Here is a 70,180-nt window from a genome sequence, read left to right as displayed (position 1 = left end):
TTATATTATATAGTATGAGTTATATTATATAGTATGAGTTATATTATATAGTATGAGTTATATTATATAGTTATTATATAGTATGTTATATTATATAGTATGAGTTATATTAGTAGTTATTATATATTAGTAGTTATTATATAGTATGAGTTATATTATATAGTATGAGTTATATTATATAGTATGAGTTATATTAGTAGTTATTATATAGTATGAGTTATATTATATAGTATGAGTTATATTATATAGTATGAGTTATATTAGTAGTTATTATATAGTATGAGTTATATTAGTAGTTATTATATAGTATGAGTTATATTATATAGTATGAGTTATATTAGTAGTATATTATATAGTATGAGTTATATTAGTAGTTATTATATAGTATGAGTTATATTATATAGTTTGAGTTATATTATATAGTATGAGTTATATTATATAGTATGAGTTATATTATATAGTATGAGTTATATTATATAGTATGAGTTATATTAGTAGTTATTATATAGTATGAGTTATATTATATAGTATGAGTTATATTAGTAGTTATTATATAGTATGAGTTATATTAGTAGTTATTATATAGTATGAGTTATATTATATAGTATGAGTTATATTATATAGTATGAGTTATATTATATAGTATGAGTTATATTATATAGTATGAGTTACAGTATGAGTTATATTAGTAGTTATTATATAGTATGAGTTATATTATATAGTATGAGTTATATTAGTAGTTATTATATAGTATGAGTTATATTATATAGTATGAGTTATATTAGTAGTTATTATATAGTATGAGTTATATTATATAGTATGAGTTATATTATATAGTATGAGTTATATTATATAGTATGAGTTATATTATATAGTATGAGTTATATTATATAGTATGAGTTATATTAGTAGTTATTATATAGTATGAGTTATATTATATAGTATGAGTTATATTAGTAGTTATTATATAGTATGAGTTATATTATATAGTATGAGTTATATTATATAGTATGAGTTATATTATATAGTATGAGTTATATTATATAGTATGAGTTATATTATATAGTATGAGTTATATTATATAGTATGAGTTATATTATATTGTATGAGTTATATTATATAGTATGAGTTATATTATATAGTATGAGTTATATTATATAGTATGAGTTATATTATATAGTATGAGTTATATTATATAGTATGAGTTATATTATATAGTATGAGTTATATTAGTAGTTATAATAGTAGATATTATATAGTATGAGTTATATTATATAGTATGAGTTATATTAGTAGTTATTATATAGTATGAGTTATATTAGTAGTTATTATATAGTATGATTTATATTATATAGTATGAGTTATATTATATTGTATGAGTTATATAGTATGAGTTATATTATATAGTATGAGTTATATTATATAGTATGAGTTATATTATATTGTATGAGTTATATTATATTGTATGAGTTATATTATATAGTATGAGTTATATTATATAGTATGAGTTATATTATATAGTATGAGTTATATTATATAGTATGAGTTATATTATATAGTATGAGTTATATTATATAGTATGAGTTATAGTATGAGTTATTATTAGTAGAGTTATATTATATAGTATGAGTTATAGTATGATTAGTATTAGAGTTATATTAGTAGTTATTATATAGTATTAGTTATATTATATAGTATGAGTTATATTATATAGTAGTTATTATATAGTATGAGTTATTATAGTAGTTATTATATAGTATGAGTTATATTATATAGTATGAGTTATATTAGTAGTTATTATATAGTATGAGTTATATTAGTATTATTATATATAGTATGAGTTATATTAGTTTGAGTTATATTATATAGTATGAGTTATATTATATAGTATGTTATTATATAGTATGAGTTATAATTTATATAGTATGAGTTATATTATATAGTATGAGTTATATTAGTAGTTATTATATAGTATGAGTTATATTATATAGTATGAGTTATATTATATATTATATAGTATGAGTTATATTAGTAGTTGAGTTATATAGTATGAGTTATATATATAGTATGAGTTATATATTTATAGTATGAGTTATATTATATAGTATGAGTTATATTATATTATGAGTTATATTATATAGTATGAGTTATATTATATAGTATGAGTTATATTATATAGTATGAGTTATATTATAGTTAGTATGAGTTATAGTTATATTGTATGAGTTATATTATATAGTATGAGTTATATTATATAGTATGAGTTATATTATATAGTATGAGTTATATTATATAGTATGAGTTATATTATATTATATGAGTTATATTATATAGTATGAGTTATATTATATAGTGTATGAGTTATATTAGTAGTTATTATATAGTATGAGTTATTATATTAGTAGTTATTATATAGTATGAGTTATATTATATAGTATGAGTTATATTATATTGTATGAGTTATATTATATATATGATTTATATTAGTAGTTATATTATAGTATGAGTTATATTATATAGTATGAGTTATATTATATAATATGAGTTATATTATATAGTATGAGTTATATTATATAGTATGAGTTATATTATATAGTATGAGTTATATTATATTGTATGAGTTATATTATATAGTATGAGTTATATTATATAGTATGAGTTATATTATATAGTATGAGTTATATTATATAGTATAAGTTATTATATAGTATGAGTTATATTATATAGTATGAGTTATATATTAGTATGTTATATTATATAGTATGAGTTATATTATATAGTATGAGTTATATTATGTAGTTATTATATAGTATGAGTTATTTATAGTATGAGTTATATAGATAGTATGAGTTATATTAGTGATAGTATTATTATAGTATGAGTTATATTAGTGATATATTATATAGTATGAGTTATATTAGTAGTTATTATATAGTATTAGTTAGTTATTATATAGTATGAGTTATATTATATAGTATGAGTTATATTAGTAGTTATTATATAGTATGAGTTATATTATATAGTATGAGTTATATTATATTATTATATAGTATGAGTTATATTAGTATGTTATTATATAGTATGAGTTATATTATATAGTATGAGTTATATTATATAGTATGAGTTATATTATATAGTATGAGTTATATTATATAGTATGAGTTATATTATATAGTATGAGTTATATTAGTAGTTATTATATAGTATGAGTTATATTATATAGTATGAGTTATATTATATAGTATGATTATATAGTATGAGTTATATTATATAGTATGAGTTATATTATAGTATGAGTTATATTATATAGTATGAGTTATATTAGTAGTTATTATATAGTATGAGTTATATGATATAGTATGAGTTATATTAGTAGTTATTATATAGTATGAGTTATATTATATAGTATGAGTTATATTATATAGTATGAGTTATATTATATTGTAGTTATATTATATAGTATGAGTTATATTATATAGTATGAGTTATATTATATAGTATGTTATATTATATAGTATGAGTTATATTATATAGTATGAGTTATATTATATAGTATGAGTTATATTATATAGTATGAGTTATATTATATAGTAGTTATATTATATAGTATGAGTTATAGTATAGTATGAGTTATAGTATGAGTTATATTAGTAGTTATTATATAGTATGAGTTATATTATATAGTATGAGTTATATTAGTAGTTATTATATAGTATTAGTTATATTATATAGTATGAGTTATATTATATAGTTTGAGTTATATTATATAGTATGAGTTATTATATAGTATGAGTTATATTATAGTTATTATATATTATGAGTTATGACTTATAGTATATAGTATTAGTTATATTAGTGAGTTATTATATAGTATATTAGTGATATATTATATAGTATGAGTTATATTAGTAGTTATTATATAGTATGAGTTATATTATATAGTATGAGTTATATTATAGTATGAGTTATATTAGTAGTTATTATATAGTATGAGTTATATTATATAGTATGAGTTATATTATATATTATTATAGTATGAGTTATATTAGTAGTTATTATATAATATGAGTTATATTATATAGTATGAGAGTTATATTATATTATTATATAGTATAGTTATATAGTAGTTATATTATAGTATGAGTTATATTATATAGTATGAGTTATATTATATAGTATGAGTTATATTATATAGTATGAGTTATATTATATTGTATGTTATATTATATTGTATGAGTTATATTATATAGTATGTTATATTATATAGTATGAGTTATAGTATATAGTATGAGTTATAGTATATAGTATGAGTTATAGTATATAGTATGATTTATATTAGTAGTTATTATATAGTATGAGTTATATTATATAGTATGAGTTATATTAGTAGTTATTATATAGTATTAGTTATATTATATAGTATGAGTTATATTATATAGTATGAGTTATATTATATAGTATGAGTTATTATATAGTATGAGTTATATTAGTAGTTATTATATAGTATGAGTTATATTATATAGTATATAGTATGAGTTATATTATATATATATTATATAGTAGTTAGTTATAGTATGATATATTATATAGTATGAGTTATATTAGTAGTTATTATATAGTATTAGTTATATTATATAGTATGAGTTATATTATATAGTGAGTTATATATGGTAGTATTATATAGTATGAGTTATATTATAGTATAGTTATATTATATATTATATAGTATGAGTTATATTATATAGTATGAGTATTATTATATAGTATGAGTTATATTATATAGTATGAGTTATATTATATATTATATTGTATGAGTTATATTAGTAGTTATTATATAGTATGAGTTATATTATATAGTATGAGTTATATTACATTTACATTTAAGTCATTTGGTATATTATAGTTATTATATAGTATTAGTTATATTATATAGTATGAGTTATATTATATAGTATTAGTTATTATATAGTATTATTATTTATATAGTATGAGTTATATTAGTAGTTATTATATAGTATGAGTTATATTACTATAGTATATAGTATTAGTTATATTAGTGATATATTATATAGTATATTAGAGTTATATTAGTAGCTATATTATATAGTATGAGTTATATTAGTATATTATATAGTATTAGTTATATTATATATATGATTACTATATTATATAGTATGAGTTATATTATATTGTATGAGTTATATTATATAGTATGAGTTATATTATATAGTATGAGTTATATTATATAGTATGAGTTATATTATATAGTATGAGTTATATTATATAGTATGAGTTATATATATAGTATGAGTTATATATATAGTTATATTAGTAGTTATTATATAGTATGAGTTATATTATATAGTATGAGTTATATTAGTAGTTATTATATAGTATTAGTTATATTATATAGTATGAGTTATATTATATAGTATGAGTTATATTATATAGTATGAGTTATTATATAGTATGAGTTATATTAGTAGTTATTATATAGTATGAGTTATATTATATTATATAGTATTAGTTATATTAGTAGTATATTATATAGTATGAGTTATATTAGTATATATTATATAGTATGAGTTATATTAGTAGTTATTATATAGTATTAGTTATATTATATAGTATGAGTTATATTATATAGTATGAGTTATATTAGTAGTTATTATATAGTATGAGTTATATTATATAGTATGAGTTATATTATATATTATATAGTATGAGTTATATTAGTAGTTATTATATAGTATGAGTTATATTATATAGTATGAGTTATATTATATAGTATGAGTTATATTATATTGTATGAGTTATATTATATAGTATGAGTTATATTATATAGTATGAGTTATATTATATAGTATGAGTTATATTATATAGTATGAGTTATATTATATTGTATGTTATATTATATAGTATGAGTTATATTATATAGTATGAGTTATATTATATTGTATGAGTTATATTATATAGTATGAGTTATATTATATAGTATGAGTTATATTATATAGTATGAGTTATATTATATAGTATGAGTTATATTATATTGTATGAGTTATATTATATAGTATGAGTTATATTATATAGTATGAGTTATATTATATAGTATGAGTTATATTATATAGTATGAGTTATATTATATAGTATGAGTTATATTAGTAGTTATTATATAGTATGAGTTATATGATATAGTATGAGTTATATTAGTAGTTATTATATAGTATGAGTTATATTATATAGTATGAGTTATATTATATAGTATGAGTTATATTATATTGTATGAGTTATATTATATAGTATGAGTTATATTATATAGTATGAGTTATATTATATAGTATGAGTTATATTATATAGTATGAGTTATATTATATTGTATGAGTTATATTATATAGTATGAGTTATATTATATAGTATGAGTTATATTATATAGTATGAGTTATATTATATAGTATGAGTTATATTATATAGTTATAGTATGTTATATTAGTAGTTATTATATAGTATGAGTTATATTATATAGTATGAGTTATATTAGTAGTTATTATATAGTATTAGTTATATTATATAGTATGAGTTATATTATATAGTATGAGTTATATTATATAGTATGAGTTATTATATAGTATGAGTTATATTAGTAGTTATTATATAGTATGAGTTATGTTACTGTAGTATATAGTATTAGTTATATTAGTGATATATTATATAGTATGAGTTATATTAGTGATATATTATATAGTATGAGTTATATTAGTAGTTATTATATAGTATGAGTTATATTATATAGTATGAGTTATATTATATAGTATGAGTTATATTAGTAGTTATTATATAGTATGAGTTATATTATATAGTATGAGTTATATTATATATTATATAGTATGAGTTATATTATATTATTATATAGTATGAGTTATATTATATAGTATGAGTTATATTATATAGTATGAGTTATATTATATTGTATGAGTTATATTATATAGTATGAGTTATATTATATAGTATGAGTTATATTATATAGTATGAGTTATATTATATAGTATGAGTTATATTATATTGTATGAGTTATATTATATAGTATGAGTTATATTATATAGTATGAGTTATATTATATAGTATGAGTTATATTATATAGTATGAGTTATATTATATAGTATGAGTTATAGTATATAGTATGAGTTATAGTATGAGTTATATTAGTAGTTATTATATAGTATGAGTTATATTATATAGTATGAGTTATATTAGTAGTTATTATATAGTATTAGTTATATTATATAGTATGAGTTATATTATATAGTATGAGTTATATTATATAGTATGAGTTATTATATAGTATGAGTTATATTAGTAGTTATTATATAGTATGAGTTATATTATATAGTATATAGTATTAGTTATATTAGTATTATGTCATAATTCAGTATGAGTTATATTATATAGTATGAATGTAAATGTATATTATATAGTATGAGTTATATTATATAGTATGAGTTATATTAGTAGTTATTATATAGTATTAGTTATATTATATAGTATGAGTTATATTATATAGTATGAGTTATATTAGTAGTTATTATATAGTATGAGTTATATTATATAGTATGAGTTATATTATATAGTATGAGTTATATTATAGTTATTATATAGTATGAGTTATATTATATAGTATGAGTTATATTATATATTATATAGTATGAGTTATATTAGTAGTTATTATATAGTATGAGTTATATTATATAGTATGAGTTATATTACATTTATTTAAGTATTTGAGTATATTAGTAGTTATTATATAGTATTAGTTATATTATATAGTATGAGTTATATTATATAGTATTAGTTATTATATAGTATGAGTTATATTATATAGTATGAGTTATATTATAGTTATTATATAGTATGAGTTATATTACTAGATAGTATATAGTATTAGTTATATTAGTGATATATTATATAGTATGAGTTATATTAGTGCTATATTATATAGTATGAGTTATATTAGTGCTATATTATATAGTATGAGTTATATTAGTACTATATTATTACTATATTATATAGTATGAGTTATATTAGTACTATATTATTACTATATTATATAGTATGAGTTATATTGCTACTATATTATTACTATATTATATAGTATGAGTTATATTAGTGCTATATTATATAGTATGAGTTATATATATATAGTATGAGTTATATTAGTGCTATATTATATAGTATGAGTTATATTAGTATATTATTACTATATTATATAGTATGAGTTATATTGCTATATATTATTACTATATTATATAGTATGAGTTATATTAGTACTATATTATATAGTATGAGTTATATTGTATACTTATATTATTACTATATTATATAGTATGAGTTATATTAGTATTATATAGTATGAGTTATATTGCTACTATATTATATAGTATGAGTTATATTAGTACTATATTATTACTATATTATATAGTATGAGTTATATTAGTGCTATATTATATAGTTTGAGTTATATTAGTGCTATATTATATAGTATGAGTTATATTAGTACTATATTATATAGTATGAGTTATATTAGTACTATATTATTACTATATTATATAGTATGAGTTATATTGCTACTATATTATTACTATATTATATAGTATGAGTTATATTAGTACTATATTATATAGTATGAGTTATATTAGTGCTATATTATATAGTATGAGTTATATTATTACTATATTATATAGTATGAGTTATATTATTACTATATTATATAGTATGAGTTATATTATTACTATATTATATAGTATGAGTTATATTATTACTATATTATATAGTATGAGTTATATTAGTACTATATTATATAGTATGAGTTATATTGCTACTATATTATTACTATATTATATAGTATGAGTTATATTAGTGCTATATTATATAGTATGAGTTATATTATTACTATATTATATAGTATGAGTTATATTAGTACTATATTATTACTATATTATATAGTATGAGTTATATTAGTACTATATTATATAGTATGAGTTATATAAGTACTATATTATTACTATATTATATGAGTTATATTGCTACTATATTATATAGTATGAGTTATATTAGTACTATATTATTACTATATTATATAGTATGAGTTATATTAGTGCTATATTATATAGTATGAGTGCTATATTATATAGTATGAGTTATATTAACTATATATATATATAGTTATATTAGTACTATATTATATAGTATAGTTATATTAACTATATTATTACTATATTATATAGTATGAGTTATATTAGTGCTATATTATATAGTATGAGTTATATTAGTGCTATATTATATAGTATGAGTTATATTATTACTATATATATAGTATGAGTTATATTAACTATATTAGTACTATATTATATAGTATGAGCTATATTAGTACTATATTATTATTATATAGTAGTTATATAAGTGCTATATTATTACTATATTGTTACTATATAAATTAGTTATATTATTATATGTTATATTAGCACTATATTATTACTATTTTATATAGTATGAGTTATATTAGTAGTATAGTATGAGTTATATTAGTACTATATTAGTACTATATTATATAGTAGGAGTTATATTAGTACTATTTTATATAGTATAGTTATATTAGTAATATTATATAGTATGAGTTATATTAGTACTATATTATTACTATATTATATATATAATATTAGTACTATATTATATAGTATGAGTTATATTATTACTATATTATATAGTATGAGTTATATTAGTACTATATTATTACTATATATGTAGTATGATTTATATTAGTACTATATTATATAGTATGAGTTATATAAGTACTATATTATTACTATATTATATAGTATGAGTTATATTGCTACTATATTATATAGTATGAGTTATATTAGTACTATATTATTACTATATTATATAGTATGAGTTATATTAGTGCTATATTATATAGTATGAGTGCTATATTATATAGTATGAGTTATATTAGTACTATATTATATAGTATGAGTTATATTAGTACTATATTATATAGTATGAGTTATATTAGTACTATATTATTACTATATTATATAGTATGAGTTATATTAGTGCTAGTATATATATGAGTTATATTAGTGCTATATTATATAGTATGAGTTATATTAGTGCTATATTATATAGTATGAGTTATATTAGTACTATATTAGTACTATATTATATAGTATGAGCTATATTAGTACTATATTATTATTATATAGTTTGAGTTATATAAGTGCTATATTGTTACTATATAAATTAGTTATATTATTACTATGTTATATTAGTTATATTATTACTATTTTATATAGTATGAGTTATATTAGTAGTTATTAGTATATTATATAGTAGGAGTTATATTAGTACTATATTATATAGTAGGAGTTATATTAGTACTATATTATATAGTAGGAGTTATATTAGTACTATTTTATATAGTATGAGTTATATTAGTACTATATTAGTACTATATTATATAGTAGGAGTTATATTAGTACTATTTTATATAGTAGGAGTTATATTAGTACTATATTATATAGTAGGAGTTATATTAGTACTATATTAGTACTATATTATATAGTAGGAGTTATATTAGTACTATATTAGTACTATATTATATAGTAGGAGTTATATTAGTACTATTTTATATAGTATGAGTTATATTAGTACTATATTATATAGTAGGAGTTAGAATGGGAGAAACTTCCCAAATACAGGTGTGCCAAGCTTGTAGAGTCATACTGTTACAGGAATTAAATTCCTACATGTTTTAATACCCAATTAAAATGAAACACTCTTGTCAATTCCTAAGAATTTCTATCATGTAATTTCCTGTCCTATTGGCTTAATACGGTGTCCTGTCCAAACCTCCAAGGACCATCTTCCCCCATGTATTATCGATGATCCATATGATTTCTGTTCCTGTTGCAGTACTATATACTCCATTATAATACATTTACTTTAAAAACCCAGTATCTCCCATGACCACAAATTCATTATTCAAATGACTCCGCCCTGTGGCTGATCAGACCAACTGGGAGAGCCATGAAAGCAGGTCAAAGGTCACACCACCCCTTTACATTCGTGTTCCATACTAGACATATTAAAGAACCCTTTATCTTTAATCATTTTGATTCACTTGTCTCACTCTTCTCTCTCTGCACTGTCTTCTTCCCTGCTATAGTACTGGAAATCTCTCCAAGGCCGTGGTCTATTTTTCTCTCCTGTATCGGAGGTTATTCTGAGTAGTCCTGAGTGGTTCTGATTCGGTGACGGTGTCTGATATTTTTCCCTCCCCGACCCATCTTCCTCCTTCACTGTCTGAGTCTCTACCAATGTCCTTTCCATCTGCACCTTCCTCAATACTGCCCGAATCAGTTCCTGCTCTCTCTCCGTGCCTCTCTGTTCCTCCTGACTCACACCATCCAGTCCCGGATCATAAACTGGGGGAGGCTCAGCACGGAGCGGCAATTGCACTCTCCTCTGAGCCATCACCACCTCATCGTCGGGATTATCTCTGTAAGCCTGGTCCACTAGAGAAGGATATAGGTTTTGATCCCCACCCAATTGGCCACTTTTTCCCGCTGTGGGAGGAGGGCAGAGAGGCTCTTCACGTCTTTCTTTCTTCTATCCCCTTCCACTCTTTTCCTGGCTTCCGAAATTCAGACCCTGGCTGTGTACAACCCTTGTTTATTCTGCTTCTGCACATCCTTGCCACATTCCTTATGCATCTGTTTTATAAGAAATTCTAACTTTTCAACATCTAGATGTCCATCAAAACCATACCTTTTTTTCTGTCTATCTGCTCCATATAACGGTAATCTCCCGTCCATTCCTGGACCTCGTTGGAGGATTTACTACCCATGTTTACTAAATCCTTGCCGCTCCTAGTTGCTGTGGTATTCATCACTATCTATGTGTATGTATTTCTATGTTCTATGTATGTATGTGTTTACCATTACCTAGTTCTCTCCTTTGTTTTCTCCTTTGTGGAAACGTTGTCTATAGCGTTGATCAGATACCATGTCTCACCCTTGCAGCTATAAGCTATTACCCAGAGGGTCGCAAATCCCTAGTTCACCTCCTATTTCATGTTGCCTCATAGGACTTTTAAAGGACACCAATATCTTGTCTCACTTCGCTATATTAGGCTTCCCTCTCTCCTGGAACCTCTTGTCTATAGATTTGGCTTTTATCCCATTCCTCTAGATTTTGTCTTCCCTCTCTCCTCATTTGGACTGCCTGTCCCGTCTTAATAACCCCTCTGGCCTCCAAGGCACCCGGAACTATTAAGCTGGTTTATTTATGGTGTGCACCTGCCAGGGTTATAAATAACCCAGTGTATATCGGTCATACACAACCCATTGGATCTGTTTGGAATAGCAAAGCTCCTATTCTTGATCAATTCTGAACATTTTAGAACATTAAATCAAAGATAACTTAAATCATTCCCCCCAGAATCGAGAATAAAGGCCACTGACCTTGTCGCCGACTGGGAAAAGCTGTTCGTTGGATCTAGTCCCCATCCCTGTCGGTCTGGGGTGTACACCGGCCTGTTCTTTAACCTCAATTCAGAGGCCAGGTCTTACATAAAGGGACCAGACCCGTTCGTGATTTTCGGCGTACGACCTTCAGATGACAGAGATGGGTATTTTAGATCCCGGTTCGAAGGACCAATTGTTACAGGAATTAAATTCCTACATGTTTTAATTCCCAATTAAAATGAAACACTCTGTCAATTCCTAAGAATTTGTAAGACTCTTATTTGCATAAAATGGACAGAGACCAGTCTCAAAATCAATCGGCAGCGTTTATTCTCGAGAGAAACTGAACATGATACAGTTTACCACATAAACTGAAGATGACGTCATTAGTTTTAGTACTACCCCGTCTCATCTCTGCTGTATAGTTTTCAAGCTTTCCCACATCGTCTCCCCCTATTAAGATAATATATGAACAGAGCCAAGGTCTGCCTGTGTAGATAAGCATTCTAGCCAGTCTGACGATAAGTTCATTAATTTCTACCAAGGAACAGTCAGTCATTGTTCTAATTCTTGATTATAATTGCACACATTATATTCAGTACTAGGATTAAAAGAAAATTCATACATATACAGTAACATAATAGTATTCTCATTAGTCAGTCCTGATTGAAATGTAGACACAATTAGTCATTATTGATAAGAAATCCCTTCACACATACCCAATAAGACTTGAGGCTATAATTGCTGCCAAAGGTGCTTCAACAAAGAGTAAAGAGTAGAGGGCCTGAATACTTATGTAAATGTCATTCTTCAGTTTTTTTTTATTTGTAATAAATTAGCTAAAATGTCTTAACCTGTTTGCTTTGTCATTATGGGGTATTGTGTGTAGATTGAGGCAGTATTTATATTTTTTAATCCATTTTAGAATAAGGTTGTAAAGTAGCAAACTGTGGAAAAAGTCAAGTGATTGGAATTCTTTCCTAATGGTCAGTATTTGTGTTATTTATTTGATCCAATCTCATCTTTATCAAGGGTGCCAAACATTCTGTATGTGTGATGTCTCTGTGTAGTAATGTCTCTGGCTGACATGGTCTCTCTGCTGTGACAGGACATTCATATTGAGGCCCTGCTGATCCGGGCCTGTCAGCCTGTCATCCAGTCTCACTGCCATGTAAGTTCCAACAAACAGCTTCAGAACTCAGCTCTCTCACTCTGCCTGACCTCAGAACAGCTTCAGGACTCAGCTCTCTCACTCTGCCTGACCTCAGAACAGCTTCAGGACTCAGCTCTCTCACTCTGCCTGACCTCAGAACAGCTTCAGGACTCAGCTCTCTCACTCTGCCTGACCTCAAAACAGCTTCAGGACTCAGCTCTCTCTCACTCTGCCTGACCTCAGAACAGCTTCAGGACTCAGCTCTCTCACTCTGCCTGACCTCAAAACAGCTTCAGGACTCAGCTCTCTCACTCTGCCAGACCTCAGAACAGCTTCAGAACTCAGCTCTCTCACTCTGCCTGACCTCACTCTCTCACTCTGCCAGACCTCAGAACAGCTTCAGGACTCAGCTCTCTCACTCTGCCTGACCTCAGAACAGCTTCAGGACTCAGCTCTCTCACTCTGCCAGACCTCAGACCTGCCTGACCTCAGAACAGCTTCAGGACTCAGCTCTCTCACTCTGCCTGACAGCTTCAGAACAGCTTCAGGACTCAGCTCTCTCACTCTGCCTGACCTCAGAACAGCTTCAGGACTCAGCTCTCTCACTCTGCCTGACCTCAGAACAGCTTCAGGACTCAGCTCTCTCACTCTGCCTGACCTCAGAACAGCTTCAGGACTCAGCTCTCTCACTCTGCCTGACCTCAGAACAGCTTCAGAACTCAGCTCTCTCACTCTGCCTGACCTCAGAACAGCTTCAGGACTCAGCTCTCTCACTCTGCCAGACCTCAAAACAGCTTCAGGACTCAGCTCTCTCACTCTGCCAGACCTCAGAACAGCTTCAGGACTCAGCTCTCTCACTCTGCCTGACCTCAGAACAGCTTCAGGACTCAGCTCTGCCAGACCTCAGAACAGCTTCAGGACTCAGCTCTCTCACTCTGCCTGACCTCAAAACAGCTTCAGGACTCAGCTCTCTCACTCTGCCTGATCTCAAAACAGCTTCAGGACTCAGGGATGTGATCTGCCTGACCTCAGAACAGCTTCAGGACTCAGCTCTCTCACTCTGCCTGACCTCAGAACAGCTTCAGGACTCAGCTCTTTTGGATCTGACTAAACAGCAGCTCTCTCACTCTGCCAGACCTCAAAACAGCTTCAGGACTCAGCTCTCTCACTGAACAGCTGGACTCAGCTCTTCACTCTGCCTGACCTCAAAACATCTTCAGGACTCAGCTCTCTCACTCTGCCAGACCTCAGAACAGCTTCAGAACTCAGCTCTCTCATCTGCCTGACCTCAGCTCTCTCACTCTGCCAGACCTCAGAACAGCTTCAGGACTCAGCTGTCTCACTCTGCCTGACCCCAGAACATCTTCAGGACTCAGCTCTCTCCTCCCTCCAGACCTATCAGAACAGCTTCAGGACTGGATACAGGGAACAGCTTCAGGATGCTCTCTCACTCTGCCAGACCTCAGAACAGGAGAACTCAGCTCTCTCACTCTGCCTGACCTCAGCTCTCACTCTGCCAGACCTCAGAACAGCTTCAGGACTCAGCACTCTGCCTGACCCCAGAACAGCTCTCTCTCCTCTCTCTCTCTCCTCAGAACAGCTTCAGGACTCAGCTCTCTCACTCTGCCTGACCTCAAAACAGCTTCAGAACTCAGCTCTCTCACTCTGCCTGACCTCAGAACAGCTTCAGGACTCAGTCTCCTCTTTACCTCAAAACAGCTTCAGGACTCAGCCTCTCATCTGATGCCAGACCTCAGGATGTGATGGAGCTTCAGGACTCAGTCTGGACTCAGTCTCTCACTCTGCCAGACCTCAAACAGCATTCTCTCCTCTCTCTCCTCCCTCCAGGATGTATCTGATAACCAGGTGGATCAGGGGATGTGATGGAGTGTCTGCCTGACCTCAGAACAAACACTCTCTCTCAGCTCTCTCACTCTGCCAGACCTCAGAACAGCTTCAGAACTCAGCTCTCTCCTGCCTGACCTCAGGATGTATCTGAGAACAGCTTCAGGACTCAGCTCAGGACCCCAGAACAGCTTCAGGACTCAGGGATCTCACTCTGCCAGACCTCAGAACAGCTTCAGGACTCAGCTCTCTCACTCTGCCTGACCTCAGAACAGCTTCAGGACTCAGGTCTCCACTCCTCAGAACAGCTTCAGAACTCAGCTCTCTCACTCTGCCTCCAGCTTCAGGACTCAGCTCCAGGACTCAGATGCCTGATCTGAGAACAGGTGGATACAGGGGATGTGATGGACTCTGCCTGACCAAAACAGCTTCAGAACTCAGCTCTCTCACTCTGCCTGACCTCAGAACAGCTTCAGGACTCAGCTCTCTCACTCTCCTGACCTCAGGATGTATCTGAAACCAGGTCTCTCATCTGGGGAACAGTGGACTCAGCTGGACTCTGCCTGACCTGGCTTCAGAACTCAGCTCTCAAAACAGCTTCAGGACTCAGCTCTCTCACTCTGCCTGACCTCAGAACAGCTTCAGAACTCAGCTGTCTCACTCTGCCTGACCTCAAAACAGCTTCAGGACTCAGCTCTCTCACTCTGCCTGACCTCAGAACAGCTTCAGGACTCAGTCTCACTCTGCCTGACCTCAGAACAGCTTCCAGGACTCAGCTGTCTCACTCTGCCAGACCTCAGAACAGCTTCAGGACTCAGCCAAGTCACTCTGCCTGACCTCAGAACAGCTTCAGGACTCAGCTGTCCACTCTGCCTGACCTCAGAACAGCTTCAGGACTCAGCTCTCTCACTCTGCCAGACCTCAGAACAGCTTCAGGACTCATCTCTCTGCCTGACCTCAAACAGCTTCAGAACTCAGCTCTCTCACTCTGCCTGACCTCAGAACAGCTTCAGGACTCAGCTCTCTCCCATCTGCCTGACCTCATTTCAGGACTCAGCTCTCTCACTCTGCCTGACCTCAAAACAGCTTCAGGACTCAGCTCTCTCACTCTGCCTGACTCAGCTCTCTCACTCTGCCTGACCTCAGAACAGCTTCAGGACTCAGCTCTCTCACTCTGCCAGACCTCAGAACAGGATGTGAGACCTAAACAGCTGGTCCTCTTTTGGCAAGTCTAAAAAAATAAAAAAGTTATCCCAACAGGGGATGTGATGGAGTGTCTGGTTCAGAACAAACACATCTCTCTCCTCTCCTCTCAGGATGTATCTGATAACCAGGTGGATACAGGGGATGTGATGGAGTGTCTGGTTCAGATCAAACACATCTCTCTCTCTCTCCCTCCCTCCAGGATGTATCTGATAACCAGGTGGATACAGGGGATGTGATGGAGTGTCTGGTTCAGATCAAACACATCTCTCTCCTCTCTCTCCTCCAGGATGTATCTGATAACCAGGTGGATACAGGGGATGTGATGGAGTGTCTGGTTCAGATCAAACACATCTCTCTCCTCTCTCTCCCTCCCTCCAGGATGTATCTGATAACCAGGTGGATACAGGGGATGTGATGGAGTGTCTGGTTCAGATCAAACACATCTCTCTCCTCTCTCTCCTCCCTCCAGGATGTATCTGATAACCAGGTGGATACAGGGGATGTGATGGAGTGTCTGGTTCAGATCAAACACATCTCTCTCTCTCTCTCTCCTCCCTCCAGGATGTATCTGATAACCAGGTGGATACAGGGGATGTGATGGAGTGTCTGGTTCAGATCAAACACATCTCTCTCCTCTCTCCTCCCTCCAGGATGTATCTGATAACCAGGTGGATACAGGGGATGTGATGGAGTGTCTGGTTCAGATCAAACACATCTCTCTCCCTCTCTCTCTCCCTCCAGGATGTATCTGATAACCAGGTGGATACAGGGGATGTGATGGAGTGTCTGGTTCAGATCAAACACATCTCTCTCTCTCTCCTCCCTCCAGGATGTATCTGATAACCAGGTGGATACAGGGGATGTGATGGAGTGTCTGGTTCAGATCAAACACATCTCTCTCCTCTCTCTCCTCCCTCCAGGATGTATCTGATAACCAGGTGGATACAGGGGATGTGATGGAGTGTCTGGTTCAGAACAAACACATCTCTCTCCTCTCTCTCTCCTCCCCAGGTCCAGGATGTATCTGATAACCAGGTGGATACAGGGGATGTGATGGAGTGTCTGGTTCAGAACAAACACATCTCTCTCCTCTCTCTCTCCTCCCTCCAGGATGTATCTGATAACCAGGTGGATACAGGGGATGTGATGGAGTGTCTGGTTCAGAACAAACACATCTCTCTCTCTCTCCCTCCAGGATGTATCTGATAACCAGGTGGATACAGGGGATGTGATGGAGTGTCTGGTTCAGATCAAACACATCTCTCTCTCTCTCTCTCCTCCCTCCAGGATGTATCTGATAACCAGGTGGATACAGGGGATGTGATGGAGTGTCTGGTTCAGATGTGACACAGAAGGAGATGAACAGCAAGTGTATCGTGGGAGGACACACTTAAAGCTGGTGGGTCACTGTTGCTAGACAACAACACTGACTCATGTACGCATGTATACACAGCTGGATACAGGGGATCGGTCCATGACAAACGGACAAGGAGCTCTCCTGACCTCACTATGACCCCCGACTGAACTGAACGCCCTGGCTCACACACTGTAGGAATGATCCACATAATCTCACACACACCACACACTCATAGGATGTGAGGCCATGTAAACGGGTGGGATGTGAGGCCATGTAAACGGGTGGGATGTGAGGCCATGTAAACGGGTGGGATGTGAGGCCATGTAAACGGGTGGGATGTGAGGCCATGTAAACGGGTGGGATGTGAGGCCATGTAAACGGGTGGGATGTGAGGCCATGTAAACGGGTGGGATGTGAGGCCATGTAAACGGGTGGGATGTGAGGCCATGTAAACGGGTGGGATGTGAGGCCATGTAAACGGGTGGGATGTGAGGCCATGTAAACGGGTGGGATGTGAGGCCACGTAAACGGGTGGGTGGATGTGAGGCCATGTAAACGGGTGGGATGTGAGGCCACGTAAACGGGTGGGATGTGAGGCCATGTAAACGGGTGGGATGTGAGGCCACGTGTAAACGGGTGGGATGTGAGGCCATGTAAGTCGGGTAGGATGTGAGGCCATGTAAGCGGGTAGGATGTGAGGCCATGTAAACGGGTAGGATGTGAGGCCATGTAAACGGGTAGGATGTGAGGCCATGTAAACGGGTAGGATGTGAGGCCATGTAAACGGGTAGGATGTGAGGCCACGTAAACGGGTAGGATGTGAGGCCATGTAAACGGGTAGGATGTGAGGCCATATAAACGGGTAGGATGTGAGGCCATGTAAACGGGTAGGATGTGAGGCCATGTAAACCGGCTGGTGGGGAGGCCATGTAAATGGGTAGGATGTGAGGCCACGTAAACGGGTAGGATGTGAGGGCCAAGTGTACGGGTGGGATGTGAGGCCACGTAAACGGGTGGGATGTGAGGCCACGTAAACGGGTAGGATGTGAGGCCACGTAAACGGGTAGGATGTGAGGCCACGTAAACCGGCTGGTGGGATGTGAGGCCACGTAAACCGGCTGGTGGGGAGGCCATGTAAACGGGTAGGATGTAGGGCCATGTAAACGGGTAGGATGTAGGGCCATGTAAACGGGTGGGATGTAGGGCCATGTAAACGGGTGGGATGTGAGGCCATGTAAACGGGTGGGATGTGAGGCCATGTAAACGGGTGGGATGTGAGGCCATGTAAACGGGTAGGATGTGAGGCCACGTAAACGGGTAGGATGTGAGGCCACGTAAACGGGTAGGATGTGAGGCCACGTAAACGGGTGGGATGTGAGGCCACGTAAACCGGCTGGTGGGGAGGCCACGTAAACTGGTAGGATGTGAGGCCATGTAAACGGGTGGGATGTGAGGCCATGTAAACGGGTGGGATGTGAGGCCATGTAAACGGGTAGGGATGTGAGGCCATGTAAACGGGTGGGATGTGAGGCCATGTAAACGGGTAGGATGTGAGGCCATGTAAACGGGTGGATGTGAGGCCATGTGAGGCCACGTAAACCGGGTGGGATGTGAGGCCATGTAAACGGGTAGGATGTGAGGCCACGTAAACGGGTAGGATGTGAGGCCACGTAAACGGGTAGGATGTGAGGCCACGTAAACGGGTAGGATGTGAGGCCACGTAAACGGGTAGGATGTGAGGCCACGTAAACGGGTAGGATGTGAGGCCATGTAAACGGGTAGGGATGTGAGGCCACGTAAACGGGTGGGGTGAGGCCATGTAAACGGGTGGGATGTGAGGCCACGTAAACGGGTAGGATGTGAGGCCACGTAAACGGGTAGGATGTGAGGCCACGTAAACGGGTAGGATGTGAGGCCACGTAAACGGGTAGGATGTGAGGCCACGGGTAGGATGTGAGGCCACGTAAACGGGTAGGATGTGAGGCCACGTAAACGGGTAGGATGTGAGGCCACGGGTAGGATGTGAGGCCACGTAAACGGGTAGGATGTGAGGCCACGTAAACCGGGTAGGATGTGAGGCCACGTAAACGGGTAGGATGTGAGGCTACGTAAACGGGTAGGATGTCAGGCAACATAAACCGGCTGGTGGGGAAGCCACGTACAACGGGTAGGACGTGAGGCCGCGTAAACGGGTGGGACGTGAGGCCGCGTAAACGGGTGGGACGTGAGGCCTACTAATGACGGGTGGGACGTGAGGCCCGTAAACGGGTGGGACGTGAGGCCACGTAAACGGGTGGGACGTGAGGCCACGTAAACGGGTGGGATGTGAGGCCGCAGTAAATGTGGGACGTGAGGCCGCGTAAATCTGGGACGTGAGGCCGCGTAAAGGGTGGGACGTGATCCAGATGAACGGGTCTCCGTGAGGCCCTAAACGGGTGGGACGTGAGGCCGGTAATACATTGGGACGTGGCCGCGTAAAGGGTGGGACGTGAGGCCGCGTAAACGGGTGGGACGTGAGGCCGCAGAAACGGGTGGGACGTGAGGCCAGTCGTAAACGGGTGGGATTCGTGAGTGCCTCAAACGGGTGGGACGTGGAGGCCCCTATTCCCTATATAGTGCACTACTAATGACTGGGACGGAGGCACAGGTTTATGGCTCTGTTTTTGACTTTCCGGCCTGTAGATATAGTGCACCCAGACTGACTCCATCTCCTCCTCTTCCTCAGATCCAGATGAATCTTTGACTCCTACAAATTCAAGTGCACTACTAATGACCAGTGCTCAATCCTCCTGCCCCAACATGCACTACTAATGACCAGTCACAACCCTCCCTATTCCCTATATAGTGCACTACTAATGACTAGGACACATCCTCCCTATTCCCTATATAGTGTACTACTAATGACCAGGACACATCCTCCCTATTCCCTATAGTGCACTACTAATGACCAGGACACATCCTCCTATTCCCTATATAGTGCACTACTAATGACCAGGACACATCCTCCCTATTCCCTATATAGTGCACTACTAATGACCAGGACACATCCTCCTATTCCCTATATAGTGTACTACTAATGACCGGGACACATCCTCCCTATTCCCTATATAGTGTAGTACTAATGACCAGTCCACATCCCCCTATTCCCTATATAGTGTACTACTAATGACTAGTCCAATGGCTCCCTATTCCCTATATGAGGTGTACTGTGCCAAACAGCTGACAGTCATTTCCATTTGCCCTATTACTTTTCATTGGTTGGATCTTCCACTTAATAATTCTCTCTCTCTCTGTCTCTCTCTCTCTGTCTCTCTCTCAATTCAATTCAATTCAAGGGGCTTTATTGGCATGGGAAACATGTGTTAACATTGCCAAAGCAAGTAAGGTATATAATATATATCTCTCTGTCTCTCTCTCTCTGTCTCTCTCTCTGTCTCTCTCTCTCTGTCTGTCTCTCTGTCTCTGTCTGTCTCTCTCTGTCTCTCTCTCTCTCTGTCTCTCTCTCTCTGTCTCTCTCTCTGTGTCTCTCTCTCTGTGTCTCTCTCTGTCTCTCTCTGTCTCTCTCTGTCTCTCTCTGTCTCTCTCTGTCCCTCTCTGTCTCTCTGTCTCTGTGTCTCTTTATCTCTCTCTGTCTCTCTCTCTGTCTCTCTCTCTGTCTCTCTCTCTGTCTCTCTGTCTGTCTGTCTGTCTCTCTCTCTGTCTCTCTCTCTGTCTGTCTCTCTCTCTCTCTCTCTCTCTGTCTCTCTCTCTCTGTGTCTCTCTCTGTGTCTCTCTCTCTGTGTCTCTCTGTCTCTCTGTGTCTCTATCTCTCTGTCTCTCTGTCTGTCTCTCTCTCTCTCTGTCTCTCTCTGTCTCTGTCTCTCTCTGTCTCTGTCTCTCTCTGTCTTTGTCTCTGTCTGTCCCACAGGGTGGATGTAGTGATCTGTCTCAGTACTACAGTGAGGAATGACACTCTGCAGGACGCTCAAGGAGCAGCGTGTTACATGGTCAGAGTGAGGAGATCGGAAACAACTCAGAGTAGAGGAGCTGGAGATGGTGAGAGTAAACAAGAGTAGAGGAGATGGTGAGTTACAACTCAGAGTAGAGGAGATGGGGAGAGTTACAACTCAGAGTAGAGGATATGGAGATGGGGAGAGTTACAACTCAGAGTAGAGGAGATGGTGAGAGTTACAGCTCAGAGTAGAGGAGATGGGGAGAGTTACAACTCAGAGTAGAGGAGGAGATGGTGAGAGTTACAACTCAGAGTAGAGGAGATGGTGATGGGGAGTTACAACTCAGAGTAGAGGAGAGATGGTGAGAGTTACAACTCAGAGTAGAGGAGATGGTGAGAGTTACAACTCAGAGTAGAGGAGATGGTGAGAGTTACAACTCTGAGTAGAGGAGCTGGAGATGGGGAGAGTTACAACTCTGTTACAACTCAGAGTAGAGGAGCTTTCTCTCTCTCCTCTCTCCTTTCTCTCTCCTCTCTCATGTTTCTCCTCTCCTTTCTCTCTCCTCCTCTTCATCTCCTTTCTCTCCTCTCTTTCTCAATCCTCCTTTCTCTCTCTCTCCTTTCTCTCTCCTCTCCTTTCTCTCTCCTCTCCTTTCTCTCTCCTCTCTTTCTCTCTCCTCCTCTCTTTCTCTCTCCTCCTCTCCTTTCTCTCTCCTCTCCTTTCTCTCTCCTCTCTCCTCTCCTTTCTCTCTCCTCTCCTCTCTCTCTCTCTCCTCCTCTCCTTTCTCTCTCCTCCTCCTCTCCTTTCTCTCCCCTCTCCTTTCTCTCTTCTCCTCTCCTTTCTCTCCTCCTCTCCTTTCTCTCTCCTCTCTCACATGTTTCTCTCTCCTCCTTTCTCCTGTCCTTTCTCTCCCTCCCTCTCCTTTCTCAACCCTCCTTTCTCTCTCTCCTCCTCTCCTTTCTCTCTCCTCTCTCACATGCTTCTCCTCTCCTTTCTCAATCCTCCTTTCTCTCTCCTCCTCCTTTCTCTCTCCTCTCCTTTCTCTCTCTCTCCCTTTCTCAATCCTCCTTTCTCTCACCTCTCTCCTTTCTCTCTCCTCTCCTTTCTCTCTCCTTTCTCTCTTTCTCTCGCCTTCCTCTCCTTTTTCTCTCGCCTCCTCTCCTTTCTCTCCGCCTCTCCGCTCTCTCCTCTCTCTTTCTCTCTCCGCCTCCTCTCCTTTCTCTCTCCTCCTCCCCTCCTTTCTCTCTCCTCCTCCTCTCCTTTCTCTCTCCTCCTCCTCTCCCTTTCTCTCTCCTCCTCCTCTCCTTTCTCTCTCTCTCCTCCTCTCCTTTCTCTCTCCTCCTCCTCTCTCTTCTCTCCTCTCTCTCTCCTCTCTCACATGTTTTTCTCTCCTTCTTTCTCCTCTCCTTTCTCAACCCTCCTTTCTCTCTCTCCTCCTCTCCTTTCTCTCCTCTCCTTTCTCTCTCCTCTCCTTTCTCTCTCCTTTCCTCTCCTCTCCTTTCTCTTCCTCTCCTTTCCTCTCCTTTCTCTCCTCCCTTTCCTCTCCTTTCTCTCTCCTCTCCTTTCTCTCCTTTCTCTCCCTCTCCTTTCTCTCTCCTCTCCTTTCTCTCTCCTCTCCTTTCTCTCTCCTTTCTCTCTCCTCTCCTTTCTCTCTCCTTTCTCTCTCCTCTCCTTTCCTTTCTCTCCTCTCCTTTCCTCTCCTTTCTCTCTCCTCCTCTCTTCCTCTCCTTTCCTTTCTCTCTCCTCTCCTTTCCTCTCCTTTCTCTCTCCTCTCCTTTCTCTCCTCCTCTCCTTTCTCTCCTTTCTCCTCTCTCTGCAGTCAGAGGACATTCGTCTGGAACCAGAGTTGTATGACGTGTAAGACGGACATCGGGAGGCTCTGCTCCAACGTGGTGTTCGGTAACGCTCAGATGATGGAGTGTTTAAAGGACAGGAAGAAGCAGCTGTCTCAGCAGTGTCACCAGAGGGTGTTTAAACTACAGGAGGGAGAGATGCTGGATCCAGAACTGGACTACCAGCTCATGAGGGTCTGCAAGCAGATGATTAAGGTGAGGGAGGGGGGTGCGGTGTGACTGTGGTGAGGGGGACGCCCCCGTGTGGCTGTGGTGAGGGGGGGACGCCCGTGTGGCTGTGGTGAGGGGGACGCTCCCTCTGGCTGTGGTGAGAGGGGGACGCCCCGTGTGGCTGTGGTGAGGGGGGGACGCCCCCGTGTGGCTGTGGTGAGGGGGGACGCCCCCGTGTGGCTGTGGTGGGGGGGACGCCCCCGTGTGGCTGTGGTGAGGGGGACGCCCCCGTGTGGCTGTGGTGAGAGGGGGACGCCCCCGTGTGGCTGTGGTGAGGGGGGGACGCCCCGTGTGGCTGTGGTGAGAGGGGGACGCCCCGTGTGGCTGTGGTGAGAGGGGGACGCCCCGTGTGGCTGTGGTGAGAGGGGACGCCCCGGAGCGGTGTGGCTGTGGTGAGAGGGGGACGCCCCGTGTGGCTGTGGTGAGGGGGGACGCCCCCGTGTGGCTGTGGTGAGGGGGACGCCCCGTGTGGCTGTGGTGGGGGGCCCCGTGTGGCTGTGGTGGGGGGACGCCCCGTGTGGCTGTGGTGAGAGGGGACGCCCCGGTGGCTGTGGTGGGGACGCCCCCGTGTGGCTGTGGTGGGGGGACGCCCGTGTGGCTGTGGTGAGAGGGGGACGCCCCGTGTGGCTGTGGTGAGGGGGACGCCCCGTGTGGCTGTGGTGAGAGGGGACGCCCCGTGTGGCTGTGGTGAGAGGGGACGCCCCGTGTGGCTGTGGTGAGAGGGGGACGCCCCCGTGTGGCTGTGGTGAGAGGGGGACGCCCGGTGGCTGTGGTGAGAGGGGGACGCCCCGTGTGGCTGTGGTGAGAGGGGACGCCCCGTGTGGCTGTGGTGAGAGGGGGACGCCCCCGTGTGGCTGTGGTGAGAGGGGGACGCCCGTGTGGCTGTGGTGAGAGGGGGACGCCCCCGTGTGGCTGTGGTGAGAGGGGGACGCCCCGTGTGGCTGTGGTGGGGGGCGCCCCGTGTGGCTGTGGTGAGAGGGGGACGCCCCGTGTGGCTGTGGTGGGGGGCGCCCCCGTGGCTGTGGTGAGGGGGACGCCCCGTGTGGCTGTGGTGAGGGGGACGCCCCGTGTGGCTGTGGTGAGAGGACTGTGGCTGTGGTGGGGGGCCCCGTGTGGCTGTGGTGAGAGGGGACGCCCCGTGTGGCTGTGGTGAGGGGGGACGCCCCGTGTGGCTGTGGTGAGGGGACGCCCCGTGTGGCTGTGGTGAGGGGGACGCCCGTGTGGCTGTGGTGAGGGGGGACGCCCCGTGTGGCTGTGGTGAGAGGGGGACGCCCCGTGTGGCTGTGGTGAGAGGGGGACGCCCCGTGTGGCTGTGGTGAGAGGGGACGCCCCCGTGTGGCTGTGGTGAGGGGGACGCCCCCGTGTGGCTGTGGTGAGAGGGGGACGCCCCGTGTGGCTGTGGTGAGAGGGGACGCCCCTGTGGTGAGAGGGGGACGCCCCGTGTGGCTGTGGTGGACGCCCCGTGTGGCTGTGGTGAGAGGGGGACGCCCCGTGTGGCTGTGGTGAGGAATCTCTCTATCAGCTGTGAGACATCTTGGGTATCTCTGTATCAGCTTTGCACATCTCGATTTGGGGATTTTCTCAAGCTCTGTTAGTTAGATGAAGATTGCTGTTCACTGCAACTCCCAAGTCTTTCCATAGATGTTCAATGGGATTCAAGTCTGGGCTCTGGCTGGGCTCTGGCTGGGCTCTGGCTGGGTTCTGGCTGGGTTCTGGCTGGGTTCTGGCTGGGCTCTGGCTGGGTTCTGGCTGGGCTCTGGCTGGGCTCTGGCTGGGCTCTGGCTGGGCTCTGGCTGGGCTCTGGCTGGGCCACTCGAGGACTTTCAGAGACATGTCCCGAAGCGCTCAGGACCTGAGACTGGGGTGAAGGTTCACCTTCCAACAGGACAACGATCCTAAACACACAGCCAAGACAACACAGGAGTGGTTTTGGACAAGTTTCTCTCTGTCTGTCTCTCTGTCTGTCTCTCTGTCTCTGTCTCTCTCAGCGGACGGACGTAGATGCTAAGAACATGTTAAAGAAAACTTTCTAGGCCTGTTCCCCTTACCTATCTTTAACTTGTCTCTCTCCCTCCTGTCCTCTCTGTCCTCTCTCTCTGTCCCTCCTGTCCTCTCTCTCTCTGTCCCTCCTGTCCTCTCTCTCTGTCTCTCCTGTCCTCTCTGTCCTCTCTCTCTCTGTCCCTCCTGTCCTCTGTCCCTCCTGTCCTCTCTCTCTCTGTCCCTCCTCTCCTCTCTTTCTCTGTCCCTCCTCTCCTCTCTCTCTCTGTCCCTCCTGTCCTCTCTGTCCCTCCTGTCCTCTCTGCCTGTCCTCTCTCTCCATGTGTCAGCGGTTCTGTACAGATGTGGATGCTAAGAACATGCTGCAGTGTCTGAAACAGAACAAGAACTCTGAACTGATGGATCCCAAGTGTAAACAGATGATCACCAAGAGACAGATCACACAGAACACAGGTAACACACACTGTAACACACTCTCACACAGAACACAGGTAACACACACTCTCACACACACACACACACTCTCACACAGAACACCGGTAAAACACACTCTCAACACACACACACTCTCACACAGAACACAGGTAACACACACTGTAACTCTCACACAGAACACAGGTAACCCACACTCTTACACACACACACATTCTCACACACACACACACACACACACACAGAACACAGGTCACACACACACTCACTCTCTCACTCTCTCACACAGAACACACATTCTCTCACGGGTAACACACACTCTCACACAGGTAACACACACACTCTCACAGTGAACACAGGTAACACACACACTCTCACAGGTAACACACACACTCTCACAGTGAACACAGGTAACAGGTGGATCACCTGTTACCTCGAATAGAGTGACCACCTGTTACCTCTAATCTCTCCACCTGTTACCTCTAATAGATGGAGACCACCTGTTACCTCTAATAGATGGAGACCACCTGTTACCTCTAATAGATGGAGATGACCTGTTACCTCTAATAGAGGAGACCACCTGTTACCTCTAATAGATGGACCACCTGTTACCTCTAATAGATGGAGACCACCTGTTACCTCTAATAGATGGAGACCACCTGTTACCTCTAATAGATGGACCACCTGTTACCTCTAATAGATGGAGACCACCTGTTACCTCTAATAGATGGAGACCACCTGTTACCTCTAATAGATGGAGACCACCTGTTACCTCTAATAGATGGACCACCTGTTACCTCTAATAGATGGACCACCTGTTACCTCTAATAGATGGACCACCTGTTACCTCTAATAGATGGAGACCACCTGTTACCTCTAATAGATGGAGACCACCTGTTACCTCTAATAGATGGACCACCTGTTACCTCTAATAGATGGACCACCTGTTACCTCTAATAGAGGGACCACCTGTTACCTCTAATAGATGGAGACCACCTGTTACCTCTAATAGAGGGACCACCTGTTACCTCTAATAGAGGGACCACCTGTTACCTCTAATAGATGGACCACCTGTTACCTCTAATAGATGGAGACCACCTGTTACCTCTAATAGATGGACCACCTGTTACCTCTAATAGATGGACCACCTGTTACCTCTAATAGATGGACCACCTGTTACCTCTAATAGATGGAGACCACCTGTTACCTCTAATAGATGGACCACCTGTTACCGCTAATAGATGGAGACCACCTGTTACCTCTAATAGATGGACCACCTGTTACCTCTAATAGATGGAGACCACCTGTTACCTCTAATAGATGGACCACCTGTTACCTCTAATAGATGGACCACCTGTTACCTCTAATAGATGGACCACCTGTTACCTCTAATAGATGGAGACCACCTGTTACCTCTAATAGATGGAGACCACCTGTTACCTCTAATAGATGGACCACCTGTTACCTCTAATAGATGGACCACCTGTTACCTCTAATAGATGGGACCACCTGTTACCTCTAATAGATGGAGACCACCTGTTACCTCTAATAGATGGGACCACCTGTTACCTCTAATAGATGGGGACCACCTGTTACCTCTAATAGATGGACCACCTGTTACCTCTAATAGATGGACCACCTGTTACCTCTAATAGATGTACCACCTGTTACCTCTAATAGATGGACCACCTGTTACCTCTAATAGATGGACCACCTGTTACCTCTAATAGATGGACCACCTGTTACCTCTAATAGATGGACCACCTGTTACCTCTAGTAGATGGAGACCACCTGTTACCTCTAATAGATGTACCACCTGTTACCTCTAATAGATGGACCACCTGTTACCTCTAATAGATGGACCACCTGTTACCTCTAATAGATGGGAGACCACCTGTTACCTCTAATAGATGGACCACCTGTTACCTCTAATAGAGGGAGACCACCTGTTACCTCTAATAGAGGGAGACCACCTGTTACCTCTAATAGATGGAGACCACCTGTTACCTCTAATAGATGGACCACCTGTTACCTCTAATAGATGGACCACCTGTTACCTCTAATAGATGGACCACCTGTTACCTCTAATAGATGGACCACCTGTTACCTCTAATAGATGGACCACCTGTTACCTCTAATAGATGGACCACCTGTTACCTCTAATAGATGGACCACCTGTTACCTCTAATAGATGGACCACCTGTTACCTCTAATAGATGGACCACCTGTTACCTCTAATAGATGGCCCACCTGTTACCTCTAATAGATGGAGACCACCTGTTACCTCTAATAGATGGAGACCACCTGTTACCTCTAATAGATGGACCACCTGTTACCTCTAATAGATGGAGACCACCTGTTACCTCTAATAGATGGACCACCTGTTACCTCTAATAGATGGAGACCACCTGTTACCTCTAATAGATGGAGACCACCTGTTACCTCTAATAGATGGACCACCTGTTACCTCTAATAGATGGACCACCTGTTACCTCTAATAGATGGAGACCACCTGTTACCTCTAATAGATGGAGACCACCTGTTACCTCTAATAGATGGACCACCTGTTACCTCTAATAGATGGAGACCACCTGTTACCTCTAATAGATGGACCACCTGTTACCTCTAATAGATGGAGACCACCTGTTACCTCTAATAGATGGAGACCACCTGTTACCTCTAATAGATGGAGACCACCTGTTACCTCTAATAGATGGAGACCACCTGTTACATCTAATAGATGGAGACCACCTGTTACCTCTAATAGATGGAGACCACCTGTTACCTCTAATAGATGGAGACCACCTGTTACCTCTAATAGATGGACCACCTGTTACCTCTAATAGATGGAGACCACCTGTTACCTCTAATAGATGGAGACCACCTGTTACCTCTAATAGAGGAGACCACCTGTTACCTCTAATAGATGGAGACCACCTGTTACCTCTAATAGATGGAGACCACCTGTTACCTCTAATAGATGGACCACCTGTTACCTCTAATAGATGGAGACCACCTGTTACCTCTAATAGATGGAGACCACCTGTTACCTCTAATAGAGGAGACCACCTGTTACCTCTAATAGAGGAGACCACCTGTTACCTCTAATAGAGGGAGACCACCTGTTACCTCTAATAGATGGAGACCACCTGTTACCTCTAATAGATGGAGACCACCTGTTACCTCTAATAGATGGAGACCACCTGTTACCCCTAATAGATGGAGACCACCTGTTACCTCTAATAGATGGAGACCACCTGTTACCTCTAATAGATGGACCACCTGTTACCTCTAATAGATGGAGACCACCTGTTACCTCTAATAGATGGAGACCACCTGTTACCTCTAATAGATGGACCACCTGTTACCTCTAATAGATGGACCACCTGTTACCTCTAATAGATGGAGACCACCTGTTACCTCTAATAGATGGACCACCTGTTACCTCTAATAGATGGAGACCACCTGTTACCTCTAATAGATGGACCACCTGTTACCTCTAATAGATGGAGACCACCTGTTACCTCTAATAGATGGACCACCTGTTACCTCTAATAGATGGAGACCACCTGTTACCTCTAATAGATGGAGACCACCTGTTACCTCTAATAGATGGAGACCACCTGTTACCTCTAATAGATGGAGACCACCTGTTACCTCTAATAGATGGAGACCACCTGTTACCTCTAATAGATGGAGACCACCTGTTACCTCTAATAGATGGACCACCTGTTACCACCTGTTACCTCTAATAGATGGACCACCTGTTACCTCTAATAGATGGACCACCTGTTACCTCTAATAGATGGACCACCTGTTACCTCTAATAGATGGACCACCTGTTACCTCTAATAGATGGACCCACCTGTTACCTCTAATAGATGGACCACCTGTTACCTCTAATAGATGGACCACCTGTTACCTCTAATAGATGGACCACCTGTTACCTCTAATAGATGGACCACCTGTTACCTCTAATAGATGGAGACCACCTGTTACCTCTAATAGATGGAGACCACCTGTTACCTCTAATAGATGGACCACCTGTTACCTCTAATAGATGGACCACCTGTTACCTCTAATAGATGGAGACCACCTGTTACCTCTAATAGATGGAGACCACCTGTTACCTCTAATAGATGGACCACCTGTTACCTCTAATAGATGGACCAATAGATGGACCACCTGTTACCTCTAATAGATGGAGACCACCTGTTACCTCTAATAGATGGAGACCACCTGTTACCTCTAATAGATGGACCACCTGTTACCTCTAATAGATGGAGACCACCTGTTACCTCTAATAGATGGACCACCTGTTACCTCTAATAGATGGAGACCACCTGTTACCTCTAATAGATGGAGACCACCTGTTACCTCTAATAGATGGAGACCACCTGTTACCTCTAATAGATGGAGACCACCTGTTACATCTAATAGATGGAGACCACCTGTTACCTCTAATAGATGGAGACCACCTGTTACCTCTAATAGATGGAGACCACCTGTTACCTCTAATAGATGGACCACCTGTTACCTCTAATAGATGGAGACCACCTGTTACCTCTAATAGATGGAGACCACCTGTTACCTCTAATAGATGGAGACCACCTGTTACCTCTAATAGATGGAGACCACCTGTTACCTCTAATAGATGGAGACCACCTGTTACCTCTAATAGATGGACCACCTGTTACCTCTAATAGATGGAGACCACCTGTTACCTCTAATAGATGGAGACCACCTGTTACCTCTAATAGATGGAGACCACCTGTTACCTCTAATAGATGGAGACCACCTGTTACCTCTAATAGATGGAGACCACCTGTTACCTCTAATAGAGGGAGACCACCTGTTACCTCTAATAGATGGAGACCACCTGTTACCTCTAATAGATGGAGACCACCTGTTACCTCTAATAGATGGAGACCACCTGTTACCTCTAATAGATGGAGACCACCTGTTACCTCTAATAGATGGACCACCTGTTACCTCTAATAGATGGAGACCACCTGTTACCTCTAATAGATGGAGACCACCTGTTACCTCTAATAGATGGAGATGACCTGTTACCTCTAATAGATGGACCACCTGTTACCTCTAATAGATGGAGACCACCTGTTACCTCTAATAGATGGACCACCTGTTACCTCTAATAGATGGGACCACCTGTTACCTCTAATAGATGGACCACCTGTTACCTCTAATAGATGGAGACCACCTGTTACCTCTAATAGATGGAGACCACCTGTTACCTCTAATAGATGGACCACCTGTTACCTCTAATAGATGGAGACCACCTGTTACCTCTAATAGATGGAGACCACCTGTTACCTCTAATAGATGGGACCACCTGTTACCTCTCTCTTGGAGGAGTTGGTCTCAGGTCCCTCCCCTTGGATCTTCTTCTCCAATGGGTTTTGAGAAGCAGGCGAGGAAGGAGGATGCAAGGAATGGAGAGAAAAGGAATTGGGCCAGAGCCCATGTCATGTGGACCCGTAGCTCTGATATTTCTGGTTGTCTTCCTTTCTCTCAGACTACAGGTTGAACCCAATATTGAGAAAGGCCTGTAAGGCAGACATCCCTAAATTCTGTCAGCCAATCCTGAACAAGGCCAGTGATGACAGCGAACTGGAGGGCCAGGTGATTGGTTGCCTGAAGCTGAAATACGCCGACCAGCGTCTGTCTCCAGACTGTGAGGACCAGATCAGAGTGATTCTTCAGGAGTCGGCGTTGGACTATAGACTGGACCCCCAGCTACAGATCCACTGTGCTGAGGAGGTGAGGAGTGTTAATATAGACTGGACCCCCAGCTACAGATCCACTGTGCTGAGGAGGTGAGGAGTGTTAATATAGACTGGACCCCCAGCTACAGATCCACTGTGCTGAGGAGGTGAGGAGTGTTAATATAGACTGGACCCCCAGCTACAGATCCACTGTGCTGAGGAGGTGAGGAGTGTTAATATAGACTGGACCCCCAGCTACAGATCCACTGTGCTGAGGAGGTGAGGAGTGTTAATATAGACTGGACCCCCAGCTACAGATCCACTGTGCTGAGGAGGTGAGGAGTGTTAATATAGACTGGACCCCAGCTACAGATCCACTGTGCTGAGGAGGTGAGGAGTGTTAATATAGACTGGACCCCCAGCTACAGATCCACTGTGCTGAGGTGAGGAGTGGTAATATAGACTGGACCCCCAGCTACAGATCCACTGTGCTGAGGAGGTGAGGAGTGTTAATATAGACTGGACCCCAGCTACAGATCCACTGTGCTGAGGAGGTGAGGAGTGTTAATATAGACTGGACCCCCAGCTACAGATCCACTGTGCTGAGGAGGTGAGGAGTGTTAATATAGACTGGACCCCAGCTACAGATCCACTGTGGAGGAGGTGAGGAGTGTTAATATAGACTGGACCCCCAGCTACAGATCCACTGTGCTGAGGAGGTGAGGAGTGTTAATATAGACTGGACCCCCAGCTACAGATCCACTGTGCTGAGGAGGTGAGGAGTGTTAATATAGACTGGACCCCCAGCTACAGATCCACTGTGCTGAGGAGGTGAGGAGTGTTAATATAGACTGGACCCCAGCTACAGATCCACTGTGCTGAGGAGGTGAGGAGTGTTAATATAGACTGGACCCCCAGCTACAGATCCACTGTGCTGAGGAGGTGAGGAGTGTTAATATAGACTGGACCCCCAGCTACAGATCCACTGTGCTGAGGAGGTGAGGAGTGTTAATATAGACTGGACCCCCAGCTACAGATCCACTGTGCTGAGGAGGTGAGGAGTGTTAATATAGACTGGACCCCCAGCTACAGATCCACTGTGCTGAGGAGGTGAGGAGTGTTAATATAGACTGGACCCCCAGCTACAGATCCACTGTGCTGAGGAGGTGAGGAGTGTTAATATAGACTGGACCCCCAGCTACAGATCCACTGTGCTGAGGAGGTGAGGAGTGTTAATATAGACTGGACCCCCAGCTACAGATCCACTGTGCTGAGGAGGTGAGGAGTGTTAATATAGACTGGACCCCAGCTACAGATCCACTGTGCTGAGGAGGTGAGGAGTGTTAATATAGACTGGACCCCCAGCTACAGATCCACTGTGCTGAGGAGGTGAGGAGTGTTAATATAGACTGGACCCCCAGCTACAGATCCACTGTGCTGAGGAGGTGAGGAGTGTTAATATAGACTGGACCCCCAGCTACAGATCCACTGTGCTGAGGAGGTGAGGAGTGTTAATATAGACTGGACCCCCAGCTACAGATCCACTGTGCTGAGGAGGAGTGTTAATATAGACTGGACCCCCAGCTACAGATCCACTGTGCTGAGGAGTGTTAATATAGACTGGACCCCAGCTACAGATCCACTGTGCCGAGGAGGTGAGGAGTGTTAATATAGACTGGACCCCCAGCTACAGATCCACTGTGCTGAGGAGGTGAGGAGTGTTAATATAGACTGGACCCCCAGCTACAGATCCACTGTGCTGAGGAGGTGAGGAGTGTTAATATAGACTGGACCCCCAGCTACAGATCCACTGTGCTGAGGAGGTGAGGAGTGTTAATATAGACTGGACCCCCAGCTACAGATCCACTGTGCTGAGGAGTGTTAATATAGACTGGACCCCCAGCTACAGATCCACTGTGCTGAGGAGTGTTAATATAGACTGGACCCCCAGCTACAGATCCACTGTGCTGAGGAGGTGAGGAGTGTTAATATAGACTGGACCCCCAGCTACAGATCCACTGTGCTGAGGAGGGAGTGTTAATATAGACTGGACCCCCAGCTACAGATCCACTGTGCTGAGGAGGTGAGGAGTGGTAATATAGACTGGACCCCCAGCTACAGATCCACTGTGGTGAGGAGGTGAGGAGTGTTAATATAGACTGGACCCCCAGCTACAGATCCACTGTGCTGAGGAGGTGAGGAGTGTTAATATAGACTGGACCCCCAGCTACAGATCCACTGTGCTGAGGAGGTGAGGAGTGTTAATATAGACTGGACCCCCAGCTACAGATCCACTGTGCTGAGGAGGTGAGGAGTGTTAATATAGACTGGACCCCCAGCTACAGATCCACTGTGGTGAGGAGTGTTAATATAGACTGGACCCCAGCTACAGATCCACTGTGGTGAGGAGTGTTAATATAGACTGGACCCCAGCTACAGATCCACTGTGCTGAGGAGGTGAGGAGTGTTAATATAGACTGGACCCCCAGCTACAGATCCACTGTGGTGAGGAGGTGAGGAGTGTTAATATAGACTGGACCCCCAGCTACAGATCCACTGTGCTGAGGAGGTGAGGAGTGTTAATATAGACTGGACCCCCAGCTACAGATCCACTGTGCTGAGGAGGTGAGGAGTGTTAATATAGACTGGACCCCCAGCTACAGATCCACTGTGCTGAGGAGGTGAGGAGTGTTAATATAGACTGGACCCCCAGCTACAGATCCACTGTGCTGAGGAGGTGAGGAGTGTTAATATAGACTGGACCCCCAGCTACAGATCCACTGTGCTGAGGAGGTGAGGAGTGTTAATATAGACTGGACCCCCAGCTACAGATCCACTGTGCTGAGGAGGTGAGGAGTGTTAATATAGACTGGACCCCCAGCTACAGATCCACTGTGCTGAGGAGTGTTAATATAGACTGGACCCCCAGCTACAGATCCACTGTGGTGAGGAGGTGAGGAGTGTTAATATAGACTGGACCCCCAGCTACAGATCCACTGTGCTGAGGAGTGTTAATATAGACTGGACCCCCAGCTACAGATCCACTGTGCTGAGGTGGTGAGGAGTGTTAATATAGACTGGACCCCAGCTACAGATCCACTGTGGTGAGGAGTGTTAATATAGACTGGACCCCAGCTACAGATCCACTGTGCTGAGGAGGTGAGGAGTGTTAATATAGACTGGACCCCCAGCTACAGATCCACTGTGCTGAGGAGGTGAGGAGTGTTAATATAGACTGGACCCCCAGCTACAGATCCACTGTGCTGAGGAGGTGAGGAGTGTTAATATAGACTGGACCCCCAGCTACAGATCCACTGTGGTGAGGAGGTGAGGAGTGTTAATATAGACTGGACCCCCAGCTACAGATCCACTGTGCTGAGGAGGTGAGGAGTGTTAATATAGACTGGACCCCCAGCTACAGATCCACTGTGCTGAGGAGGTGAGGAGTGTTAATATAGACTGGACCCCCAGCTACAGATCCACTGTGCTGAGGAGGTGAGGAGTGTTAATATAGACTGGACCCCCAGCTCCAGATCCACTGTGCTGAGGAGGTGAGGAGTGTTAATATAGACTGGACCCCCAGCTACAGATCCACTGTGCTGAGGAGGTGAGGAGTGTTAATATAGACTGGACCCCAGCTACAGATCCACTGTGCTGAGGAGGTGAGGAGTGTTAATATAGACTGGACCCCCAGCTACAGATCCACTGTGGTGAGGAGTGTTACTGGACCCCAGCTACAGATCCACTGTGCTGAGGAGGTGAGGAGTGTTAATATAGACTGGACCCCCAGCTACAGATCCACTGTGGTGAGGAGGTGAGGAGTGTTAATATAGACTGGACCCCCAGCTACAGATCCACTGTGGTGAGGAGGTGAGGAGTGTTAATATAGACTGGACCCCCAGCTACAGATCCACTGTGCTGAGGAGGTGAGGAGTGTTAATATAGACTGGACCCCCAGCTACAGATCCACTGTGCTGAGGAGGTGAGGAGTGTTAATATAGACTGGACCCCCAGCTACAGATCCACTGTGCTGAGGAGGTGAGGAGTGTTAATATAGACTGGACCCCCAGCTACAGATCCACTGTGCTGAGGAGGTGAGGAGTGTTAATATAGACTGGACCCCCAGCTACAGATCCACTGTGCTGAGGAGGTGAGGAGTGTTAATATAGACTGGACCCCAGCTACAGATCCACTGTGGTGAGGAGGTGAGGAGTGTTAATATAGACTGGACCCCAGCTACAGATCCACTGTGCTGAGGAGTGTTAATATAGACTGGACCCCCAGCTACAGATCCACTGTGGTGAGGAGGTGAGGAGTGTTAATATAGACTGGACCCCAGCTACAGATCCACTGTGGTGAGGAGTGTTAATATAGACTGGACCCCCAGCTACAGATCCACTGTGCTGAGGAGGTGAGGAGTGTTAATATAGACTGGACCCCCAGCTACAGATCCACTGTGGTGAGGAGTGTTAATATAGACTGGACCCCCAGCTACAGATCCACTGTGCTGAGGAGGTGAGGAGTGTTAATATAGACTGGACCCCCAGCTACAGATCCACTGTGCTGAGGAGGTGAGGAGTGTTAATACAGACTGGACCCCAGCTACAGATCCACTGTGCCGAGGAGGTGAGGAGTGTTAATATAGACTGGACCCCCAGCTACAGATCCACTGTGCCGAGGAGGTGAGGAGTGTAATATAGACTGGACCCCCAGCTACAGATCCACTGTGCTGAGGAGGTGAGGAGTGTTAATATAGACTGGACCCCCAGCTACAGATCCACTGTGCTGAGGAGGTGAGGAGTGTTAATATAGACTGGACCCCCAGCTACAGATCCACTGTGCTGAGGAGGTGAGGAGTGTTAATATAGACTGGACCCCCAGCTCCAGATCCACTGTGCTGAGGAGGTGAGGAGTGTTAATATAGACTGGACCCCCAGCTACAGATCCACTGTGCTGAGGAGGTGAGGAGTGTAATATAGACTGGACCCCCAGCTACAGATCCACTGTGCTGAGGAGGTGAGGAGTGTTAATATAGACTGGACCCCCAGCTACAGATCCACTGTGCTGAGGAGGTGAGGAGTGTTAATATCGACTGGACCCCCAGCTACAGATCCACTGTGCTGAGGAGGTGAGGAGTGTTAATATAGACTGGACCCCCAGCTCCAGATCCACTGTGCTGAGGAGGTGAGGAGTGTTAATATAGACTGGACCCCCAGCTACAGATCCACTGTGCTGAGGAGGTGAGGAGTGTTAATATAGACTGGACCCCCAGCTACAGATCCACTGTGCTGAGGAGGTGAGGAGTGTTAATATAGACTGGACCCCCAGCTACAGATCCACTGTGCTGAGGAGGTGAGGAGTGTTAATATAGACTGGACCCCCAGCTACAGATCCACTGTGCTGAGGAGGTGAGGAGTGTTAATATAGACTGGACCCCAGCTACAGATCCACTGTGCTGAGGAGGTGAGGAGTGTTAATATAGACTGGACCCCAGCTACAGATCCACTGTGCTGAGGAGGTGAGGAGTGTTAATATAGACTGGACCCCCAGCTACAGATCCACTGTGCTGAGGAGGTGAGGAGTGTTAATATAGACTGGACCCCCAGCTACAGATCCACTGTGCTGAGGAGGTGAGGAGTGTTAATATAGACTGGACCCCCAGCTACAGATCCACTGTGCTGAGGAGGTGAGGAGTGTTAATATAGACTGGACCCCCAGCTACAGATCCACTGTGCTGAGGAGGTGAGGAGTGGTAATATAGACTGGACCCCAGCTACAGATCCACTGTGCTGAGGAGGTGAGGAGTGTTAATATAGACTGGACCCCAGCTACAGATCCACTGTGCTGAGGAGGTGAGGAGTGTTAATATAGACTGGACCCCCAGCTACAGATCCACTGTGCTGAGGAGGTGAGGAGTGTTAATATAGACTGGACCCCCAGCTACAGATCCACTGTGGTGAGGAGTGTTAATATAGACTGGACCCCAGCTACAGATCCACTGTGCTGAGGAGGTGAGGAGTGTTAATATAGACTGGACCCCCAGCTACAGATCCACTGTGGTGAGGAGTGTTAATATAGACTGGACCCCCAGCTACAGATCCACTGTGCTGAGGAGACCGGTCCTCTAAACCAGGCCAGACTGCTGTCCCTGAGATGGTTACTAATACACAACCCCACTGTCCTGAAGAGACCGGTCCTCTAAACCAGGCCAGACTGCTGTCCCTGAGATGGTTACTAATACACAACCCCACTGTCCTGAAGAGACCGGTCCTCTAAACCAGGCCAGACTGCTGTCCCTGAGATGGTTACTAATACACAACCCCACTGTCCTGAAGAGACCGGTCCTCTAAACCAGGCCAGACTGCTGTCCCTGAGAGATGGTTACTAATACACAACCCCACTGTCCTGAAGAGACCGGCCCCAAACTAGGCCAGACTGCTGTCCCTGAGAGATGGTTACTAATACATAACCCCACTGTCCTGAAGAGACCGGTCCTCTAAACCAGGCCAGACTGCTGTCCCTGAGAGATGGTTACTAATACACAACCCCACTGTCCTGTAGAGACCGGTCCTCTAAACCAGGCCAGACTGCTGTCCCTGAGATGGTTACTAATACACAACCCCACTGTCCTGAAGAGACCGGTCCTCTAAACCAGGCCAGACTGCTGTCCCTGAGATGGTTACTAATACACAACCCCACTGTCCTGAAGAGACCGGTCCTCTAAACCAGGCCAGACTGCTGTCCCTGAGATGGTTACTAATACATAACCCCACTGTCCTGAAGAGACCGGTCCTCTAAACCAGGCCAGACTGCTGTCCCTGAGATGGTTACTAATACACAACCCCACTGTCCTGAAGAGACCGGTCCTCTAAACCAGGCCAGACTGCTGTAAAGCATGTTCCATGTTGATAGAAGAAGGCCTTAGAAATACATTCTGAGAGCTGCAACTAGAGAATTGACATTCTCTGTCTTCCCTCTCTCTGTCTTCCCTCTCTCTCTGTCTTCCCTCTCTCTGTCTTCCCTCTCTCTCTGTCTTCCCTCTCTCTCTGTCTTCCCTCTCTCTCTGTCTTTTCTCTACCTTCCCCCCTCTTTCTCCCTCTGTTCCCTCTCCCCTCCCTCCCCCTGTCACTCCTCTAGATCCCCGGTCTGTGTGCGGAGGAGGCAGTGGCCCAGGAGCAGACAGGTCAGGTGGAGGAGTGTCTGAAGGCCAACCTGTTGAAGATCAAACATGACTTGTGTAGGAAGGAGGTGCTGAACATGTTGAAGGAGAGCAAGGCAGACGTCTTCGTTGATCCTGTCCTCCACACGGCCTGTGCCCTTGACCTCAAACACCAGTGTGCTGCCGTCACGCCGGGCAGAGGACGACGTGAGTCCCTCCCACCTGTCTGTTCACAGCCATAGGATTTAGTAATGACATAGGGGTATATACACCTTCTACACCACCATGATAGTATTTAGTAATGACATAGAGGTATATACACCTTCTACACCACCATGATAGTATTTAGTAATGACATAGAGGTATATTCACCACCATGATAGTATTTAGTAATGACATAGAGGTATATTCACCTTCTACACCACCATGATAGTATTTAGTAATGACATGGAGGTATATTTACCTTCTACACCACCATGATAGTATTTAGTAATGACATGGAGGTATATTCACCTTCTACACCACCATGATAGTATTTAGTAATGACATGGAGGTATATTCACCACCATGATAGTATTTAGTAATGACATGGAGGTATATTCACCTTCTACACCACCATGATAGTATTTAGTAATGACATGGAGGTATATTCACCACCATGATAGTATTTAGTAATGACATGGAGGTATATTCACCTTCTACACCACCATGATAGTATTTAGTAATGACATGGAGGTATATTCACCACCATGATAGTATTTAGTAATGACAAGTAGGTATATTCACCTTCTACACCACCATGATAGTATTTAGTAATGACATAGAGGTATATTCACCACCATGATAGTATTTAGTAATGACATGGAGGTATATTCACCTTCTACACCACCATGATAGTATTTAGTAATGACATAGAGGTATATTCACCACCATGATAGTATTTAGTAATGACATGGAGGTATATTCACCACCATGATAGTATTTAGTAATGACAAGTAGGTATATTCACCACCATGATAGTATTTAGTAATGACATAGAGGTATATTCACCACCATGATAGTATTTAGTAATGACATGGAGGTATATTCACCTTCTACACCACCATGATAGTATTTAGTAATGACATGGAGGTATATTCACCACCATGATAGTATTTAGTAATGACAAGTAGGTATATTCACCTTCTACACCACCATGATAGTATTTAGTAATGACATGGAGGTATATTCACCTTCTACACCACCATGATAGTATTTAGTAATGACATGGAGGTATATTCACCTTCTACACCACCATGATAGTATTTAGTAATGACATGGAGGTATATTCACCACCATGATAGTATTTAGTAATGACATGGAGGTATATTCACCTTCTACACCACCATGATAGTATTTAGTAAGGACATCTCTCTCTCTCTTTCCCCCTCCCTCTCTCCCCCTCCCTCTCTCTCTCCTTCTCTCTCTCTCCCTCCTCTCTCCCTCCTCTCTCTCTCTCCCTCCTCTCTCTCTCTCTCCCTCCTCTCTCTCCCCTACTCTCTCTCTCTCTCCCTCCTCTCTCTCCCTCCTCTCTCTCCCTCCTCTCTCTCCCTCCTCTCTCCCCTCCCTCTCATTCTCTCTCCCCCTCTCATTCTCTCTCCCCCTCTATCTCTCTCTCTCTCTCTCTCTCTCTCTCTCTCTCTCTCTCCGCTCCCTCTCTCTCTCCCTCCTCTCTCTCTCTCTCTCTGCTCCCTCTCTCTCTCTCTCCATTTCTCTCCCATCTCCCCCTCTCTTTCCCCTCTCTTTCCCCCTTCTCCCTCCTCTCTCCCCCTCCCTCTCTCCCCCCTCCCTCTCTCTCTCTCCCTCCTCTCTCTCCCCCTCCTCTCTCTCCCCCTCCCTGTCTCGCCCCCTCCCTCTCTCTCGCTCACTCTCTCTCCCTCCCTCTCTCCCTCCTTTCTCTCTCCCTCCTCTCTCTCTCTCTCTCTCTCTCCCTCCTCTCTCTCTCTCTCCATTTCTCTCTCCATTTCTCTCCTCTCCCCTCTCTCTCTTTCCCCTCTCTCTTTCCCCTTCTCCCTCCTCTCTCCCCCTCCCTCTCTCTTCCCCTCTCTCTTCCCCTTCTCCTCCTCTCTCCCCCTCCCTCTCTCTCCCCTCCCTCTCTCTCCCCCTCCCTCTCTCTCTATCTCTCCCTCCTCTCTCCCCCTCCTCTCTCCCCCCTTCCCTGTCTCTCCCCCCCTCCCTCTCTCTCTCTCCCTCCCTACCAGAGATGTCATGTCTCCTGGAGTCATTGCAGGATAAGAGAGTCCGTCTGCAGCCAGAGTGTAAGAAGAGACTCCAGGACCGCATGGACATGTGGAGCTACGCTGCCAAGGTTATTATACACTCCTTTAACCTGGCAGCTGCAGGGTTTCCCCTTTAATAACCTGGCAGCTGCAGTGGTTTCCCCTTTAATAACCTGGCAGCTGCAGGGGTTCCCCTTTAATAACCTGGCAGCTGCAGGGTTTCCCTTTAATAACCTGGCAGCTGCAGGGTTTCCCCTTTAATAACCTGGGTGCTGCAGGGGTTTCCCCTTTAATAACCTGCAGTAGTTTCCCCTTTAATAACCTGCAGTAGTTTCCCTTTAATAACCTGCAGTAGTTTCCTTTAATAACCTGCAGTGCTTTCCCCTTTAATAACCTGCAGTGCTTTCCCTTTAATAACCTGACACCTGCAGTGGGTTCCCCTTTAATAACCTGACACCTGCAGTGGGTTCCCTTTAATAACCTGACACCTGCAGTGCTTTCCCTTTAATAACCTGACACCTGCAGTAGTTTCCCCTTTAATAACCTGCAGTGGTTTCCCTTTAATAACCTGACACCTGCAGTAGTTTCCCCTTTAATAACCTGACACCTGCAGGGTTTCCCCTTTAATAACCTGCAGTAGTTTCCCTTTAATAACCTGACATCTGCAGTAGTTTCCCTTTAATAACCTGACACCTGCAGGGTTTCCCCTTAATAACCTGACATCTGCAGTTGTTTCCCCTTTAATAACCTGACACCTGCAGTGGTTTCCCCTTTAATAACCTGCAGTGGTTTCCCCTTTAATAACCTGCAGTGGTTTCCCCTTTAATAACCTGCAGTGGTTTCCCCTTTAATAACCTGCAGCAGTTTCCCTTTAATAACCTGACACCTGCAGTGGTTTCCCTTTAATAACCTGCAGTGGTTTCCCTTTAATAACCTGACACCTGCAGTTGTTTCCCCTTTAATAACCTGACACCTGCAGTGGTTTCCCCTTTAATAACCTGCAGTAGTTTCCCTTTAATAACCTGCAGTGGTTTCCCCCTTTAATAACCTGCAGCAGTTTCCCCTTTAATAACCTGACACCTGCAGGGTTTCCCCTTTAATAACATGACACCTGCAGGGTTTCCCCTTTAATAACCTGCAGTGGGTTCCCCTTTAATAACCTGACACCTGCAGGGTTTCCCTTTAATAACCTGACACCTGCAGTGGTTTCCCCTTTAATAACCTGCAGTGGGTTCCCCTTTAATTAAACCTGACACCTGCAGGGTTTCCCTTTAATAACCTGACACCTGCAGTTGTTTCCCTTTAATAACCTGACACCTGCAGTTGTTTCCCTTTAATAACCTGACACCTGCAGTGGTTTCCCCTTTAATAACCTGCAGTGGTTTCCCCTTTAATAACCTGACACCTGCAGTGGGTTCCCCTTTAATAACCTGACACCTGCAGTGGTTTCCCCTTTAATTAAACCTGACACCTGCAGGGTTTCCCCTTTAATAACCTGACACCTGCAGTGGGTTCCCCTTTAATAACCTGACACCTGCAGTGGTTTCCCCTTTAATAACCTGCAGTGGGTTCCCTTAATAACCTGACACCTGCAGTGGTTTCCCCTTTAATAACCTGACACCTGCAGTGGTTTCCCCTTTAATAATCTGCAGTGGGTTCCCCTTAATAACCTGCAGTGCTTTCCCCTTTAATAACCTGACACCTGCAGTGGGTTCCCCCTTTAATAACCTGCAGTGGTTTCCACTTTAATAACCTGACACCTGCAGTTGTTTCCCCTTTAATAACCTGACACCTGCAGTGGGTTCCCTTTAATAACCTGACACCTGCAGTTGTTTCCCTTTAATAACCTGCAGTGGTTTCCCCTTTAATAACCTGACACCTGCAGTTGTTTCCTTTAATAACCTGCAGTGCTTTCCCTTTAATTAAACCTGACACCTGCAGTTGTTTCCCTTTAATAACCTGACACCTGCAGTTGTTTCCCCTTAATAACCTGACACCTGCAGTGCTTTCCCTTTAATAACCTGACACCTGCAGTTGTTTCCCCTTTAATAACCTGACACCTGCAGTGGGTTCCCCTTTAATAACCTGACACCTGCAGTGGGTTCCCTTTAATAACCTGAAACCTGCAGGGTTTCCCCTTTAATAACCTGACACCTGCAGTGGGTTCCCCTTTAATAACCTGACACCTGCAGTGGTTTCCCTTTAATAACCTGCAGGGTTTCCCCTTTAATAACCTGACATCTGCAGTGGTTTCCCCTTTAATAACCTGACACCTGCAGTGGTTTCCCCTTTAATAACCTCTAATAATTCCCCACCCCCAGGTGGTGACCTCCCCCTCTAATAATCCCCCCTCAAGTGGTGAACTCCCCTCTAATAATCCCCCTGCAAGTGGTGAACTCCCCTCTAATAACCTCCCCCAGGTGGTGACCTCCCCTATAATAATCCCCCCAGGTGGTGACCTCCCCTCTAATAATCCCCCCAGGTGGTGACCTCCCCTCTAATAATCCCCCCAGGTGGTGACCTCCCCCTCTAATAATCCCCCCAGGTGGTGACCTCCCCCCTCTAATAACCCCCGGGTGGTGACCTCCCCCTCTAATTACCCCCAGGTGGTGACCTCCCCTATAATAATTCCCCCTGACAGGTGGTGACCTCCCCTCTTAATAATCCCCCCAGGTGGTGACCTCCTCTAATAATCCCCCAGGTGGTGACCTCCCCCTAATAACCCCCCCCGGGTGGTGACCTCCCTCTAATTATCCCCCCCCAGGTGGTGACCTCCCCTATAATAATTCCCCCCCCTGACAGGTGGTGACCTCCCCCCTCTAATAATCCCCCAGGTGGTGACCTCCCCTCTAATAATCCCCCCAGGTGGTGACCTCCCCCTCTAATAATCCCCCCAGGTGGTGACCTCGCCCTCTAATACCTCCCTCTCTCCCCCAGGTGGTGACCTCGCCTCTAATAATTCCCTCTCTCCCCCAGGTGGTGACCTCCCCCTCTAATAATCCCCCCAGGTGGTGATCTCCCCTTTAATAATCCCCCAGGTGGTGACCTCCCTCTAATAATCCCCCAGGTGGTGACCTCCCCCTCTAATAATCCCCCCAGGTGGTGACCTCCCCTAATAACCCCGGGTGGTGACCTCCCCCTCTAATTACCCCCCCAGGTGGTGACCTCCCCCTATAATAATTCCCCTGACAGGTGGTGACCTCCCCCTCTAATAATCCCCTTCGGGTGGTGACCTCCCTCTAATTATCCCCCAGGTGGTGACCTCCCCTATAATAATTCCCCCTGACAGGTGGTGACCTCCCTCTAATAATCCCCCAGGTGGTGACCTCCCCTCTAATTACCCCCCCAGGTGGTGACCTCCCCTATAATAATCCCCCCCTGACAGGTGGTGACCTCCCCTCTAATAATCCCCCCCAGGTGGTGACCTCCTCTAATAATCCCCCCAGGTGGTGACCTCGCCCTCTAATACCTCTCTCCTCCCAGGTGGTGACCTCCGCCTCTAATAATTCCTCTCCCCCCAGGTGGTGACCTCCCCCTCTAATAATCCCCCCCCAGGTGGTGATCTCCCTCTAATAATTCCCCCAGGTGGTGACCTCGCCTCTAATAATTCCATAATTCCCCAGGTGGTGACCTCCCCTCTTAATTCCCTCTCTCCCCCAGGTGGTGACCCCGCCCTCTAATAATTTCCTCTCCCCCCAGGTTGTGACCTCGCCCTCTAATAATTTCCTCTCCCCCCAGGTTGTGACCTCGCCTCTAATAATTCCCTCTCTCCCACCCAGGTGGTGACCTCGCCCCTCTAATAATCCTCCAGGTGGTGACCACCCCTCTAATAATTCCCCTCTCCCCCAGGTGGTGACCTCCCCTCTAATAATTCCCCCCAGGTGGTGACCTCCCCCTATAATAATCCCCCTGACAGGTGGTGACCTCCCCTCTAATAATCCCCCCAGGTGGTGACCTCGCCTCTAATAATTCCCTCTCTCCCCCAGGTGGTGACCTCGCCTCTAATAATTCCCTCTCTCCCCAGGTGGTGACCTCCCCTCTAATAATCCCCCCCCAGGTGGTGACCTCCCCCTCTAATAATTCCCCCAGGTGGTGACCTCACCCTCTAATAATTCCCTCCCCCTCCAGGTGGTGACCTCCCCCTCTAATAATTCCCCTCTCCCCCAGGTGGTGACCTCCCCCTCTAATAATTCCCCTCCCCCCAGGTGTTGACCTCCCCCTCTAATAATTCCCTCTCTCCCCCAGATGGTGACCTCGCCCTCTAATAATTCCCTCCCCAGGTGGTGACCTCCCCTAATAATTCCCTCTCTCCCCCCAGGTGTTGACCTCCCCCTCTAATAATTCCCTCTCTCCCCCAGGTGGTGACCTCGCCCTCTAATAATTCCCTCTCTCCCCCCAGGTGGTGACCTCCCCCTCTAATAATCCCCCCCAGGTGGTGACCTCCCCCTCTATTAATCCCCCCAGGTGGTGACCTCCCCTCTAATAATTACCTCTCTCCCCCCAGGTGGTGACCTCCCCTCTAATAATTCCCTCTCTCCCCCCAGGTGGTGACCTCCCCCTCTAATAATTCCCTCTCTCCCCCAGGTGGTGACCTCGCCCTCTAATAATTCCCTCCCCAGGTGGTTACCTCCCCTCTAATAATTCCTCTCCCCCCCCAGGTGGTGACCTCGCCCCCTCTAATAATTCCCTCTCCCCCAGGTGGTTACCTCCCCTCTAATAATTCCCTCTCCCCCCAGGTCGCTCCAGCAGAGGGTTTTTCAGACCTTGCAATGCAAGTGATGACCTCCCCCTCTAAGAACTACATCCTGTTTATAATCTCCCTGGGGGTGATTGTCCTCTTCCTGGTCGGCCTGCTGTGTGGACGCATCACCAAGAGAGTCACCAGGGAACTGAAGGACAGGTAGAGAGGGGGGATGAACGGACCTCCCTGGGACAGACGGACCTCCCTGGGACAGACTGACTCCCAAATGGTACTATTGCCGCGATAGTGCACTACTTGTGACCAGAGCCCTGTGGGGGTCCTTCACACCTGGATCTGATATCACAGAACAATGTCAATGTTGTCATCTCCTTGGTCCACTTCATCAACTGGCTTTGTGTGAGAACTAACTCTATAGGTCTCTGGTCAGAAGTTTTGCACTATGTAGGGAACATGGTTCCATCTGGTAGGCCAAAGGTGGCTGGTGCCCCAGCCACATCCGCCCTCTCCAGCCCCCTACCACCACCCAGAGCCCCAGTCTGGGCTTGCCCCAGCCACATCCGCCCCTCTCCAGCCCCCTACCACCACCCAGAGCCCCAGTCTGGGCTTGCCCCAGCCACCTCCGCCCCTCTCCAGCCCCCCTACCACCACCCAGAGCCCCAGTCTGGGCTTGCCCCAGCCACCTCCGCCCCTCTCCAGCCCCCTACCACCACCCAGATCCCCAGTCTGGGCTTGCCCCAGCCACCTCCAGCCCCCTACCACCACCCAGAGCCCCAGTCTGGGCTTGCCCCAGCCACCTCCGCCCCTCTCCAGCCCCCCTACCACCACCCAGAGCCCCAGTCTGCTTGCCCCAGCCACCTCCAGCCCCCCTACCACCACCCAGAGCCCCAGTCTGGGCTTGCCCCAGCCACCTCCGCCCCTCTCCAGCCCCCCTACCACCACCCAGAGCCCCAGTCTGGGCTTGCCCCAGCCACCTCCGCCCCTCTCCAGCCCCCCTACCACCACCCAGAGCCCCAGTCTGGGCTTGCCCCAGCCACCTCCAGCCCCCTACCACCACCCAGATCCCCAGTCTGGGCTTGCCCCAGCCACCTCCGCCCTCTCCAGCCCCCCTACCACCACCCAGATCCCCAGTCTGGGCTTGCCCCAGCCACCTCCAGCCCCCTACCACCACCCAGATCCCCAGTCTGGGGTCCACCCCTAACCAGCCAAGCTCCACAGAGCCAGAGGAAGCATGTTAAGACGCCCCCACCTGAAACTGATCCACTCCACTACTACTGAGAAGTTGCCCTGAACCACCTCCTGAAACAGGATGCTGTTGGTCCTACTGGTCCTAAAACTGGCCCTGAACCTCCTCCTGAAGCAGGCTACTGTTGGTCCTACTAGTCCTAAAACTGGCTCTGAACCTCCTCCTGAAGCAGGCTACTGTTGGTCCTACTAGTCCTAAAACTGGCCCTGAACCTCCTCCTGAAGCAGGCTGTTGGTCCTATTGGTCCTAAAACTGGCCCTGAACCTCCTCCTGAAGCAGGCTGTTGGTCCTAAAACTGGCCCTGAACCACCTGAAGCAGGCTGTTGGTCCTACTGGTCCTAAAATGGTCCAGAACCTCCTCCTGAAGCAGGCTGTTGGTCCTACTGGTCCTAAAACTGGCCCTGAACCTCCTCCAAAGGAGGCTGTTGATCCTACTGGTCCTAAAACTGGCCCTGAACCTCCTCCTGAAGCAGGATACTTTTGGTCCTAAAACTGGCACTGAACCACCTCCTGAAGCAGGCTGTTGGTCCTACTAGTCCTAAAACTGGCGCTGAACCAGCTCCTGAAGCAGGCTGTTGGTCCTACTGGTCCTAAAACTGGCCCTGAACCTCCTCCTGAAGCAGGATACTTTTGGTCCTAAAACTGGCACTGAACCACCTCCTGAAGCAGGCTGTTGGTCCTACTGGTCCTAAAACTTGCGCTGAACCAGCTCCTGAAGCAGGATACTGTTGGTCCTAATGGTCCTAAAACTGGCCCTGAACCTTCTCCTGAAGCAGGCTGTTGGTCCTACTGGTCCTAAAACTGGCCCTGAACCTCCTCCTGAAGCAGGATACTGTTGGTCCTACTGGTCCTAAAACTGGCCCTGAACCTTCTCCTGAAGCAGGCTGTTGGTCCTACTGGTCCTAAAACTGGCCCTGAACCTTCTCCTGAAGCAGGCTGTTGGTCCTACTGGTCCTAAAACTGGCCCTGAACCTTCTCCTGAAGCAGGCTGTTGGTCCTACTGGTCCTAAAACTGGCCCTGAATCTCCTCCTGAAGCAGGCTGTTGGTCCTACTTGTCCTAAAACTGGCCCTGAACCACCTCCTGAAGCAGGATACTTTTGGTCCTAAACTGGCCCTGAACCACCACCTCAAGCAGGCTGTTGGTCCTACTGGTCCTAAAACTGGCCCTGAACCACCTCCTGAAGCAGGATACTTTTGGTCCTAAAACTGGCCCGGAACCACCTCAAGCAGGCTGTTGGTCTTACTGGTCCTAAAACTGGCCCTGAACCTCCTCCTCAAGCAGGCTGTTGGTCCTACTGGTCCTAAAACTGGCCCTGAACCTTCTCCTGAAGCAGGCTGTTGGTCCTACTGGTCCTAAAACTGGCCCTGAATCTCCTCCTGAAGCAGGCTGTTGGTCCCACTGGTCCTAAAACTGGCCCAGACTCCTCTTGAAGCTGGCTACTGTCGGACCTAAAACTGGCCCTGAACCTCTTGAAGAAGGCTGTTGGTCCTACTGGTCCTAAAACTGGCCCTGAACCTCCTCCTGAAGCTGACTACTGTTGGTCCTACTAGTCCTAAAACTGGCCCAGACTCACCTCTTGAAGCTGGCTACTGTTGGACCTAAAACTGGCCCTGAACCTCTTGAAGAAGGCTGTTGGTCCTACTAGTCCTAAAACTGGCCCAGACTCTCCTCTTGAAGCTGGCTACTGTTGGACCTAAAACTGGCCCTGTACCTCTTCTTGAAGAAGGCTGTTGGTCCTAAAACTGGCCCAGACTCACCTCTTGAAGCTGGCTACTGTTGGACCTAAAACTGGCCCTGAACCTCCTCCTGAAGCAGGCTACTGTTGGTCCTACTGGTTCTAAAACTGGCCCTGAACATCCTCTTGAAGAAGGCTGTTGGTCCTACTGGACCTAAAACTGGCCCTGAACATCCTCTTGAAGAAGGCTGTTGGTCCTACTGGTTCTAAAACTGGCCCTGACGCAGGCTGTTGGTCCTACTAGTCCTAAAACTGGCCCTGAACCTCCTCTCGAAGAAGGCTGTTGGTCCTACCGGTTGTTTGTTTGTTTTGCAGCCTTGTTTATTGTTTGCTAATATTGATTCAGAGTTTTTATGAAGTGTCTCATACCTGATAACCTGGTCTAGTCCAATGAGGGGGGGGCTTGAAGACATGATGGTGGATATTTACCAGTCTCTATGGATGGGGGGGTATACGCACTGGTAGTGTAAAATTGATCTTGAAAATAATAACCACATTAGATAATACACTGGCTGTGTCCCAGAGGGCGGCCTTGGTCCTATGGGCCCTGGTCAACAGTAGTGTCCCTTTACCCTATGGGCCCTGGTCAACAGTAGTGTCCCCTTCACCCTATGGGCCCTGGTCAACAGTAGTGTCCCCTTCACCCTATGGGCCTGGTCAACAGTAGTGTCCCCTTCACCCTATGGGCCCTGGTCAACAGTAGTGTCCCCTTTATCCTATGGGCCCTGGTCAACAGTAGTGTCCCCTTCACCCTATGGGCCCTGGTCAACAGTAGTGTCCCCTTCACCCTATGGGCCCTGGTCAACAGTAGTGTCCCCTTCACCCTATGGGCCCTGGTCAACAGTAGTGTCCCCTTTATCCTATGGGCCCTGGTGAATAGTAGTGTCCCCTTCACCCTATGGGCCCTGTTAACAGTAGTGTCCCCTTCACCCTATGGTCCCTGGTCAACAGTAGTGTCCCCTTCACCCTATGGTCCCTGGTCAACAGTAGTGTCCCCTTCACCCTATGGTCCCTGGTCAATAGTAGTGTCCCCTTCACCCTATGGGCCCTGGTCAATAGTAGTGTCCCCTTTATCCTATGGGCCCTGGTCAACAGTAGTGTCCCCTTCACCCTATGGGCCCTGGTCAACAGTAGTGTCCCCTTTATCCTATGGGCCCTGGTCAATAGTAGTGTCCCCTTCACCCTATGGGCCCTGGTCAACAGTAGTGTCCCCTTCACCCTATGGGCCCTGGTCAACAGTAGTGTCCCCTTTATCCTATGGGCCCTGGTCAATAGTAGTGTCCCCTTCACCCTATGGGCCCTGGTCAACAGTAGTGTCCCCTTCACCCTATGGGCCCTGGTCAACAGTAGTCTCCCCTTCACCCTATGGGCCCTGGTCAACAGTAGTGTCCCCTTTATCCTATGGGCCCTGGTGAATAGTAGTGTCCCCTTCACCCTATGGGCCCTGGTTAACAGTAGTGTCCCCTTCACCCTATGGTCCCTGGTCAACAGTAGTGTCCCCTTCACCCTATGGTCCCTGGTCAACAGTAGTGTCCCCTTCACCCTATGGTCCCTGGTCAATAGTAGTGTCCCCTTCACCCTATGGGCCCTGGTCAATAGTAGTGTCCCCTTTATCCTATGGGCCCTGGTCAACAGTAGTGTCCCCTTCACCCTATGGGCCCTGGTCAACAGTAGTGTCCCCTTTATCCTATGGGCCCTGGTCAATAGTAGTGTCCCCTTCACCCTATGGGCCCAGGTCAATAGTAGTGTCCCCTTCACCCTATGGGCCCTGGTCAACAGTAGTGTCCCCTTCACCCTATGGGCCCAGGTCAATAGTAGTGTCCCCTTCACCCTATGGGCCCTGGTCAACAGTAGTGTCCCCTTCACCCTATGGGCCCTGGTCAACAGTAGTGTCCCCTTTACCCTATGGGCCCTGGTTAACAGTAGTGTCCCCTTTATCCTATGGGCCCTGGTCAACAGTAGTGTCCCCTTCACCCTATGGGCCCTGGTCAACAGTAGTGTCCCCTTCACCCTATGGGCCCTGGTCAACAGTAGTGTCCCCTTCACCCTATGGGCCCTGGTCAACAGTAGTGTCCCCTTCACCCTATGGGCCCTGGTCAACAGTAGTGTCCCCTTCACCCTATGGGCCCTGGTTAACAGTAGTGTCCCCTTTATCCTATGGGCCCTGGTCAACAGTAGTGTCCCCTTCACCCTATGGGCCCTGGTCAACAGTAGTGTCCCCTTCACCCTATGGGCCCTGGTCAACAGTAGTGTCCCCTTCACCCTATGGGCCCTGGTCAACAGTAGTGTCCCCTTCACCCTATGGGCCCTGGTCAACAGTAGTGTCCCCTTCACCCTATGGGCCCTGGTCAACAGTAGTGTCCCCTTCACCCTATGGGCCCTGGTCAACAGTAGTGTCCCCTTCACCCTATGGGCCCTGGTCAACAGTAGTGTCCCCTTCACCCTATGGGCCCTGGTTAACAGTAGTGTCCCCTTTATCCTATGGGCCCTGGTCAACAGTAGTGTCCCCTTCACCCTATGGGCCCTGGTCAACAGTAGTGTCCCCTTCACCCTATGGGCCCTGGTCAACAGTAGTGTCCCTTCACCCTATGGGCCCTGGTCAACAGTAGTGTCCCTTCACCCTATGGGCCCTGGTCAACAGTAGTGTCCCCTTCACCCTATGGGCCCTGGTCAACAGTAGTGTCCCCTTCACCCTATGGGCCCTGGTCAACAGTAGTGTCCCCTTCACCCTATGGGCCCTGGTCAACAGTAGTGTCCCCTTCACCCTATGGGCCCTGGTCAACAGTAGTGTCCCCTTCACCCTATGGGCCCTGGTCAACAGTAGTGTCCCCTTCACCCTATGGTCCCTGGTCAACAGTAGTGTCCCCTTTATCCTATGGGCCCTGGTCAATAGTAGTGTCCCTTCACCCTATGGGCCCTGGTCAACAGTAGTGTCCCCTTCACCCTATGGGCCCTGGTCAACAGTAGTGTCCCTTTATCCTATGGGCCCTGGTGAATAGTAGTGTCCCCTTCACCCTATGGGCCCTGGTTAACAGTAGTGTCCCCTTCACCCTATGGTCCCTGGTCAACAGTAGTGTCCCCTTCACCCTATGGTCCCTGGTCAACAGTAGTGTCCCCTTCACCCTATGGTCCCTGGTCAATAGTAGTGTCCCCTTCACCCTATGGGCCCTGGTCAATAGTAGTGTCCCCTTTATCCTATGGGCCCTGGTCAACAGTAGTGTCCCCTTCACCCTATGGGCCCTGGTCAACAGTAGTGTCCCCTTTATCCTATGGGCCCTGGTCAATAGTAGTGTCCCCTTCACCCTATGGGCCCTGGTCAACAGTAGTGTCCCCTTCACCCTATGGGCCCTGGTCAACAGTAGTGTCCCCTTTATCCTATGGGCCCTGGTCAATAGTAGTGTCCCCTTCACCCTATGGGCCCTGGTCAACAGTAGTGTCCCCTTCACCCTATGGGCCCTGGTCAACAGTAGTCTCCCTTCACCCTATGGGCCCTGGTCAACAGTAGTGTCCCTTTATCCTATGGGCCCTGGTGAATAGTAGTGTCCCCTTCACCTATGGGCCCTGGTTAACAGTAGTGTCCCCTTCACCCTATGGTCCCTGGTCAACAGTAGTGTCCCCTTCACCCTATGGTCCCTGGTCAACAGTAGTGTCCCCTTCACCCTATGGTCCCTGGTCAATAGTAGTGTCCCCTTCACCCTATGGGCCCTGGTCAATAGTAGTGTCCCCTTTATCCTATGGGCCCTGGTCAACAGTAGTGTCCCCTTCACCCTATGGGCCCTGGTCAACAGTAGTGTCCCCTTTATCCTATGGGCCCTGGTCAATAGTAGTGTCCCCTTCACCCTATGGGCCCTGGTCAACAGTAGTGTCCCCTTCACCCTATGGGCCCTGGTCAACAGTAGTGTCCCCTTTATCCTATGGGCCCTGGTCAATAGTAGTGTCCCCTTCACCCTATGGGCCCAGGTCAATAGTAGTGTCCCCTTCACCCTATGGGCCCTGGTCAACAGTAGTGTCCCCTTCACCCTATGGGCCCAGGTCAATAGTAGTGTCCCCTTCACCCTATGGGCCCTGGTCAACAGTAGTGTCCCCTTCACCCTATGGGCCCTGGTCAACAGTAGTGTCCCCTTTACCCTATGGGCCCTGGTTAACAGTAGTGTCCCCTTCACCCTATGGGCCCTGGTCAACAGTAGTGTCCCCACCCTATGGGCCCAGGTCAATAGTAGTGTCCCCTTCACCCTATGGGCCCTGGTCAACAGTAGTGTCCCTTCACCCTATGGGCCCTGGTCAACAGTAGTGTCCCCTTCACCCTATGGGCCCTGGTCAACAGTAGTGTCCCCTTCACCCTATGGGCCCTGGTCAACAGTAGTGTCCCCTTCACCCTATGGGCCCTGGTCAACAGTAGTGTCCCTTCACCCTATGGGCCCTGGTTAACAGTAGTGTCCCCTTCACCCTATGGGCCCAGGTCAACAGTAGTGTCCCCTTCACCCTATGGGCCCTGGTCAACAGTAGTGTCCCTTCACCCTATGGGCCCTGGTCAATAGTAGTGTCCCCTTCACCCTATGGGCCCTGGTCAACAGTAGTGTCCCCTTCACCCTATGGGCCCTGGTCAACAGTAGTGTCCCCTTCACCCTATGGGCCCTGGTCAATAAGTAGTGTCCCTTCACCCTATGGGCCCTGGTCAACAGTAGTGTCCCTTCACCCTATCACCTGGTATAGGTCCCCTGGTCAACAGTAGTGTCCCCTTCACCCTATGGGCCCTGGTTAACAGTAGTGCACGACAGAGGGGATAGGATTCCATTTGGGACACTGGCCTGTTGGTCATGTATGTGCCTCTTTTAGTAAATGCTAAAGTAAAAATGTCATATTGTACAAGAACAACAATTCATATTGATTGTAAATGTGTTTATTCTGCTACCTGAGCTGGTTGTTTTGACTGTGATGATGATGGTGTGTTGTCAGGTTGTTTTTCTATTGTGTTTACGTCCGCTGTGTCCCTACTACAGTACATGGCTCCTGTTATAGCTGCTAGCATTGAATAGGAAGTCGTTCTGCGTCTGTAACAATGCCTCCCTATTCCCCTATTAACTGCACTACTTTGGACCAGGGCCCTATGGGTCATGGTCAAAGTAGTGCACTATGTAGGGAATAAGGTGCATTTTTGGATGCATCCTCAATCTGTGCTGCTCCACAGAGGTCAGGGGTCAGATGCTTGTTGGGATGCATCTCAATCTGTCCTGCTCCACAGAGGTCAGGGGTCAAGGGCCTGTTGAGATGCATCCTCAATCTGTCCTGCCCCACAGAGGTCAGGGCCTGTTGGGATGCATCCTCAATCTGTCCTGCCCCACAGAGGTCAGGGGGCCTGTTGGGATGCATCCTCAATCTGTCCTGCTTCACAGAGGTCAAGGGCCTGTTGGGATGCATCCTCAATCTGTCCTGCTTCACAGAGGTCAGGGGGGGGCCTGTTGGGATGCATCCTCAATCTGTCCTGCTCCACAGAGGTCAGGGTCAAGCCTGTTGGGATGCATCCTCAATCTGTCCTGCTCCACAGAGGTCAGGGGCCTGTTGGGATGCATCCTCAATCTGTCCTGCTCCACAGAGGTCAGGGGCCTGTTGGGATGCATCCTCAATCTGTCCTGCTCCACAGAGGTCAGGGGCCTGTTGGGATGCATCCTCAATCTGTCCTGCTCCACAGAGGTCAGGGGCCTGTTGGGATGCATCCTCAATCTGTCCTGCTTCACAGAGGTCAGAGGTCGGGGCCTGTTGGGATGCATCCTCAATCTGTCCTGCTTCACAGAGGTCAGAGGTCGGGGGCCTGTTGGGATGCATCCTCAATCTGTCCTGCTCCACAGAGGTCAGAGGCCTGCATCCTCAATCTGTCCTGCTCCACAGAGGTCAGAGGTCAGGGGCCTGTTGGGATCCATTCCAATAGAAGTTGGTCAGTTCAGGAAATAAACTGAAATTCTAATTCAATAATTAAAATTATTTCTCAATAAACTGAAAATGAGAAGCTATTTATTTGAGAAAGGTTTTTCCGTTTAAATTAGGAATCAGATGGTGTTGGTGTCGGGGGATAGTTTTCAGAAAGGTATTTTCTCTGTTGACGCTGTCATCTAGATGATCTGCTGTGTCCAGTTTAAATGAATCCATGTTACAGTGTCGACGGACCACCGAGTCACCACCTGTGCTAGTTAGATATCTAGCATCCACCTGACACCTGTGCTAGTTAGATATCCAGCATGCACCTGACACCTGTGTATAATGGAAGCAGACCGCCAGAAAACGTGTTGTCACTGAAATATTCTGTCGGCTGCAACTGTGAGATAGCTGGTCAACACGGTGTTCAGCAGCGGTGTAAAGATATAGCTGGTCAACACGGTGTTCTGCAGCGGTGTAAAGATATAGCTGGTCAACACGGTGTTCAGCAGCGGTGTAAAGATATAGCTGGTCAACACGGTGTTCAGCAGCGGTGTAAAGATATAGCTGGTCAACACGGTGTTCAGCAGCAGTGTAAAGATATAGCTGGTCAACACGGTGTTCAGCAGCGGTGTAAAGATATAGCTGGTCAACACGGTGTTCAGCAGCGGTGTAAAGATATAGCTGGTCAACACGGTGTTCTGCAGCGGTGTAAAGATATAGCTGGTCAACACGGTGTTCAGCAGCGGTGTAAAGATATAGCTGGTCAACACGGTGTTCAGCAGCGTGTAAAGATATAGCTGGTCAACACGGTGTTCAGCAGCGGTGTAAAGATATAGCTGGTCAACACGGTGTTCAGCAGCGGTGTAAAGATATAGCTGGTCAACACGGTGTTCAGCAGCTGTGTAAAGATATAGCTGGTCAACACGGTGTTCAGCAGCGGTGTAAAGTTATAGCTGGTCAACACGGTGTTCAGCAGCGGTGTAAAGATATAGCTGGTCAACACGGTGTTCAGCAGCGGTGTAAAGATATAGCTGGTCAACACGGTGTTCAGCAGCGGTGTAAAGATATAGCTGGTCAACACGGTGTTCTGCAGCGGTGTAAAGATATAGCTGGTCAACACGGTGTTCAGCAGCGGTGTAAAGATATAGCTGCTCAACACGGTGTTCAGCAGCGGTGTAAAGATATAGCTGCTCAACACGGTGTTCAGCAGCGGTGTAAAGATATAGCTGGTCAACACGGTGTTCAGCAGCGGTGTAAAGATATAGCTGGTCAACACGGTGTTCAGCAGCGGTGTAAAGATATAGCTGGTCAACACGGTGTTCAGCAGCGGTGTAAAGATATAGCTGGTCAACACGGTGTTCAGCAGCGGTGTAAAGATATAGCTGGTCAACACGGTGTTCAGCAGCGGTGTAAAGATATAGCTGGTCAACACGGTGTTCTGCAGCGGTGTAAAGATATAGCTGCTCAACACGGTGTTCAGCAGCAGTGTAAAAACACATTCTCATACTTGAAAAAGATACTTTAATAGATAATGACTCAAGTGAAAGTGAGTCACCCAGTAAAATACTACTTGAGTAAAAGTCTTTGGTTTTATATATACATCAGTATAAAAAGTAAACATAATTGCTAAAATATACTTACGGATCAAAAGTAAAAGTATAAATAATTTAAAGTAATTTTTTATTAAGCGAAGCAGATGGCACCACAATTTCCAAACTAAGCATGTGTGTTTAGTGAGTCCACCAGATCAAAGGCAGTACGGATGACCATGTTCTATTGATAAGTGTATAAATTAGACCATTTTCCTGTCCTGCTAAGCATTCAAAATGTACTTTTTGGGTGTCAGGGGAAATGTATGGAGTAAAAAGTACATTTTATTTAGGAATGTAGTGAAGTAAACATATAAATAAAGGACAGATACCCCAAAAACGTTTCACTGAAGGACTTCACACCACTTCAGTAAATGTGTATTTTACATTTGTGAAATTATTTTGATGTGATATGAAAGTGACATGAAAGTGATATGAAAGTGGTTTATGTTTCTAGAAATGTATGGCAGTTGAGAATCTGATTCATGTTTAGATGTAGTGTCTGTTTTGGCTTCCAGTCTCGCTCTGAAAATAACAGAAGGGCCTTGGAGTAACATTAGGCCCCTTTAGAGGGCATCTTGGGCCAGAACTGGCCCTGTTGTTAATCTGGCACCACCGTCCTCCACATCTCAACCCTGGAAACAGCGTGAAACGAGGGGAGAGTCTGGACGCCGAGGCCCACCGTGAGACCGTTTGGACTACAGGTCACAAAGCTCCTCTGCTCTCCAGGAGCTGAACCTCTCTCCTGCTTCAGCAACACCTGGACGCTCTATTCATTTTAAACAAAAGTTTGTCCTTCTTCCTGTCTGTTTTGGTTGGTTTGAAGTGAGACTTCTTTGAAACAGACTGATGATGATAACCAGTTTTGTCCTTTTCTTTCTGTACAAAGTTATGGATCTGCTATTATATTTTTGGTTCAGATTATGCCACAATGTAATATTGAGATTTTACATTGTGCTTTTTTTTTGCTGTACAGATGAACATTTTGTCAATTTAATAAAATTGTCTGCAGATTTTTGCATCATGGTGTCCACATGTTGGGTATTTCAGAATGACTGTTGGTGTCATGCGATAGAAAAACAGATGTTTGTATTGAAGACAACTGGATAAGAGCAGTCTCTCCTTTCCTCATAAATGGAACAATATTAATGTATCGAAACAATGACACATGTGGACATTTTTTAAACATTTTACTAGGATGACCAATGACGTTTCGTGAAGATCCTGGTCACGCAGCGGCGATGGGATCGTAAACATTCCCTTCGTTCCGCCAGCAAGAATAATGGCCTGACCCTGGCAGTTTTCCTTCAATATAAAAGTCCGGCAATGACGATGTTGAAAAATAATAAAAAGGTCGATATGAGTTACTGTTTATGGGGAAATGTTAGCAAATTTGGAATTTTGTTTAACAATTTAAAAAAAGATAGCATTTATGTCAAAAACTAATATAGCATTGACATTATTGTTAGCAGCATTAAAAATAAATGATACTAGATAGTTATCATGGTAACAGTAAAACAACAAATTTTGAATGCTACATTTAGTAAAAATATTCATAATATTATTGGTATAATTGTAATCAACTTTAGAAAACACTTTAAAATCCCATTGTTAATTATCCCATTTGCATTACACAATGTTCAGTACGTTTTTCATATTGGAAATTTTATTTTTATTGAACCTTTATTTAACTAGACAAGTCAGTTAAGAACAAAATCTTATTTACAATGACGGCCAAACCCCAACATTGCATGACAGTTTGTTTGAATCAATTATTTGGTGACGTGAATATATTTAGTGTAGTTTTATCTAAAAGGATAACTTTTTAAATGTTTTATAAATTCACAGAGGAGGATGGTCCTCCTCTGAGGGGCCTCCACTGTTGGATCGATGTGTACGACAGCGTGTTCCAGTTCCCACCAACATCCAGCAACTTCACACAGCCATTGAAGAGGAGTGGGGCAACATTCCACAATCAGCAGCCTGATCAACTCCATGCGAAGGAGTCGCGCTGCACGGTGGTCACACCAGATACTGACTGGTTTTATGCAGTGGTGGTTTTAGCATGTAAATCTTGGTGGGTAAACTCAACATTTCATGCCAGCAAAGCCACAACACTAAACGATACATTAATTACACTATAAGGGTGACAAAAGGTGCCCACTAACTGTTGGGGCCTACATAAAGCAAGCTGTCCCAACAGCAGAGATTTCTTTTCAGCACCATGGAGGGGATCCTTACCACCGCTACACCTGGCACCACCAAGTCAGAACAGTAGGCTAACTTATGAGGGGGAAGGGACATATCTCCCTGGCATATTACATAATTTTTGCAGCAGCATATAATACAATTTTGGACTCACATTGTTGTGCTGTGCTCACTTGAACAGGAAGGTGGCACAGCGGTTCTTCTTGTGGGCAAATTTTGTCATCAAAGTCTGGCATTCTCTAGATTTATGGTGCTTTCAAGATAACTGGGAACAAAAAAAAATAATAAAAGGTTGAATCATGACGTCAGTGATCTTCAGGTCGGAGCTCTAGAAAGAGGCCTGAGTTCCCGAGTTGGATTGAAAGCGTATTTTCCCAGTCTGAGCTCGTTTTTTTTTCCCCCAGTTGTCTTGAACTCACTGAAGTCAGTTCCAAGTTTCCACTTGTTTTGAACGCTGCAGAAGTTGTACTAGGTTGATAGTGTGGCCAATGTATTCAACCTTTTCTGGCCCACAGTGTTACATGTGACTGTTTATCCTTTTAAGCTTGAAAAAGAAACCCTTAAACCCAGATTTGGACCACACACCTCTCCACTGAGTAGCAAGCCAGTGATTGCTTTGCAACACTTGCAGTTAGCCACTGATCAAATCAAATTGTATTTGTCACATGCGCCGAATACAACAGGTGTAGACCTTACAGTGAAATGCTTACTTACTAGCCTCTAACAAACAATGCAGTTTTAAGAAAAATAAGTATTAAGTCAAAAATAGACCATTAAAAAAGACCATTAAAACATTTCATTAATTAAAGAGCAGCAGTAACAGAGTCCTTCCAAATCAACCGTTGTTATATTTGCAATTTCCAAATTCATGTGTAATATTAATGTCCATTGGCCGATGAGCACCCATATGTTTTTTTAATCTATAATTTCTCGACAAGGTTTGAGAAGGATTTGCCAGTAGATTGTTGATTCGTGACGATGGCCGCTTGTCTAGCTTGCTAGCTAAGATTTTGAAAGTCAAGCTGCTGTAGATATAACGTGATTTGATGTCATTTTATTTGCGGCCAATGACTTTTAGCCTTCTTGGATGGGCACTTCTAATATAAATCTATGGCAGCACCCAAGGGGCTTGAATTTTCAAGCTCTCTCTGTAGATTTTGCGCTGACAAAGTGTCCCCATGAGTGACAGAAGTGAGCCAATCACGGCGCAACTAGAGTGCATTACTAACCCCTACACTGGCTGCCCCTCCACCACAGAAAGCACTAAACTCGGCTGAAACATCTGCATTTTGGAGATGCCATACTCAAGAAAGCAACCATGTTTGTATGCGGCTTTATTAACTCAAATATTATTTTTTTACATTGTTTGCAAACTGATATGTGACATGTATTTATGTAAAAAATAACATGAAAAACGTGTCTTTTTTTTCTGAACGGGTGGGTCTCAAAACAGGTGGTGCTCACCTGCCCTGAATGACAGGCCACCACTGAGTATATGTGACCAATAGATGCATATCTGTTTTCATGTGAAATCCATAGATTAGGGTCGAATGAATTTATTTCAATTGACTGATTTCCTTATATGAACTATAACTCAGTAAATTGGTTTAAATTGTTGCGTTTTTATATTTGTAAATAATTGTACAAATTATAATAATTATTAATTTACCAAGTATACAGGATGGAACATTTATTCTGACGGATTTCAAAAAAATCCGCGACCCGAAGTAGTTAGTTTTTGTTGCCTGTTTCACGGCAGTGTAAATAAACAATGCAGTTTGTATGGCCGAATAGGGTCTGACTGAAACATTCTGCTGTCATCGAGGCGCAGGACTGAAATCTGCTTCAAGCCGAATAGAGATTTAATTACTTTTGGAGTGGAGTGAGTCGGTGAGTTTGCTACATGATAATGATAATGCTAACTAGCATTATCATTAGCTAGGCGAATGTCAGAAGGCCGCTAGCGTATTACCAATGCAAAGACGTTTGGATCGGGGTGTTGTTCTCCTTGGGACGAAGGTCGAACACAAGCAAACTTCAGATTTACTGTTGGCATTAGCAAGAAGTGATAGGAGTTAAAGTTATCATTGCGCCAGCTGATCAACTAACGTTAGCTAAAGTTCGCTAGCTAACTGTAGCTTGTTTGAAAGACAGTACGAAAGTTAGCTGTGGTACCTACGTCTGCATGCTTGCTAATGTGATTCTCCAGGCCTGTTGTGTTCTGATCCTCCTGGCCTGTTGTGTTGTGATCCTCCTGGCCTGTTGTGTTCTGATCCTCCTGGCCTGTTGTGTTCTGATTCTCCAAGCCTGTTGTGTTCTGATCCTCCAGGCCTGTTGTGTTCTGATCCTCCTGGCCTGTTGTGTTCTGATTCTCCTGGCCTGTTGTGTTCTGATCCTCCTGGCCTGTTGTGTTCTGATCCTCCTGGCCTGTTGTGTTCTGATTCTCCTGGCCTGTTGTGTTCTGATCCTCCTGGCCTGTTGTGTTCTGATCCTCCTGGCCTGTTGTGTTCTGATCCTCCTGGCCTGTTGTGTTGTGATCCTCCTGGCCTGTTGTGTTGTGATCCTCCAGGCCTGTTGTGTTCTGATTCTCCAGGCCTGTTGTGTTCTGATTCTCCAGGCCTGTTGTGTTCTGATTCTCCAGGCCTGTTGTGTTCTGATTCTCCAGGCCTGTTGTGTTCTGATCCTCCTGGCCTGTTGTGTTCTGATTCTCCAGGTTCCTCCAAGCCATGCACTGCAGCTGTGTATGGAGCTCCAGGGCTCTGTCCCCTGCCCTGCTCCCTAGGCTGCTGTCCCATGCAGGATGCTGGGCTCCGGGGACCAGGCCTAGTGGTATCTGGAGCTCCCCTCGGAGACTGGCCTCGGCTATAGAGACCACGCAGCCCATCCCCCTGCCCAGCCAAGCCCGGGTGGTGATCTGTGGAGGGGGCATCGTAGGGACGTCTGTGGCCTATCACCTGGCCAAGCTGGGCTGGACTGAGATAATACTATTGGAGCAGGGAAGGTAGGAGAGGCTAAATGATGTGGTCTGTTTACAAGAGGGGGGTGCATGTTTCCATAACACTTTATTTGTGGGTAGGTGGACAATATATCATGATTTCATGAGTTCATTGTTTTACTGGGCTTGTCAGGTGATGAGAGACCAACACAGTGAAAACATGGACTAGCCTACGAGACCTTATGTAATCAATGATAACATCTAGAAATCACAAGGAACCATGGTCTTATGTCTCATTACTCACCCTGCTGGGTTGTGGTCCTCTGTGTGTGTGAGATCTACTGTGTGGTCCTCTGTGTGTGTGATCTACTGTGTGGTCCTCTGTGTGTGTGATCTACTGTGTGGTCCTCTGTGTGTGTGATCTACTGTGTGGTCCTCTGTGTGTGTGATCTACTGTGTGGTCCTCTGTGTGTGTGATCTACTGTGTGGTCCTCTGTGTGCGTGATCTACTGTGTGGTCGATCTACTGTGTGGTCCTCTGTGTGTGTGTGATCTACTGTGTGGTCCTCTGTGTGTGTGTGTGTGTGTGATCTACTGTGTGATCTACTGTGTGTGTGTGTGTGTGTGTGTGTGTGTGTGTGTGTGATCGATCTACTGTGTGGTCCTCTGTGTGTGTGTGTGTGATCTACTGTGTGGTCCTCTGTGTGTGTGTGTGTGATCTACTGTGTGGTCCTCTGTGTGTGTGTGTGTGTGGTCCTCTGTGTGTGTGTGTGTGGTCCTCTGTGTGTTAGACAGGGGGAAAGTAGATGGCATTTCTTACAGTTATGGGATCTACTGTGATCTACTGTCTGTGTAATTGCGGATCATAGAATCCCAAAATGAATCCCTATGAATTATTGTGATCTCATGGGCCTTGTAAGGATTGGGCATCTCGCCTGTATTATGCATGACCTTTTAATGAGCCATTAACACAACCAGTCAGGCTGTTTTCATCTGATTGGATTTAATGAGCCATTAACACAACCAGTCAGGTTGTTTTCATCTGATTGGATTTAATGAGCCATTAACACAACCAGTTAGGATGTTTTCATCTGATTGGATTTAATGAGCCATTAACACAACCAGTCAGGATGTTTTCATCTGATCTAACAACCTCGTGTAAATATTTATAAAATACAGACAAATCACATTTTTCACTGCACAGAGCCTTTAAATAGTGGTGAAATAGCTGACAGTTTTCTTGGCATCTTTGTTTTAGTTATTGTGATAGGCTCACGGTTTACCCGGTACGGTGTACCCCCACTATTTAGTGAACCGCCTTACTTTCACCCCTAGTGTTATAGGCCGAGTGCTGGTACCACCAGGCTGGGTGTTAGGCTGGGTGCTGGTACCACCAGGCTGGGTGTTAGACTGGGTGCTGGTACCACCAGGCTGGGTGTTAGGCTGGGTGCTGGTACCACCAGACTGGGTGTTAGGCTGGGTGCTGGTACCACCAGGCTGGGTGTTAGGCTGGGTGCTGGTACCACCAGGCTGGGTGTTAGGCTGGGTGCTGGTACCACCAGGCTGGGTGTTAGGCTGGGTGTTAGGCTGGGTGCTGGTACCACCAGGCTGGGTGCTGGTACCACCAGGCTGGGTGTTAGGCTGGGTGCTGGTACCACCAGGCTGGGTGTTAGGCTGGGTGCTGGTACCACCAGGCTGGGTGCTGGTACCACCAGGCTGGGTGTTAGGCTGGGTGCTGGTACCACCAGGCTGGGTGTTAGGCTGGGTGCTGGTACCACCAGGCTGGGTGTTAGGCTGGGTGTTAGGCTGGGTGCTGGTACCACCAGGCTGGGTGTTAGGCTGGGTGTTAGGCTGGGTGCTGGTACCACCAGGCTGGGTGTTAGGCTGGGTGCTGGTACCACCAGGCTGGGTGTTAGGCTGGGTGCTGGTACCACCAGGCTGGGTGTTAGGCTGGGTGCTGGTACCACCAGACTGGGTGTTAGGCTGGGTGCTGGTACCACCAGGCTGGGTGTTAGGCTGGGTGCTGGTACCACCAGGCTGGGTGTTAGGCTGGGTGCTGGTACCACCAGGCTGGGTGTTAGACTGGGTGCTGGTACCACCAGGCTGGGTGTTAGGCTGGGTGCTGGTACCACCAGACTGGGTGTTAGGCTGGGTGCTGGTACCACCAGGCTGGGTGTTAGGCTGGGTGCTGGTACCACCAGGCTGGGTGTTAGGCTGGGTGCTGGTACCACCAGGCTGGGTGTTAGGCTGGGTGTTAGGCTGGGTGCTGGTACCACCAGGCTGGGTGCTGGTACCACCAGGCTGGGTGTTAGGCTGGGTGCTGGTACCACCAGGCTGGGTGTTAGGCTGGGTGCTGGTACCACCAGGCTGGGTGCTGGTACCACCAGGCTGGGTGTTAGGCTGGGTGCTGGTACCACCAGGCTGGGTGTTAGGCTGGGTGCTGGTACCACCAGGCTGGGTGTTAGGCTGGGTGTTAGGCTGGGTGCTGGTACCACCAGGCTGGGTGTTAGGCTGGGTGTTAGGCTGGGTGCTGGTACCACCAGGCTGGGTGTTAGGCTGGGTGCTGGTACCACCAGGCTGGGTGTTAGGCTGGGTGTTAGGCTGGGTGCTGGTACCACCAGGCTGGGTGTTAGGCTGGGTGCTGGTACCACCAGGCTGGGTGTTAGGCTGGGTGCTGGTACCACCAGGCTGGGTGTTAGGCTGGGTGCTGGTACCACCAGGCTGGGTGTTAGACTGGGTGCTGGTACCACCAGGCTGGGTGCTGGTACCACCAGGCTGAGTGTTAGGCTGGGTGCTGGTACCACCAGGCTGGGTGTTAGGCTGGGTGCTGGTACCACCAGGCTGGGTGTTAGGCTGGGTGCTGGTACCACCAGGCTGAGTGTTAGGCTGGGTGCTGGTACCACCAGGCTGGGTGTTAGGCTGGGTGCTGGTACCACCAGGCTGGGTGTTAGGCTGGGTGTTAGGCTGGGTGCTGGTACCACCAGGCTGGGTGCTGGTACCACAGGCTGGGTGTTAGGCTGGGTGCTGGTACCACCAGGCTGGGTGTTAGGCTGGGTGTTAGGCTGGGTGCTGGTACCACCAGGCTGGGTGTTAGGCTGGGTGCTGGTACCACCAGGCTGGGTGCTGGTACCACCAGGCTGGGTGTTAGGCTGGGTGTTAGGCTGGGTGCTGGTACCACCAGGCTGGGTGTTAGGCTGGGTGCTGGTACCACCAGGCTGGGTGCTGGTACCACCAGGCTGGGTGTTAGGCTGGGTGCTGGTACCACCAGGCTGGGTGTTAGGCTGGGTGCTGGTACCACAGGCTGGGTGTTAGGCTGGGTGCTGGTACCACCAGGCTGGGTGTTAGACTGGGTGCTGCTACCACCAGGCTGGGTGTTAGGCTGGGTGCTGGTACCACCAGGCTGGGTGTTAGGCTGGGTGCTGGTACCACCAGGCTGGGTGTTACCTAACCATGTTGTCCTCATCTCTCTGTGTGTTAGGCTAGGTGCTGTACCTAACCATGTTGTCCTCATCTCTGTGTTAGGCTAGGTGCTGTACCTAACCATGTTGTCCTCATCTCTCTGTGTGCTAGGCTAGGTGCTGTACCTAACCATGTTGTCCTCATCTCTGTGTTAGGCTAGGTGCTGTACCTAACCATGTTGTCCTCATCTCTCTGTGTGTTAGGCTAGGTGCTGTACCTAACCATGTTGTCCTCATCTCTGTGTTAGGCTAGGTGCTGTACCTAACCATGTTGTCCTCATCTCTCTGTGTGTTAGGCTAGGTGCTGTACCTAACCATGTTGTCCTCATCTCTGTGTTAGGCTAGGTGCTGTACCTAACCATGTAGTCCTCATCTCTCTGTGTGCTAGGCTAGGTGCTGTACCTAACCATGTTGTCCTCATCTCTCTGTGTTAGGCTAGGTGCTGTACCTAACCATGTTGTCCTCATCTCTCTGTGTGCTAGGCTAGGTGCTGTACCTAACCATGTTGTCCTCATATCTCTGTGTGCTAGGCTAGGTGCTGTACCTAACCATGTTGTCCTCATCTCTGTGTGCTAGGCTAGGTGCTGTACCTAACCATGTTGTCCTCATCTCTCTGTGTGCTAGGCTAGGTGCTGTACCTAACCATGTTGTCCTCATCTATCTGTGTGCAAGGCTAGGTGCTGTACCTAACCATGTTGTCCTCATCTCTGTGTTAGGCTAGGTGCTGTACCTAACCATGTTGTCCTCATCTCTCTGTGTGCTAGGCTAGGTGCTGTACCTAACCATGTTGTCCTCATCTCTCTGTGTGCTAGGCTAGGTTTGAGTTTATTTTTTATTTTTACAGGGACAGTGCACATTAATCAACGTTTCAGTAAAAGTGCTGGTTTTAGCCAGCCGGCTAATTTTCAACCGCAGTTCCTGGGCAGGTTATTAAAAACAATTACAATATAGACAATAGCAACATAGAACAAGCAAGACATAGCAACATAGGACAAGCAAGACGTAGCATACGGACAGAGCAACATAGAGCAAAAAGCAGCAAGACAAAATTCATAAAAGCAACAAAGTGTTTCCACACCTCACAAGCTACAGACAACAGACAACATGGAAAGCGGCAACACACAGCTAGGGACCATGTTCACAAATCTGATTGACTTTTAGCCATGTCTTCAAGCATTTTGTGAAAGTGTGATATGTGGTGCAGTTATGTGTGTCTGATGGCAGTGTATTCCAGACATGGGAAGCTCTCACAGAGAATGCAGATTTACTAAAGGTGCTTTTCCTTAGGGGAACTATACAGTCACCTCTCATGGCAGACCTTGTGGATCTGCTGCCATATGTCTGGGTTTTCTGTTTAACAAAAATATTGAGTGGAGGGGAGCCAGGCCATTAAGGATCTTGAATACAAGACATGTGTCGGTGTATTGCACAAGATTTTCCCAACTCAAGAGCTCATGCTTTCTAAGGATGTGACAATGATGATGGCTATTGGGCTTCCTATCAAGCACTTTGAGAGCCTGTTTGTAGACAGACTGAATAGGTTTTAATGTTGTACAGCAAGCTTGGGCCCAACTAGTCAAGCAGTATGTTAAGTGGGGGAGTATCATAGAGTTGAAGTACAGTTTTGCTACCTCTGTAGTCAAACAATTTTGTATAAATCGGAAATTAGCTAGGTTGAATTTAGTTATTTGAATTACCTTTTTCACATGCTTTTTAAAAGAGAGGTTGGAATCAAGTATGATGCCAAGGTACTTAAAATCGGATACCACCTGGAGCTTCTCCCCTGACACATAGACATCTGGCTCAGTAGCATCTGTTGCCCTCTTTGTGAAGAACATGCAAACAGTTTTTTCACATTGAGATGCAAACACGAGTCACTGAGCCACTTTGTAACCTGGACCATCACAGTAGTGAGTTCTTGTGCAGCTTGTTGTTTGCTCTTTGCATGCACATATATCACTGTATCATCTGCATACATTTGAACTTCAGACCCAGTACAGACAGAAGGCAGATCATTAATGTACAGGCTGAACAGGAGGGGCCCCAGTATTGACCCTTGGGGCACGCCCACATCATAGCTACGATAGGGCGAAAGCTCATTGCTCACTCTGACGCACTGAGTTCTGCCTTCAAGGTATGATTTCATCCATCTCAAGGCATCAGGGGAAAAGTTGAACTTGGACAATTTTGTGATGAGAATCTCATGGTTAACAGTATCAAAAGCCTTCCTTAGGTCCAGAAACACAGCCCCAACAGCACCCCCTTTGTCCATCTTGGACTTCACATTTTCCAGAAGAAAGCAGTTGGCCGTTTCTGTGGAGTGTTTCGCTCTGAAGCCAAACTGCATGGAGTGTAATGTGAAAGGGCTGTTGTTGAGGTGGGCAATCAGTTGTTCTGTTACACACTTTTCAACAACCTTTGACACCACAGGTAGTATACTAATGGGCCTGTAGTTACTCACGTCAGCAGGGTCGCCTGATTTAAAGATGGCCGTTATTATGGCCGACTTCCATACCCTTGGAAACACACCGAGACCAATAGATGTGTTGGTGACCTTAGTAATGGGGCCAATGAGTGACTCTTTGTAGTTTTTAACAAAGGTAGAGTCCATCCCAAACACATCTTTGGCTTTAGAGTTCTTTAGTGAGCTAATCACCTTGTTCACCTTTGACTCAGAAACCTCCCTTATGATGAAGACAGGTTGAGAGTCTTCATCCTAACCATGTTGTCCTCATCTCTCTGTGTGCTAGGCTAGGTGCTGTACCTAACCATGTTGTCCTCATCTCTCTGTGTGCTAGGCTAGGTGCTGTACCTAACCATGTTGTCCTCATCTCTCTGTGTGCTAGGCTAGGTGCTGTACCTAACCATGTTGTCCTCATCTCTCTGTGTGCTAGGCTCGGTGCTGTACCTAACCATGTTGTCCTCATCTCTCTGTGTGCTAGGCTCGGTGCTGTACCTAACCATGTTGTCCTCATCTCTCTGTGTGCTAGGCTCGGTGCTGTACCTAACCATGTTGTCCTCATCTCTCTGTGTGCTAGGCTAGGTGCTGTACCTAACCATGTTGTCCTCACCTCTCTGTGTGCTAGGCTAGGTGCTGTACCTAACCATGTTGTCCTCATCTCTCTGTGTTAGGCTAGGTGCTGTACCTAACCATGTTGTCCTCATCTATCTGTGTGTTAGGCTAGGTGCTGTACCTAACCATGTTGTCCTCATCTCTGTGTTAGGCTAGGTGCTGTACCTAACCATGTTGTCCTCATCTCTCTGTGTTAGGCTAGGTGCTGTACCTAACCATGTTGTCCTCATCTCTGTGTTAGGCTCGGTGCTGTACCTAACCATGTTGTCCTCATCTCTGTGTTAGACTCGGTGCTGTACCTAACCATGTTGTCCTCATCTATCTGTGTGCTAGGCTAGGTGCTGTACCTAACCATGTTGTCCTCATCTCTGTGTTAGGCTCGGTGCTGTACCTAACCATGTTGTCCTCATCTCTCTGTGTGCTAGGCTAGGTGCTGTACCTAACCATGTTGTCCTCATCTCTGTGTTAGGCTAGGTGCTGTACCTAACCATGTTGTCCTCATCTCTCTGTGTGTTAGGCTAGGTGCTGTACCTAACCATGTTGTCCTCCTCTATCTGTGTGCTAGGCTAGGTGCTGTACCTAACCATGTTGTCCTCATCTCTCTGTGTTTTAGGCTAGGTGCTGTACCTAACCATGTTGTCCTCATCTCTCTGTGTGCTAGGCTAGGTGCTGTACCTAACCATGTTGTCCTCATCTCTCTGTGTGCTAGGCTAGGTGCTGTACCTAACCATGTTGTCCTCATCTCTCTGTGTGCTAGGCTAGGTGCTGTACCTAACCATGTTGTCCTCATCTCTCTGTGTGCTAGGTTAGGTGCTGTACCTAACCATGTTGTCCTCATCTCTCTGTGTGCTAGGCTAGGTGCTGTACCTAACCATGTTGTCCTCATCTCTCTGTGTGCTAGGCTAGGTGCTGTACCTAACCATGTTGTCCTCATCTCTCTGTGTGCTAGGCTAGGTGCTGTACCTAACCATGTTGTCCTCATCTCTCTGTGTGCTAGGCTAGGTGCTGTACCTAACCATGTTGTCCTCATCTATCTGTGTGTTAGGCTAGGTGCTGTACCTAACCATGTTGTCCTCATCTATCTGTGTGTTAGGCTAGGTGCTGTACCTAACCATGTTGTCCTCATCTATCTGTGTGTTAGGCTCGGTGCTGTACCTAACCATGTTGTCCTCATCTATCTGTGTGCTAGGCTAGGTGCTGTACCTAACCATGTTGTCCTCATCTCTCTGTGTGCTAGGCTAGGTGCTGGCACCACCAGGCTGTGTGCTGGGATCGTCAGCGTGGCCAAGCCCATCTCTATTGAGTGTAAATGGCTGACTACTCCAACTCCCTGTATGAACACCTGGAGGAGGAGACTGGGGTCAAGACAGGTGGGATGGACTTCTACACTATGACTAGCCCGAGTTCCACTCCATTTGTACTAACATGCCTACAGTATGACTAGCCTGAGTTCCAATCCATTTGTACTAACATGCCTACAGTATGACTAGCCTGAGTTCTGCTCCATTTGTACTAACACGCCTACAGTATGACTAGCCTAAGTTCCACTCCATTTGTACTAACATGCCTACAGTATGACTAGCCTGAGTTCCAATCCATTTGTACTAACATGCCTACAGTATGACTAGCCTGAGTTCTGCTCCATTTGTACTAACACGCCTACAGTATGACTAGCC

At 45.0% G+C, this 70,180-nt stretch overlaps 1 protein-coding gene and 1 pseudogene across 1 annotated transcript; both read left to right on the top strand.

Moving 5' to 3' along the window:
• Window positions 1-23,861: 23,861 nt before the first annotated feature.
• Window positions 23,862-46,556, top strand: LOC135552299 (Golgi apparatus protein 1-like). The gene is made up of 6 exons (XM_064983843.1): window positions 23,862-24,059; window positions 26,402-26,525; window positions 32,041-32,285; window positions 39,368-39,596; window positions 41,630-41,736; window positions 46,384-46,556. Exons 1-6 carry the CDS (start codon window positions 23,862-23,864, stop codon window positions 46,549-46,551), a joined length of 1,071 nt encoding a protein of 356 aa, XP_064839915.1. The 3' UTR covers window positions 46,552-46,556.
• Window positions 46,557-60,779: 14,223 nt separating this feature from the next.
• Window positions 60,780-70,180, top strand: part of LOC135554628 (pyruvate dehydrogenase phosphatase regulatory subunit, mitochondrial-like) — a 42,530-nt pseudogene continuing 33,129 nt past the window's right edge.

The sequence above is a fragment of the Oncorhynchus masou genome, chromosome 2 (genome assembly GCF_036934945.1).
Source record: "Oncorhynchus masou masou isolate Uvic2021 chromosome 2, UVic_Omas_1.1, whole genome shotgun sequence".
Lineage (NCBI taxonomy): Eukaryota > Metazoa > Chordata > Actinopteri > Salmoniformes > Salmonidae > Oncorhynchus > Oncorhynchus masou.
The sequence above is the reverse complement of the archived record's forward strand: the minus strand, read 5'-3'. Positions and strand labels throughout refer to the sequence as shown.

Excerpts from the sequence above, each read along its gene's own strand:
- LOC135552299 (XM_064983843.1), top strand. The coding sequence starts at position 23,862 with ATGACGTGTAAGACGGACATCGGGAGGCTCTGCTCCAACGTGGTGTTC. Across the intron at positions 26,526-32,040 it reads ACAGATCACACAGAACACAG|ACTACAGGTTGAACCCAATA; the intron begins GTAACACACACT and ends CCTTTCTCTCAG. Across the intron at positions 41,737-46,383 it reads TGTGGAGCTACGCTGCCAAG|GTCGCTCCAGCAGAGGGTTT; the intron begins GTTATTATACAC and ends CTCTCCCCCCAG.